The sequence below is a fragment of the Azolla caroliniana genome, unplaced genomic scaffold, assembly GCF_043228905.1.
Source record: "Azolla caroliniana isolate FFs.n. ecotype wild unplaced genomic scaffold, voAzoCaro1.0.p SCAF_16, whole genome shotgun sequence".
NCBI classification, from domain to species: Eukaryota; Viridiplantae; Streptophyta; class Polypodiopsida; order Salviniales; family Salviniaceae; genus Azolla; species Azolla caroliniana.
The window spans coordinates 4,253,693-4,324,226 of NW_028230451.1; the positions used below are offsets into that span (position 1 = coordinate 4,253,693).

Below are 70,534 nucleotides of genomic sequence, written 5' to 3' on the forward strand. Positions count from 1 at the left end.
ATAATGCAATTGGGCAAATAATTTCTTCTACATATCTACCTTCCTCACGTGTAACTAGTCTAAAGAGGTCTACACTTGCTCAACCAAATTGTCCAATGCATGCAATAGAGTACCTCCATATAGATGATGCAATCACGTGTCAAGAGACATTTAAATTTAGTTCATGAGGTTTATCCAATTTCTTAATTTTAGTTCAAATAAGTCTATTCATTTTGACTTTGATCATGTTCAAATGCGAACAATCCAAGCTATATTGGAAACAATTTGCAGTTAGAGCTTTAGCATACCACCAACAATTTTGTGTGTTAATTGTTTGGATGACATAAGTTTTGACCTTCATTTAGGGAGCTCCTAAAGTCGTGAGATACCAGTCACTCATTGGAATAATGTGGCAGTGATCATTAGGGTTGCTCATATCTATGTTCATAATTATATCATGGGGCAATGATGCTTTGCTCCTTGTCAAGTGCACATTCATTGAAACTAAAGTCTCTCTACAACATTTACCTTTTAGAGGATACTTGTTGTAACAAGTGTATCAAATAGCCAAAATGTAGTGGATGGCTCTTGGAATTGTATGTGTGTGAATTGTCTTTAAAGAGCACCACAAGAAAGTTGAACATATGCAAACCCTTATGAAAACTAAAGCAAGCCTTGTGGGCCTTTGACACCATCCAATGGGATTTTGTGGCAGCCACAATGGTCAAACTATGATTTGGTCCGAAAATGTCTCAAGTAACCTATTAGCTTTATGGTCTAGCACATCTTCATGCATTATTTAGGGTGAATTGACATATTCATGGAGCTTAGCCAAATCAGTACGACAAGGTTGTCTTGTTAGTGCATTGTTGTATGCAATCGCAACTCATCCACTACTATTGTATATGAATCATCTAGTATTAATTGGTCAACTTCATGGTTTGCAAATAAAAGACGGACATGATTTCGTGGCTCAGGCATATGCAGATGATACATCATTCCTGTCACAAAACAATCCAAATGGTATGAGGGTGATTATGGATGCCCTCAAATTGTATGGATTAGTTGTTGGATTGCATGTTAACTTCAACAAGTCCAAACTTCTACCCTTGACACCATATAGTTGGCATCAACTTTTGTGGGCAGGTCAAGTTGTTAGCCCAAATGAAATGGTTAGACATCTTAGCTATCGATTGGGATGGAATGCAACAAGGAAAAGAAAGGTTGAATGGGTTTTGCAACAAGTGAGACAAAAGCTAAGCTATTGGAAGATTCCAACATGGCCACTCCATGTCAGATTGCGGATAGTGCAATCTACATTCATGGCTTACATGCAATATTACTTAATTATGATTGATTGGCCGAAACAAATGATACAAAAGATTAACTCAGAAATTATAAGCAGCTTTTGGTGCTCTAAGCAATCGCATAGAGGTAAACGACTCCTACCAATAGAAAAGATATGCACTCCACGATTGAGTGGAGGGCTAAATATTCTTAATTTGCATTTACATATGTTGGCTAGAAAAGTTACTTTATTGCCAAAAGTTGTTGAACAAACATTGCCTTGGGCAATAATGCTATCTGATATGTTTGATCATTTGAAAACCAAGTCATTTGGCTCATGAGATACTAACCATTGGGGTGTAGTGTTTGGAAAGCTTGACGAGCACATCAAAGGTTGACCGTTTAGCTCAAAGCTTCTAAAGCATTGGAAGGAAGTATTGCACCACATAAAATGGAGACGTAGGAATTCAGAATCAAGGAACTCTTTACGCCTCGAAAGCTTACACTGGAGTGCTATATTCCCACAGTCGTTAGCTGAACAAGAGCCTAGGAAAGCTTATTTTTTAACAAAGGTGCTAAAATCAATTGCAGATGTGGTAAATGACCAAGGTCACTTATTGCACTTCAATGACATGACATGTCATTATGGTCTTGGGCCACATCATCGTGCTATCTGGAATCAAGTCACAGAGTTGGTACTTTCCTTAGTACTTGTGCCACCTCTTGATGGAGATTGCAGGATTCAAGATTGGATGTTACAAAAAGGGAACATTTTTATTCCAATGCATAACATTACAACACATTCAGTGTATATGTTGTTGCAACCTCTCCCATGGTTTCATGACCATGCAAATGCATTTTGGAACCTACACAAAACGCAATCCTGGTGGAAAAACAAGCGTACAAGCTTACGGAGCTCTAGTTTTCCACTTAAGCAACGGGTATTCCTATGGAGATGCCGATTGGGTGTGCTCCTGACTGGGTCGAAAAGAGATCGATAGCCTCACCACATTGTGCAAGATGTGGTGGACGATTGGAAACGGTCCCACACTTATTATGGACTTGCTCATTCACTACAACATTTGTACAAAAACTAAGTGCATCTCTTTATCACAAATTTCTTGGCCGAAGTTTTGCAAACACTTTTGGATATTTGGACAAATTCCATGCGCCCTGTCCAACAATGCCTATTTTCTCCAATGGACACGATTTTGGGCACTTTGAACCATTTGGATAGCCCGCAATAATAAGGTCTTTGATGGAAACCGATTGCATGAAGTTAGCTTCTTTAAGCAATCCCTCATGCAATCTCTATTTGATTGTTTGCAATTTAGAGACATCACACTGCAAATTTACAATCTTTACTTTGAGTGCTTTTAAGTTCTTTAGTGTCTAATCGACACTTTATATTTTTCTTTATTCTTTGTGGATTTTCACCTCACTTTGAGGTTTCCCACTACTAATAAAAGTGTTACTAAAAAGAAGCAAGCCTTGTGAATGATTCTCCTAGATATGTTAAGGATTGTCAAGTACTACATGAGAGAGACAAGCATATATCGTATTAAGATAAACATAACTCCTTCCTTGACAAGTATTGTGTTAATATAAACATAACTCCTTTTGTGACAAGTGTCAATAGATGTAGAACTCATTATTGTGTTGTCAAACCACATGTGTTAATTCCAAACGCCTTCATTGTGTCATTCAAGCTATAAATATAATCCTTGAATCCAAGGTTATGGAACTGCAAGCAATAGAACCGAGATTATGATGCTAATTGTATAAGTTGCGAATTGCAAAGTTGAATATTTGCTTCATTATACATTACTACCAATCAAATAGTTTTGAGACCACCAAAATTCTATATCATTCCTCTTGTAGAGCTAGAAAACTCATGGATCCATTGTTGATGATCATGACTATATGTGACACTCCTATTGTCATGACTCATTACATCCTCTTTTATGGATATAATAGTACTTCAAGAATTAAATATTTACTCCAATCAAGAATTAAACATTACTCCAATGTTAAGTGGGAGAAACAATCTAGACAAATATTAGTTTTTTTTTTTCCAAAAAAAACACTACTTCCCATTAGTTAGCAAAAGAATTACAACGAAGAACAGCCATAATCAAAACAGCATAATCCTCACCTAACTATTTACAACAAGAGTAACCCACTGCCTCTTTTCACATAGTGACCACCATGGTGACCACATATTCACAACGAAGCCAATGGCGGAAACAGCCATCTTGGTGCTTGGTAATTCCATTTAGGACCAGACGCTGAATTAACCATCATAGGAGAGCGACCCCATTTGAGCGAGCCTTGTCTGCTGCATCCGAGTTCCCTTCATCCGAGTTGGGTTATCTAAAACTAATATTTTTTTGGTATCTTGGCTGCGCGGACAGTACAACAAATATTAGTTTTAGATAACCCAACAAAGAAAGTGATGCATCGACATGAGAGAAACCGATACACAACAATATGAAATGCTCTGCATGAGTTTTAAGTTGGTTTTTGCAAAGGGTTATGAGTTTGGTGGCTTTTGTCCCAGTGGTGTGGGCTTATTTCAAAATCACTCACTCCATTGACAAGTACTGATCACCCACTCCATACCCACTCCATAGGCATGCATCCATTACAAGAATAAGGATATTCACAATTTTCAAATTGTGATTGAAGCTTACCATCACCCACTCCATATGCATGCATCAAGATAAATATTTCACAATTTATGATTGAATTTACCTTCATACCTTTAAATATATAAATATAATGGGGGTCATTTACAAAAACAATTAGGAAAAGATGGGGAAACTTTCAAAAAACCTTTATATAAATTCAAAATCTGACAAGATACTAAAAACAAGGTAAATATCTCTTTTCAAGAAAACCAGTTTGTACAATACAATCCAAACATGTAGAATAACCACCTTTTTAACCACCTTTTTACAATATTTAATGAGCTTGTTTCTATACAATTTTAAAATAGATCAAGATGCCTTCCCATATATCTTGAAATCAACTCATACTCCTTGCCTTATAATCCTCCTTCTTAACCCCTAACACATAATATTCCTCCTCCAAAATAATATTGGATTGCATACCAACTCTTCATATTGCTTTACAAAGTATAGTAGTTGCATTGTTGAAATATCATGTCACTGTTACTGATGCCCTCGTGCAGTTGCATACCTCGCACGCACAATTTGCCCCACACTTGCAATATGACAAACCCTTTGTTGCATCACTTACTTTATTGCATGTGCATGTTTCACAACTACAATTTTCACCACATGAGCAATATGGCTTCACCGAGGGTCCTCCGCTATACAAAAGTTATATGACTCGTAAATACCATCATAAAGTGCCAATCATAAGCATAATATTTGATACTCCATTTGACAATAAACAAAAATGATATGCCTTCACATCATCATATAAAGAACATGAACATCACTAATCACTACCACCAATATTATGTTACTAAACAACCAATCAGTCAAATGAACATGGACATCATTGGCTTTGTAAAAATTAATCACGCACCCATCATCAAAAGACAATAAAATCTGTACGAAACATACAAAACATGGAAGACCACAAACTGCACATCAATCCCTCAAATTGGAAAAGAAGCATCAAACAATCAACCAAAATCACATTCAAATGAACATGGACATCATTGGCTTTGTAAAAATTAATCAATCACCCATCATCAAAAGACAATAAAATTTGTATGAAACATACAAAACATGGAAGGCCACAAAGTGCACATCAATCCCTCAAATTGGAAAAGAAGCATCAAACAATCAACCAAAATCACAAGCATTCCCAAGGAGGCAAAGACAAAACAACACCCACACTACATGCAAACAAAAGAAGGGAAACACAAACACACATACAAAGCACAATCATAAAAGCAACATCAACAAACAAGTGTACATTTGTATAGCTAAAGCACATATAGAGAGCAACCTTAGCTAGAAATTTACAGTGAAAAGTAAAGTATTGACTTCAAAAAAGAAGGAAATAGTGTGAGCACCTAGAAGAACTAAAAAAAAACACAAGAAGTAACCCACCTAGATTCAGAAGAACCACAAAGACAACCCTTGCCACATGGGCAAGGAGTTCCGCATGCACAAGAAGGACCACAACCACAAGTGCTTTCGATGCTTGCCATCTCTCTCTCTCTCTCTCTCTCTCTCTCTGAAAAACTATTGACTCTCCCTCTCTCCATCCTCCATTTTTATCCTTTTTAATGGACACTTGGCCACCATGCAAATGACCAACGAATTCTCTACTTCCTCTAATAAAATCTTACCTTGAGGCTTGAGCTAGTCATTAGCCCCCACGATCCATTCCCACACATCACTCACATCCATGCGGAGTTGTGGATGTGGATTCACCACTAAATACACGAATATATCAAGCTATTGTAATGTTAAAAAATAATGTCGTTGGAAATGTCTACACGCTGACTTACTCATGTTTTATCACAAAGAGGTGATTTGGGAGTGCGGAAATATTATTGCATGATTTGTCTACGGTTAATTAAGTGGTAGCGGTATTCTCAATTTTTATGCATGTAAGATATGTCATGACAAGGTTAATCGAGAAATATGTTATGTTGTTGTAGAGTTTAACATGAATCAAGCATCATTTTAATGATTAACTCATACATTACATTCCATATGATTCATTTGCACATCAACTAATCAACATCACTTTTAAATATATCTTAACATAAATTCTATTTAATTTCTCGTAAGTCATGTGAGCACACTTAATATGACATTCGATCAAGGAAATAAGTGAGAAAGCATATGATATGATTTTGAGAAATGGATGTCATGTAATGATCTAATTTTACATAAGAATGGTCAATAGGCTAGTGTTGACCAATAAACTATGACTAGCTGGAGCATGTTGTTGGTAAGGTGTGATGGTTGGTCAATGCCTGTGGCGGCGAGTAACCAAAGTATAACAATTTAGCTACCATGGTGCTCACACAAATCTATCTCGTCTCTCTCTCGCTCTCTCTCTTCAAGAGTGGACATTATAGAGCTACCTAGGGCTGGACACCTTGAAAGGGAATCCAGTTTCTAAATCTCGCACATACAGAAATGTAATATATGGGGAAACACCAAGCTTCATTATCCAGAGAGAATGAGGTGATTGGTCCCATAACGTAGCTTCAAACTCATAATCAGTTCAAGTCCAAAATTTTTCTAGCGATCAGGTCGATAAATCGATACGCAAACATGGCACATAATGAGTGGTTTAGTTTGAGAGGCCAGCTTGCAGGCAGGCATGGGACACAAAGATAGATGTGGTGACAGTTAAACGTGTGGGAGAATGGCAAAGCGAAAAGGTTCCAAAACTCCTAATGAGAGACCTCGTGGAGTGCTATGAGCTCACCTGATGTGCCAAAGCCCCCTCCCCAAAACAACACACACTGTACACACACACACACACACACACACACACACACACACACACACACACACACACACGACAAGAGGCTAACAAGACTTTTATTTAGGAGCCGTATAAACCGTTTAGGAGTGATTTTTAACTTAGCGAAACTTACAAATTGCACTATGTACTATGGACATGGACATGGACATACTACCACTAGTTATTGCTATTGGTTTGTTAGTTTGTTAATGGTGACTTGGGGGTAAGTAATCTGCAGAGCGAAGAGGAGAGAAGGAGGAAGGAAGGAAAGGAGCAGCGATGGCGTCAATGCAGCAGCAGGAGAGTGCGGGCATGAATAGTAGCAGTAGTAGTACCACCACCGCATGGGTGGGGAAGAAGCCGCTCCGCCGCCTTGGCGGGATGGCGGATGCTCTCTCCATCGCTGCCGATCTCGGCTTCTCTGTACCTCAGGTCTCTCTCTCTCTCTCTCTCTCTCTCTCTCTCTCTCTCTCTCTCCAGAAAAGAAAAATCCAAATCTTCTTCAAAGTGGAATGCCTAACGTTTCTTTCCTTTATGTTCTCTACTGCATTTCTGGTGTTTTCCTTTCCTTCTAAGCTGCATTTCCGTCCTTCCTTTTTCGTTTAGCTTTTGATCCTCCATCTACCTGCTGTGCTCACAGGAAGATGCGGTACACAGCAATGTTTTGCCAAACCCTGGATCGTCGGACAAAACCGAGTCTTTAGTTCATGTCTTGATGGAGCTAACCTCTGTGCAGAGAAACCTTGCTAATCTTCAAGTCGAACTTCAAGGCCGTCAGGTGAGAACAACTAAACCACAAAATTCTCACTATATACAAATCTATGTTTGTTTGATGTGCGAAATTGCTGATCTGGCTCTTTGAATTGCTACCTTGTCTACTTTACATCCTTAGAAGACATATCTCCTGTTATGTCCTAGCTGCTAAGTAATGCTTGATCGTAGATCTAGGCATTATCTGCAAGGTATTATATGAATGTCATTGAATTAATTGTTAAATTGTTCCCATTATCTTTATCAATTTGCTTTTGTATTAAAGCTTATTGTAGATGTAGGCATTCGGCATATGATTCACAATATCAAATGCCTTTCTATTTATCTAGAGTACATTAATGTAGAAACAGAAAGGAAAGATCAAATTTTGAATAATGTACTGTAATGACACTCATACATAATATAAGAACTCTTAAATTTTGTACTCCGTGTATTTTATAAATTATGTTTCCAATTGTACTCAGGTATGTGTATGGTAACTACAATGATATTATTCATGTATCAAGTGTGAATATTTATTAGTGTGACAATGTGCGTGAGCACGCTGATTGCAAACTGATGACTTTAATGGCAACTCTGTGCAGGAGCTATGAGGATACATGTCTTATATATATTATTTTTGTAGTATATTGTTTATTCTAATGCCCTCGTTCAAAACTTTGTGTGATTTAAGCAGGATGATCAGAGTGTTGCACATCTTACGCATGTAAGTGAAATGGAGAAGAAATGCCAAGTTTTATCAAGAACCACAGCAATTCTGAAAGATGTAATTCAAAATAAGGTATACAGGATTTTGTGCATCTGCACCAATGATGCCATCAAAAGTATTTTTACTTGTGATCGTAATTCTTGTCTAGAGAAACTACCTTTTTGCCAAACTCTTGAAAAGAATACTACGGGCATCTTCATGGATCAATTATTGTGCAGGATCGGATCATAGCTCGCTTGCAGCAGCCATACTCGTTGGATTGCATTCCCGTAGAGACACAATACCAAGTATACCTTCTTTTGCTGAAACTAATGCTGATCAATATTAAAGTGAAGATACTTTTGAGAGTTCTAGAATTACTTTGTCTGTAATTTTTTTGCTTAACTGTTTATCAATTTACATCCCCGAAGTAAGATGCTGTTTTCCTTTGTCAAGCTGCATTTAGCAAAATGCTCGGTTCATAGTTAGTTGTAGGTTTTAACTCAGTGCAGAAGGATTGGTTAAAGTACGTGAATACCTATTTTATTTATATTTCCTAGGCCATAGACCTTATGCTGGCCTAATGAATATTGATGGCCTGTCTATGCCCTGATTTATAACACTATATGTAACTCTTGCTGGAATAGGAGGCATTGTAATATTTTTCTTCAATAAATATAAAAATTGCTGTGTTTACAATATTACAGAAGCAGTTCTCGGAGCTCCTACTCAAAGCTGCTGGTGATTACGGAGCTTTAACAGCCTCGGTGGCTGATTTTCAATGGACACAAGGATTCAAACGTTCGCCTACAGTGTGGGGGGTGAGTGTAGATATTCAATTTAACGGAAAACTCTAAAAGACCCGAAAATTTTCCTTGTTTCCTAAAAGCCCCCCCTGGTCAACCCTCCAAAAGAGAGAAAAAAAGGGATGAATTCCGCATATAATTTGTCGAGCAGGACATAAAATGACTTGTTCTTTTAAGTCACCAAGGGCCTTTCAAGAATAATGAAAACGCAGGGACATTGGGTGAAATAACAGAAAGTTTGGGTATTTGGAGTTTTTTATCTTTAATAGAGGGATATTTGTAAGTTTTGCATCATGATAAAATGGTCCCTAATGAATTAATGTATGGATAAGAAAATCAGGAACTTTTGCGGCCCATACCAGTTGCCCTTGCCTCGTGTACACGCTACTTCGAGGGGCTCTCAGCAATGCGAGAAGCTGTGGCATCTATGCAAAAAGCACGTGTTAGATCAACATATTCTAATACACCTGCCAAAGATCCATCATGGGTATCCGATCGGATAGACTCAGAGTGTGCCACTCCTCCATGGAACCAAGAGAATTATGTGTTGGAAGAACCAAATTCGGATGATGTAATTATCCGGAGTCGAAAGAGATCAGATCAAACTCAGCTTTCTGCCGATGATTCTGACTTGACCCCTGATATTGTGCAGACTGAAACTACTGACAATTCAAGACAAAGGCGTTTATCATGGCCTGGTTGATAAAATGTAAGCATGACATGACAGTTCACATTCTTATTGTTTCAGCATGCATTATATGAAAAGGCCATTTCTTGTGTAAATGAAAGGTGATTAAGTAAAAAATAGATTGCCAGCATTCTTTTATGATCACTAAAGCGTCAGGTTACTTATTGGTTCTCAACAGATTCCTGCATTATTGTATGCTTTCACCAGTATTTTTCTGCAAGTAAAATTTACTCTCTTCTTTCTGTTTCCAACTTTGTGGTCAGTGATTCTATTTGTTTCATTCATCAATTAAAGATTGTTTGCGCTGGACTGATGGTAACTTCATACTATTGTGGATATCATTTGTTTGTGCTACTATGTGAAGCCGTCTATAGGAACAACGGTGCTATCAACACATTGGAAAGTTACACAATTCATACACAGGTTTGAAGTCTCCAGAGACTCCAGAGACATTAAGCAATTTGAGCCCTTTATTTATATGGCTTGAATCTATGCTGGTTAAATCACGAAGGATATAATTATCAAACAATGTTGGATTATTATGTTGCTTGGAGGTAATAATTGGATATATTAAACAATAATAATAATTTGTATTATGTCAATAATATCAGCACATCAAAGTACATCCTAGAGTATTGGTAGTAATAGTCGTTGGCATTATCTTTTTTCGCTACTGATAGGTATATTCAGTAGTATCCTAGGTGTTATAAAAACATATCTATTGAATGGTCAATTTCTAAAATCATTGTATCTATTTGAGAACAAAGATCTAAGTTCATTTCCTAGTGTGTTTATATTAGGGAAATAGTTGGGGAATTTGTTTTGGGAATTATGAAACTATGAGTTGTATTTTTTGAAAGTAGCTCCCTATGTGTCTAGTTGCCTTTTCTCACTATCTGTAATCTGCAAACAAAATATTTGATCTTTTACTGTGCTAGAATCTGTAATCAACATCATCCTCTACCAATTCAAGAAACACAGCACAAGTAATGCATCAAAATGATCACATTTTGATGCAAAACATGGAATTTGTATTTGGATGTTGATGCATTCTCATCCACAAGTCTTCTTCTTGAAATAATGTAGAGAACTTCTGAAAGGAAGGTAGGTGAGGGTTTTCTTATATGATCAGCAACAATTGGACAAGACATGTAACAAACAACAACGAGATCTTATGGAATGATAGCTTTGGAAAGAAGCTAGAGGGTTGTTTGTACTTCAAACAAAGAATGTGGATATTTCTTCATGCTTGTTTGGTGAAGGACAACTCGCATTTGGTCCCAAAAAAGCTTAATCCTTGTAGTAAATAGTAAATGCCTTTGCTTTTGCATCTTATAGTATTCATTAAGAGGCCCAACTAAAATTCTTCAAGTTTTGGAAATGTTTTTGGCATGTGCACCTCGAGGCACATGCCACAAAGATTAAAAGAGACTTGACAGGAAGACAAATGAACTAATACATAGCTATAATTGACATACTTGGATCAACCAGAGGTTTATATGTGGATTAACAAGGGGGGACCCCTCTTTGATACATTATAATGCATTGCCCAATGGCACACGTTCTCACAAAGATTGCCTCCAATTGGTTTTACCACCTATGAGCTAAAGTGGCCTTGATCAATTCCATAAATCTCTCTAATAATGAGAAATTTGCATTCTCTCAAATGTTCCTCTTTCGAAAGGTGAAAAGAAAGTTTCGAAAAACTCTAAAAGGTCTCCATCCAAAATATTGACCTATTCTCTTATTCTAAAGCTTCTTGATAGACAAAAAGTAACCCACAACCGACTTTCCTAGAAGGTACTAGCCTATTGCAAGCCATGCATGTTTGGACAATGTGGGCCACAAAGACAATCTTCCTTATCTCTCTCTATAAATAGGCATATATTTTAGGAAATGATTCAAATTTTGGTGCATGCATTGCCTAAACGAGTAGTTCAAATGATTTTGGGAATGATTGGACGTAGTTTGGATGGCAAAATTAACTCTGTGTGCCAATCCATGTAAAACATAGAGACATGTATGCAAATTCACTAACCACAAGTCCATATATGGAGATGAAGCACAAATATACATTAGACTAAAAACCATAGCACCAACTAATTCACTCTCCACAAGTCCAATATCGAAAACTCACAACATAACACAATTAATTCCCTCTCTACAAGTTCTGATATTAAAAAGATTCACAAATATACGTGCATATCTTGTGCAACATTAGTTTATCCGAAGTTGATCTCGTATACAACATTTCTTAATAAATTGCACCATATGGCTCTCTAATTCTCTTGTTTTGACACAATTGGGCTCGTAAAGGTGGAAGATATGGCCTTTCCTAGGCGTAATAAAAAGGTCGACATTCTCACAAATCCCCTTAACCTCCTCATAGAATCTCATGGCTAATTCATTTCGGAAATCCATCTCCGCCAAGCAAATCAAGAGGTTAGGGCAAACTGAAAGAAGGGTGAGGGGTAAGGCCCTCGGACTCATCGGATTGATGCCGGGATAATCGAGGGTCTCTCCAAGGGGAAGAGCCATTTTATATCGCTCCTCGACATTTGATAAAATCGGATCCCGATTCATAGAGATATCCGTGCGGTCCACCATGTCGCCTCTGTTGGCCTCGGTGTGGAAGCCAGGGTGGATGAAGAGGAGGCCTTGGATTTGAAGAGGGGAGAGATCGAGCCGTGGGTTGTGATTGGCGGTGCGCATGGTGACGTTAAACATGATAGTGGCGCCCGCGCTTTCACCTGCCAAGAACAACCTTGAGAAGTCGACAACTTCGGGGCTAAGCCAAGGGTCTAATGCTAGCTCATGATCAATGATATTTTTCGGCTCGAATTCATCGATATCGTGACCTAGGGGGGATTTTTGTGGTTGTTGTGCCCTAGCCTGGGATCGGAGCCAAAGGAGAGCGGAAAAGCCATCATCAAACGCGATTGGGAGCCGATGGGCGGGGGCGAGGCGGTAGGCTAGAGAGATCCAGAGGCACGAGGATTCGAGGGCCATGTCCACGCAGAAGCGATGGAAGGCGGGCGAGTCGGGACGGCCCGAGCAGTAGGCACCGCCATGGGCATACAGAACCACTGGGAAGGTGGAGCTACTGATGATGGCGTCTGCATGATCTTTGGGCAGGAAGAGGCGAGCCCATATCATGTGATTGCCGTCTTGTGAAGGGATTTGGACATCTCTGGTTGCTACCCCTCCTACAAATTCTTCACATGCAGGGATACATGCATCTTCTTGCATGTTTCTTGCTGATTTAGCATCTGTGTTTTGCCTTCTCTATTTCTCCTTCCACATTACTCTCTCCCCACCACCCCTCCCTCTCTACATGTGTATGCATATATATGTATGAATATATGTATACATGCATACATACATACATATATATGTATGTACTATTTATCTATATACACATACTGCACATTACTCTTTGATTCCATTTTTCAGTTGATTAGGACAGGCTAATTTCCATTGGAGTTCTATTCATCAAGCCCCCCCACTCTCCTTGAAAACATGAACTATTTATTTCAACGCCAACAACAAAACATAGTATCACTATATGTATAAAAAAAGAGAGTCTTTTGAGAGCACACAATCATCTCCACTCTTATTCAGCAAGTGTCACCTTCTTGTTTTCTTTTTCCCTTACCTTACATCATATTTATATCACATACTTTTATTATGGTGTAAATCGCGGTGATATCATAATAGAAGTCGATACCACACTCTTGATACCTATTGAAATATGGCTTGTTAATCCATCATTCCTCTTTTGCTTTGTTGGCATATGTTGTATTATCGAATCTGAAGTATTGGTGCACATATTCACGTGATGGAGCGTATGAAGCCCAAGTATGATATATTAGATGGAAATTTACCAAACTTCCAATGTGCCTCTCTTGGATAGTTTACATTGTTTTAAATTCAATTTAGTTTAAAAACTCAACAACCTATTCAATTGTGTATCAATGACATATTACATGGCATTATGATGTCAATATTTAACACGTTTATGAGATAATCAATTGGTGCCAATTGAATAGTTTTATTCTACACATTTTATCATATTTCCAAATTTGAGTATCCATCAAATTTATCTTGAAATGAGTTTATGAATAACTATGGTTGATAAACAATCCTCCAACCCTTGATTTAGACATTCTATTTGTCTCCTCTAGAAAAAGCATGGATAGTGGCTTTCTTTAGGAGGTGATCATCAATTCAAAGTCACGGGCTCAAATCCTTACTTCCACACATTTTTTGGTTACAATACATCACTTCTCCACAATTCATGCCACATAATATATATCAAACTAACAACGCTATTATCCCTAAACATTAACACAACTACATGTCAATTCAAAATCATGAGTGGGCTCAAATACTCACTTCCACACTTTTGGGTTGACACTATATATAGATTTCTTTGTCTCACTTACACTCTCATTTGAAGTATTTTTCAATTTCTTTTTTCGCTCGACAATTGGAGTATCAAATTGAGAGAACCTAAGTTTGATCCTCACTATGGGATAGGTCCCATCTCATAGATCACAATTGATCTCTTGTGAACATTAAAAAGATCTCTCTCTCTCTCTCTCTCTATATATATATATATCTATATCTATATATCTATATATATTATATCGTAGAGGACAAATTAATGGAAGGATGAGGTGGAGGGGTATTGTTCGGAAATTTCAGAAAGTTGGGCTGGAGGGTATAGCTTTGGAAATTTGAGATTCACTGTTGTGAAGAAAAACCCTAGTCACGCGCAGAAGGACGTAAATGGGTTCTCTTTTTGTTTCTCTGTGTTTCTGATGCTCAGAAGAGGGATACCTGCGACGCCGTCTTCTTCAGCCTGCAGAAGAAGACGGAGAAGCTTCTCGTCGTACCTCGCTATGGATCCTCCTTCTCGCACCCGTGGAGAAGAGCACCCTTCCTGGACTCACCATCATCACAACGATGGTCTGGATCATCGTAGATGGACTGCTAGGTCAACAAACCAGAATGCCTTCACATTATTCCATCAGCCATTCCTTCTAATGGATTTACTACTACCAGTATTATTTTCCGGTTAATTTGATTATCCCGCGTTTTCTTTTCTTTACTTTTTCCATCTATTTGCAGAGAATGCCACCAGTACCTTGAAGACAGGCCATGGGCAGATGTCTTGAGGTTCTACTCACTTCTTTCAGCCGGAAAAGTCTCTCTTCAAGATTTGAATTTCGATGGACAGTTTCAAGTAAGTGTTTACTTTCTCTTGCATTCTCTCCCTCTCTTATGTATTTTACCAAGAAAGATATATTAACGTCTTCTAAGGCCAAAATTGGCCCTTGAGACAATTGGTTTACAACAGAATGGGGTATTTATCCACTTATCAGAACTAAAAATAAAATAAAATAAAATAGAACTTAAGCTAAATGAGTTCTAGTAGTGTACAAAACGTGGTATATTCGATAAAGGAAGTGACTTTGCACTAAGCCTAATTTCATTTCCACCCAAGCCTCTCGAAAAGAAGTGGGAGGTCAAAGGGTTTTGGAAGAGAACAATATGTTTTGCTATGCCATTTTAATTCGACTGTTTAAGCGTATGATATGCTTTCAATAAGTTTTGTCAAGGATATAAGATATTTTGGTAAGCTATAATCATAAATATAACAGACGATTCTCATCATGCAACTAAAGTTCCCATCCGGTGTCTTTTTAAACTTGTTTAAAGTGTTTTGCATAAAAAAACAGCCATTTCATCCTGTCATGTTGCCTATTATATTGTTGTTTGTAATATTTTGAAATATTTTAAATGTTTTTCTCCGTGTTTCGTTCACAATAATGCTTTTACTCTCTAGTTTCTAGGTGAAAATGTGGAGCAAGTCACTATTATCCTTATTTTTTGCCCTTAAAGCATGCAGCTTCTCAAACTCCATGTGTACAATGTCAATCTCCACCTATACAACTGGTATCTGAAGATTCTCTCAAAGACTACAAAGAGTTCAAAGGAGGAAAATGGGATAGAAAAACTTACAAAATTGTTATAGCCTATGACGGGAGTGCTTTCGCTGGTTGGCAAAGACAACCGGCATTACACACTGTCCAGGGGTATAATATAGTTGGTTTTCATGAGGTTTTACTATGTTATGGAGTGGGTAAATGGAACATCTTCATGATTTTCACCACAAATTTGTGCTACAGGGTACTTGAGCAAGCTCTGGGAAAATTTTGTGATGGAAAAAAAGCAGCTTCTTTGAAGTGTGAAGGATTTTCTGTTGAAGCAGTAGTCACAGTTGCAGGGCGCACTGATAAAGGCGTTCATGCAGCTGGACAAGTCTGCTCTTTCTGTAAGTTAACTGTCTCTTTTTTTTATAATTTGTTTGAACTTGGCATGCCTTTTTACATGGCTACAATGCATGCAATCATGTGTTGGAAATGGAATCTTCATGCTTTTAATGAGGAAATTATCATCATGTTGGCTATGTTGATGTATAAGCTAGTCATTTCTTCTTAGAGAGGCCGACAATTGTTTTTGAAAGTCTGGCTTGAAAAGTAACATGTGAAGTCTTAAAATTAGGTAAAAAATAAACTATTCACATAATCCTTTTATCTTTTCTTTTGTTCTTTTTTCTGCTCTTGGCTGTTTACTAATGCTGGATTTACAGCACTGTGCTGGCAACAAAAGGAGAAAATATTTGTTCATTTCGAGACCACCCCATATCATTAAATTTTCGTTTTGTTGTCTTCATGTTTCTTGTTAATAGGACATTTGGTTTCATTTATATGTCTCCATATAAAACAATACTTCTTTTGCGCTATTGTAACAAAAGTATATGATAGTCCATGGCTGATCTTGATCAAAGAAAGGAAGGAAAAATGTTATATTAGTGTCTTTTAAGAAGCCAAAACGACCTATGAGATTGAATGAGAGTTTCCATCTTAAAATGTTGCCACATTTTGGAAAACAACTAGAATAAGTATAACTAAATTAGTAAAATTGTCTAAGGTACCAAATATTTCCGTTACTTAAGCACTTAATATTGTGTGCTTAGATGGATTGAAACTTTTTCTTTTGAAAGATGTCCAACATGGTTTGATCCAAGATGGAGAGGTCTCAAAAGCGATGTAGGTGTCTTCAATGTCAAGTGATTCTAGTCTTTAACTTTCGTAACAATGGCATTTTGGACCCTAGATTTACATGGCTCATGTGAACGTCAAATTGCTATTTTCTAGTCTTTTGTCACTCTTATCAAATATGGATTTCCTATTGTTTGATCTACTCGTGTAGCCCTTGATTGATTTGTAGCATGGGAATGATTGGTGACAATTAAAAAAGGTTGTGGTAGGTCTATTTTGATAAGATTTAGTGGTATCTTGACATCTTGTGAAGTAGTTGATGGCATGTTCTTGGGAAGACACATGAACAACCATATAAATAGATGGCACCATCACATATCAAGGGTTGGAACAAGTAGATTTTGAAGATGTGCAGAACTAAATCTTGAAAACACGATTCAACCTTCTTTTGCTTCCTCCATTGTTTTCTTGTGCAACAACTAAATGACACCTTGCGCATCATTGTCTCTGTGACTAGTTGTATGCAATGAGTTTTTGGTGGTTATTTTGTCTTGTTAGGGTTAAGATTTAGAGGAAGTTTTACCCGTTGCTCGTAATATAAACCACTCTATCGAGAGTAAGACATTGTACATTTTTATTTGTTGACAGGGTAGTTTTTTGGAGTTGGTCTTGTGATTTTTTATCCCTCCTAGATGGCCCTCCACATTAAAAATTGATGGTGTATTGTGCTTTCCGTTTGACATGTTTTTGTTGCCTATCTTAAATAACTTTGATAAGATCATCTTTGTCTCCTAATTAAGTTATATATGCCATTCTCATTTCAAACATGTGGTACCAGAGCTAGGTTTTGAGCACTTTCTTGATCACCAAATGGAGCCAAAGTTCTCTACAGTGGTCAAATTAAATAGTACAAACTATCACAAATAGAAAGGTAAAATGAAAGATTTATTTCTTGTGAAAAATCTACACTATGTTCACAGCCAAGTAACCTGAAAACAAAATATTACAAAGGAGTGGTTTTTTAAGAACCAATAGGTATATGGCTTTATTCTTCAATAGGTAAGAGATTGTTTTAAATCATATAATAAACGAAGCTAATGCTAAAACGTTATGGAATAATTTTGAGACTTTATATGCTTCCAAGCTAGATACTAATAAGTTACATTTTCTTAAGCAAACCATGCACTTAAATTGTGAAAAGGTAATCCATTTCCTATCTTGTTAATGATTTTTAAGGATGTTTTAATTAATTGTTTGGGTATGAGCGTGAAACTTGATGATGAAATACTTGCTGTTTTGGTTACTTAACACCCTCTGGATCCATAAAGAACTTTTAGAATGTCTTTTACTGCTACAACTCCTAATGGACTTGTACCAATGGAATATATGAAGAATGGTATTTTAAATGAAGAGAAATGATAAAGGACCCAGGAGACATCAACACATTTAGAGGCCTTGGTTGTTGAACCCTTGATCAACAATTTTCAACCATCACGACCTCTGAGAGCGATGATGCCCTTGTGTCCCTAATCACATCTCTTCGTTTAGAACACCACTCTTCACATTTTCTGTGGTCACAATTCCAATTGAGGCTACATTAGTTAAAGATAATCTATAAGTTTCACATGAGTCAAGAAGGGTGTTTAGCAACCATAGTGCAAGAATTTTATCATCCAATTTTGCTCCCATACCACAAAGTTGATCAAAACATCCTTGAAATTCATTTAACTAATTGGAGATAGAATTACCTTCTTTATAAGTTAAATGCATTGCTTGTTTAAGTAAAAACAACTTATTATTACTTTCCTAAGATGTGTATAAAGTTTCGAGTTTGTTCCATAAAGCTTTGGCATCAGTTTCATTCACAATATGGTTTAAAATGTTATTACCTAACCATTGTTCGATAAAGCCACATGCTTGTTGGTTCTCGAAAAGCCATTCCTCAGGAAGACAAAACACATAGGAAATATTTAGCAAACGGTTTAGTGGATGTCTTATCCCATTCTCGTGTAGCTTTACAAAATGCGATGTGGATAGTTCCCACTCAGGTACACCCTCGTTAGAGCTAGATATAATCTCCCCAAATTCCTTTAGGTCCACCTCCCTCTGTCTAATTGGGCATTTACCCTTTCTGTGACTGATTGGTGGTGCCTCGTCCTTTGTTTGGTTCTGTCCACAATCGGTTATCGTTCCACTATCGTTTGTTGGGCGGCCAACTTTCTTACACTACAAAAGTCATATCCACTTAAACTACAAATAACAAGAAATTTGGAAGCCACAGTCCAATCAAATTTGAGTTATTTGTATCTGAGTGGATATGACTTTTGTAATGTAATTTAACGAAAAGAAAATGTTTTATCTTACCTTTCCATTTGTGGTAGTTTGTAATGTTCAAGCAAGCCATTGTGGAAAAATTGCCTCTAATGCCACAAGAAAGTGCTAAAATCTAGATTTGATACCACTTGATCGGATTCACGATAGCAGTTCACTTATATAATACAAAGATTATCTTGTGCAAATTATTCAAGAAAAACAATATTAATACACAAGAAAAATTATGCATGATACACCACAAAATTTTAACATGCAAAACCCTCGAGGTAAAAACGATGGGACTAAGAGTAGTAACGATTCCCTATGAACGTATAAAATTTGTACACCAAAGTTTTACTCTAAATATGTTCCTATGTAAAAAGGAATGTAAATTTTCTTCTTAACAACTTAAAAGCAACTAATAAGACCACGAAAGACTCAGATCACATGGCTGGTGATGGAGGCGGTGATGTCCAAAAATGTCAGTGTTAATTGTATACTAAAGAGCGCTAGAGGAGAAGGCCAAGAAAGAACAATATGAGCTCTCCAAATTTCTGTTTTACTGAACAATCGAAAAAATGCCCGTTTTCCCCCTTATGTCACTTTTGAAAAGTGAGTATAGATGTCTAAATATGTATAAGTGTGAGCCCTTTCTATGCTGCATTAAGAATAATAACATTTGGGTGTCCAAGGCCTATCCACACACCCAATGAGTGTGGCCAGAAATGCTAACAATAGGGTAATGGGATTGACAAGTAAAGTTGATTAGAAGAATATTCTATATTGGCAAGTTACGATGCACTTAGTCTTGAACTTGTGAGAGAAGCTTTAATAGCAGCAATGGAACAACTGTAAGAAACAAATAGACCCAACCAAGGTGTGAGAAGATTGTTAGACAGTAGTAGCAAATGAGTTGCAAAAAGTAGAGACAACCAAAGAGTAGAGCCTATTCGCAAGCAGTAGCAAAAATAAAGTCCTTACAAAAGAGGCTAGTATAGATATATACAAAATTGGGGAACTGAGTGAAATGGTTGTTTGGTAGTTTAAGTGCCTCTTGTACTAGGAATAAGAGGAATAAGAGGGAATAATCTTGGAAAAGTGAAAGAAAGAGAAGGCATTTAAAGAGTTGTAGATTCTAAAAAGAGAAGAATCTAGAAAGAGAGAATGTAGAGGAGAGATAATAAAGATGAAAGAGAGTGTAGTTTTGGAGCTGCCACCCCCCAACAAAAGTACTTGCAAGTCTAGTTAGGTTGACTAGAAGTATATTCTGTGGGCAAGTTAAGACGTACTTAGTCTTGAAGTATGTGCCGTTGACTCTAAGATGAGTATTATCTGGCACTATCTTGTATCTAGGGAGCTGGGTCATATTAAATGACAAGTCAATTGACATCAAGGGAATATCCACACTATTATCAACTGACTTCTACATTTTATGTGACAGTGAGACCAAACTGAGAATATAAATACCTCTCTTTCTCTTTACATGGCCCATTCACACCATAGTACGTAAAATTCGTGTTCGTCAGGCTTATCATTTGTTTTCCTACGTTGGAAAACGAACACGAATGATATTAAAAAGGTCGTGTGTTTTTTTTATCATTTTTTCATTTTTTTTCGTTTTTTCCCTCTTTTTCCCTCTTTTTCCCTCTTCTTCTTTGCACGTAACGTTACCCTCTCCTCTCCTCTCCCACCTAGCCTCCAACGATCTGCACAGTGCACACTGCTTACCAAGTTTCAACGACTCACGACATTCAGGTATGATTAGAATTTAGGTTTAATAATCGCTATTAGGGTTTAAATTTCCAAAACGAAATTTTAGAAATTTCTTTGATGAAATTTCTGAAATTTCAGCCATGAAATTTTAGAGATGAAATGTTTGAAATAACAGACATGAAATTTCAGAGATGATCAGACATGAAATTTCTAAAATTTTAGAAATTTTAGCCATAAAATTTTTGAAATTTTTGAAATTTAATGTCTGATCATCTCAGAAATTTCAGAAATTTAAGCCATGAAATTTTAAGAGATGAAATGTCTAAAATTTCAGAGATTTCATGTCTGAAATTTAAGAGATTTCATGTCTAAAATTTCATGGCTTAAATTTCAGAAATTTCATTTTGGAAATTTCAGACATGAAATCTCTGAAATTTCAAACATGAAATCTCTGAAATTTCAAACATTTTATCTTTGAAATTTCATGGCTGAAATTTCAGAAATTTCAGAAATTTCGTTTTGGAAATTTAAACCCTAATAGTGATTATTAAACCTAAATTTTAATCATACCTGAATGTCGTGAGTCGTTGAGACTTGGTAAGCAGTGTGCAGTGTGCAGATCGTTGGAGGCTAGGTGGGAGAGGAGAGGAGAGCGTAACGTTACGTGAAGAGAAGACGAGGGAAAAAGAGGGAAAAAACGAAAAGAAAAATGAAAACTGAAAAAAAAAAGATAAAAAAAACACACGAACTTTTTAATATCATTCGTGTTCGTTTTCCAACGTAGGAAAACGAATGATAAGCCTGACGAACACGAAATTTACGTACTATGCTTCACACTGTGACCACATTCTGCAGAAGACTAAGGAAGGGCTGCCTAGAGAATGTAAAAAATGTTGTGCCTGATGTTGAAAGTGCCTTCTTGTCCTGTGTGACTGATAATGCCACCTGCTTCTGCACCACCATCAATCTTTTTGATCTCATGTGAATGCTATACAATATCTTGAAAATCGATGCCTAACATTCTATTATAATAAAAATTAATGATAAATCACTATCATTAAGTTTTTTTCTGAATTTAATATTTTGTTTTTTATATTCTACTTTCCTTACAAATGTAATCAGATACTTGGCGTTCTGATATTGAATCAGAGGATATCAAAACATTAATCAATACACTGGAACCAAAATCACTCATGGCCATAAGTGTTAATGAGGTTTGTTTCAATTGTCTTTTAGAGAGATAAAATATGTGTATCATTTCATGTATTTCAAGCAAGGGAATTTAACCATATAGTTTATGGGGCTTGAATCTTTGTTAGAAGTGGCATGAAATGCTATTGCAACTTTAGGGTGATGTATTTGTCATGCCATCATTCATAACTTCCATTTTAGGTTTTCCGCACGTTCCACCCCAATTTTTCTGCCTGCTGGCGACGCTATGTGTACATCCTGCCTCTTTGTGATCGGGAGATAAATAAGGAACCACCAGTTCAACCGAGTAACATGGACTCTGACATAAACTTTAAGATGCTTGCCAAGCCTGAAATGTTTGATGTATTAGTCGTGAATGGAATGCTTAAGCAGTTAGAAGGGCAACATCTGTCATACACAGTCTTTGCTCGTGATACTAAGTCAGCACGGAGCAGGTACAGCTCTCAAAAGTTGGTTGTAAATGCATTACTAACATATTGGAAACTTTTGTTGTTATTCTTCTTACGTTTTGGTCTTACAAGCAGTGGACCACCAACAGAGTGCATTCTTTATCATGCTCGAGCTGCCATTGCAGAGCTACCATCGACGGAATATGTAAGTTCTCCTCTCTGTAAGATTTCATTTCACAAAGCATATATAATGGAAAGGACTTTTTCGCATGTATTATACATACATATGTATGGTATTCACACCTACTCATAGTTACAGATTATCATGCAATTTATGTGTATCAATCAATATCTATGGATATGTTTGAATTCATGAAGCTAATAAATGGCTTGTATTTTTTGAAGGGTTCAGAGGAGAGGAGAAAAGTGATGTGCGTGGAGCTAGTTGGTAACCGATTCTTGCGCAAGGTTTGAAATTTCCATTTGGTTTTTGAGTTTTCTGGTGAAAATCTATAATTATTTCCCCAAATGCTCCCAAACTTATTTTATGTCTCCAAATCCCCTGTCAACCCCTAAAGAAAGGAAAAGGATATAAAACAACTCCTAATGCTCAAATAAAGCATATCTTCAAGAAAAAATAGAAGAATAGACTAAATCACTGCTAGAATTGAAAGATCTTTAAACAAGGATATTTGAGGGGATGATGAAAGTTTAGGGGCATTTTGTTAAAATAAATAAAAAATTGGGGTTAGTCAAGGAGTTTTTTATCTTGTTTTGTGCGATACATTGCGAATTATCTTTCATCTTTCATCTGACACGCTCATATGTGAAGATGGTCAGAGTCCTTGTTGCAACATCGATACGAGAAGCTGCTGCAGGAGCTCCACCTGACACTCTTCTAAGGTTAACCGGAACACCATGCAGAAAGGCGTCTGCACCACCAGCACCCCCATGTGGCCTATGCTTGGCGGAAGTTAGTTATGGGGAATTTTCCGGATCAGGTCGAGGTCTACTCATTGATAGGAACACCACGTGATCAAGATTAGGGAGCTAAAAGGCACCAATATATTGTATCATTCCTTTGGTCTTCTCATTGTTTTGGGCCTGCCCAAACTTGCTTTGCAAGCCCGCGGTAGCAATATATTTTCTTGGCAAAAGAAACTATGATCCGAAATTTGATTATGCTTTTCCAAAAAGAAGCAACTTTTCATGTCTGTTTCTTTTCTTTGTAGGAGGATATGGTCATCCTCTCCTCATCAACTGCCAAGAAGTTCCTTTTGTGTGTACATTTGCAATCTTAAATCAAGTTTCAAACACACTGGATTGGAATAGAATGGCACAGGAATCTGTAGTTATCTCTCTGGATCCAATCTGTAGTTTTGCCAATAGAATTTGATACCAATAGCTATGGGCCCAGGATGTTTAGATAAGGTGGGAATGAGAAGGAAATCTAAATGCATCTCACCATCCAATTGTAGGGACAGATAGTGTAAATTTCAATTGGTGCCCTCGTAATGTTACGGTAAGATAATAAAGCATTTCTTGGGGTATGTGTACTGGTGAAAACCCAATTTTTGAAAATTTGGAGTTAATATTGAAAATATAATCACATGGGACATGATATAATAAGTTGTACAACCCAAAATATAGGACAATACATTATGTTGAAAATGTTAGCAAAACATCAGAGCTAACAACAAATTTGCTACCCAGTTCACATAATCTGAGTTGATATTTGGTCACTTCATTTAATGTAGGAGCTGTTGATATTCATGTATGGAATTATTGCTAACTTTATCGACACCCATGCCAAAGTATTGTCATTATCTCAATGCTACCAATATTTCCAGCACCCATGCCATATTGCTGGAAATAGAAACATTTTGATTATGTCATAAAATTTGGATATGTTACTCTATTTCTTACCCTTACGAGCTTCACTATTAAACCAAAATATTTGTTTTGCATAGTTATAGACAAACATGGTTGATATTGATTTTTCAGATGTTTGATGTCAAGGGTTATTTGGAAATTTATGTCTATATTGTAGGAGTCAAAGGCACGTTCAATGATTATTTTGCAGATTGGTTTTGCAAGACCCTGAATAGTGTCCCCGGATCTCGATCTATCATATGGTAATGTTATTAATGTATCTCCCTCCCCGAGGATATCTCCAGAAGTTTTCTGAAATCACCAAAGGACATATCTGCATTGGGATTGTCCACTAGCATACACTGTCCAATAATTTATATGTCAGTACTATCTCATCCTACTTTACAGAATTTTTCACTGAAGTTCTTTTGGCATGGTTGTGGATTTTCAGCCATTGGCTATCTTTTTATGTTCTTTTCTCCTTGTTGGAGACTTTGAGGGGGTTGACATAGTAGGATTTAGGGATTTGTAGGTTGGCACTTCATTTGCACTAGCCTTTATCACACGATTGTGTAGGTCCATAATGATGTATTTAGAGACAAGGGATGCCATGGAACCTTGATTGACTTGTGTTGAAATGGTGGATAGTTTAGGGAAAAGACGCATCAGTTTGAGGGAAATGGTAGCATTCGCGTAAGAAAAACACCCTCATAGAATGATAAATACCATACTTTTGGATTAACTATTTATTATGGGGTAAATAAGCCTAAAAAATGGGAAAAAACAAAAAAATGCCATTAAAAAAATGGGAATAAAACAAAAAAAAACACAAGAATGTTTGAATAACATTCGCATTCGTTTTCCAATGTAGGAAAACAAATGTTATGCTAGACGAACACAAATTTTACGTACTATGGAACTTTCAACAAGAAGTATGATATCCAATTCATTGGTAGACTCCAATATGTCAAATTCAACATTCCACGGGTATCCATTACAATTCCAAAAGCATAGATATAGAATACACAAAATAGTCTCATAGGTCACGTGTCCCTATTTGCCTATCTTTTCGTCTTTGCACATATCCTTAACTTATTTTTCCAATTTTCTACATATGCTTGCAACTTTAGAATGGCATTTTGTTGTGAGATAGCTTGATCCTCACTCATAAAGCATTATGTAACTTTGAGGTGCACCCAACTACTTTTTCAAGTATGATCCTAAACATTGGCCAGCATGCGTACAATAGGTTTTTCTCCTGAACATGTTACATCATATTCCCCAACTCGGTGTGCCCCATGCACATTCACATCTGATGTACCATAATGCATAAAAAAATAACATTGATGACCTTCTCAAGGGATGTGAGAGTTTCCATACTCTCTTCTTTAATCCTAGGGATGAGAATATTCTTTGATCAATGTTCATGTTCTTTCAATTCTTGAACATCTATACTTTCCAAAATCTTTTTTTGATTTATCACATTTGTAATAGCCAAATTAAAGATGATATGCACACGACATACATTGACATACGTTTTATTATGCATACATTTTTCATTTCACTTACATCGCGCCTCATTTTCCAATTTTCCTCTTTCAATACTTCTTTTTGTTTGAACTTGTTTAAATGCTCACTTGTTTCTAATGAAGCTTGCTTGCATTCTCTAATCTCATGTTTAAGTTTTGCAAACGTTTTCTTACAACTCACATTCTCAATAACAATAATGTATAGTTTTGCATTCTCTTCCATTAGTGCCCTAATCTCTTCACATTGGATCATCTAGCAACCCCTAAGTGCTTGGGGGAAGCTGGAATATTTGACTTATCTATGTGTCGGAACAAGGGTTTAACTCATGGGAGGATTGTTGGCATAAAAGGCAGACTCCTTCCAAATTGTATCTAGGACAACGGTTAAGGTTTCATGGTGGCAATTACTGAACATATGTATTTTCATTTAAGATTCCTGGTTCTTCGTGTGTTCAAAAGTTGGTTATCTCATGGTAGGAAGCACTCTCGGCAAAAAGAGTTACATGTGTCTTCTCAGTTATTATGTTGGCCTAGAAAGGAGAAATTGTGCACTTAGTTTAATTGTTTGCTTCATTTGGGGGTCAAAGAGGTGTGAGAGATAGTTGAGGTTCTATCTCAAAGAATTTTGAAGTTTGTTGAATCGCCACAATTATAATTATGCATCTCGCCCAATTATGGTTTTTTTTGGCAACAACTACAAAATATTGTATTGATGCAAGGTCCTTTACCTTTAGAAATAGAAGCCCAACCGTGGATTACTTGGTGTTTACGGAACTAGACACCATTTTTACAAGTGACTGCTAATCTTTTGTATCATTGCTCTGTTGAGTCTCTTCGATGGCTATCATCTAAGGTTGAAGAATGATGGAAATACATAGTTGTAATCATGGATGGTGGCAAATCTTAAAATGTAGCTAACATTGTAAATTACCACTTGTAGCGAATATCTTCATTTATAGAGTTTTGATTGGGGGCTTGCCTCTGGGATTATCTCTAAAGCCACGTGGAGTAGCAATAGGCAACTTATTCTTTTGCAATGTTCCAATGGAAGATGACACTTATCGTTTTCTTACAATGTCCTATTGCTTGTTAGATTTGGAGTTACATTTCTCAAAATTTGGCAAGTTTTATCACAATGTTATTTGACGCCAAGACAATGGGTGTTTGCACAATTCACACAGGTTGACCCGAAATTAGACATGGAGATATTCTTGAAAAAATAAATAAATTAGAGATGGAGATAGTTTTCCTATTTATGAGGTATTGGGGATTGCGTCAAAATTGGGATATGCGCAATGCCTTTGTATTTGATGGTAGGCATAGAGTCAAAGCATATCTATGAAAGTTGAAGTAAGTACTAATCTAGATTTTTTCTTTTATTGGAGTAAGTAGAAACCCTTTCCTCAATAGAGTGTTTGTCTTGCCTATTGGCAATTCAACATGTTCCACTACCCATGTAGTTAGGGGGGTGACCATACGCCATTGTGACACCCATTGTAAGTAGTGTTTTTCATATGCATTTATTAATATAATTGTGTGTGTTTCACCAAAGAGAGATAGATTGATAATATTATCCGTCTTCCCTTTAACCTTATTTTTCAATCTTTCTTCATATGCTTTACGACGGGCATTTTGTTGTGTGTGTGTGTGTGTGAGTGAGAGAGAGAGAGCCCAGATATGGATGTAGCTCAGTTGGTAATGTTGCCCAATGGAGACCAGGTGGTCATGGGTTCAACCCCTACATTGCACAGTGGCATCTAGTGAAATAGGGGATATCTATGGAGTAATAGAGAGGTGAGAAAATTGGGTTTCGAACCCAAGATGTAGTGCTAGTATGTAATGTAAACGATTACGATAAAAAAAGAGAGAGGGGAGAGAGGGAGAGAGAGGGAGGGAGGTTTTCGTGACTTACGATTGAATGAAGGGTCTTTGAGATGTGTGATGGATTGAAGTTCTAGAAACGTGTTTTTGGGAGAACAAAAGGAAAATACTTGCGGAGCGGAGTTGTTTTGGTGTGGGTGTGTCGTGGTGTAAGTTAGGGCACGAGGAAAAGGGCAGAGAGAAATAAAGAGAAGGAACATACTTGCGGAGCGGAGTTGTTTTGGTGTGGGTGTGTGTCGTGGTGTAAGTTAGTGCACGAGGAAAAGGGCACAGAGAAATAAAGATAGTGGGGTAAGTTAAGTCTTATGTATGTATGTGTGTATGTATGCGATGTATGTATGTATGTATGTATAATGTATGTATGTATGTATGTATGTATGGGTGGACATGGGGCCACTTGTCGTCATCACAATCGCCCCTGCCCACCCCTCCCCTTCAGACTTTAACACGGCTACCTGTCTCTGCCCCCCCTTCGCCCCAAACCCTAAATCAAAATACACTCCCCCAACAGAAGACTCAGATCAGAGATCAGAGGTAAGTGATTTCCGTTGATCTTTGTTCTCTCTGTTTCGCCATTAGATCTGGCTATGTAGATCCGAAGTTTACAGATTTCTATGATTTGGAGTTGGTTTGACCAATCTCTCTCTTTTTGCATCCCAAACAGTATTGGAATTTTGTACGAGTATGGCCCCGACAGCTACTCTTGAAACAATAGATAGCTCGGTCATCGCCCCGCCTCTCCCGTGCAAGGGCTTGGCAGAGATGGGAAGTGATGGTGGAGAAATCACAAATCCTCGAGCTTCAGAGTCCTCGCTTTCTATAATTGTCTTTGGTGCTTCTGGCGATCTCGCAAAGAAGAAGACTTTCCCTGCCCTATTCAATCTTTATCGACATGTAATGTCTCACTCCATACACTGAATGTAATTCTCTGTGATTGCTCAAAGAGCCTCAGGAATGGTTTTGTATTTCTGGATTTTACTCTATTGATTTCGAATTCTACAGGGTTTTTTACCTCATGAACAAGTGAGGATTTTTGGATATGCAAGGTCGCCTCTCACAGATGAAGCCCTGCGAGATCGACTACGTGGGTATGAGCACTGAGAAAAAATGCTCTGTATAAAAGATTTCTCATCTGATTGTAACTAATATAAACTGGTGGTAATATATTTAGAAAAACAAACATAAAGAAAAGTTTTTGTGTATCCTGCATCATACATCTAAGTTGACTACAATGCCTAATCGGCTGTGTTTAGCACATGATTCCCAGACATTCAATAACGTATAGAACTCCTCTACCAAGTCCAGGCCCATGGAAACTCAGGTACTGGGTACTCCATTATTTTTCACTATCTGTACAAGACAACATTGTTGACTCCTACATTGAACTGACCTCCTTGATATATTGAAAGTTATATAAATCTGAGACCATTTTACCAAGAGCTGGGGAATCTATGGCATATACGAACCTAGAATAGTGCTATTGAAGAATGGATGAAGATAGATATTTCTTCACTTAGATTTTTAACCCATCACGAAATATGGAGGTTCAAGTCTCTATGAAGAGCACTCATGCTTGACTCATTTTTCTTGTATGAGCTCATTGTAATGATGACATTCCAGTGACAACCAAGCTAGTATTGAACTGGCCTATGGAATGTCTAGAGGGCAGTAAAACCTAATTGAACCACCTTCACCTAAAATTTACTGGCAGAGAAATCTTATATAAATGAAAAAGAACTCCTTAGAGAATAGACTCACTAAGATTAAATTGTCTTGAAGACGGAGGTTGACACTCTGCTAGCCCCAAAGACTACATACCTTTGGATGTTCCTTCATTGATAATTGATAGAGAATGATGTATAAGATAGTGTCCCCAAGCCGTTTCAGACTATCCAACAAGTGAAATTCCTATGTGCAGTCCATTGAACATAGTAGAAAAAAGAGAAAGTAAGCTGCAGTACTTGTATATTTAGCACTCTTAAATACCACTCCATCAATTTAAAGTAGCATTTTGAGTGGTACACAGAGAAAGGTTTATCTTGAGGAAGGTAAGTCTTTCTCATGCTTTTTAAGTTGTTCAAACCCATCTTGAAAAGTTCGAAACATTCTTATTTGATGCACATATCATCACACACACAATGCCCAATTCTAACTGAATTAACCATATGCTGATCCATGGGCCATTCAGCAATGACTTATCTTGTTTAGCATCCATTGGGACTCATCTATTTCATACTGGCCATGCGAGGTGTTCTTTGAGCCCTTAAAGATTCAGAAGAATGATTGATTGCACGCAATCCATCGAGAAATGATGGATCTTAATTTACTTGATTATTTTGTGGGAGGTCCGCATTAATATTGAAATTCATGGATATTAAGCATAGAACAAATTTTCTAGCTGAATATGTTCAATTTATTTGATTGAGGCCATTCTCCCTGGGGGAAAGCCCTTCTTTGGAATGGGACCCTGTGGGGATTCTGTAGAAACCACATTCTTAATTAAAGAGATATGAATTCTTTAAAGGGGGTCTTTATTCCATGCACACAGATACCTAAAGGTGGGACGTACAGACCCAACGACAAATCCAGAAACTATTGTAACTGCGTTTCTCGACTTGGTAAGTGCTCTTAATTGAAGAATCATACTGTAATCTGGTGGCATCTTGATATGATGGCTCGTGTCTGTTACTTTCTGCAATCATGCACAGGTTAGCTATGTCTCAGGCTCATATGATACTGAAGAAGGGTATGTTAAACTGGAAGCAGCCATCACAGAACAGGAGGATAGAGAAGGAGAGAATGCACAAACCCGAAGATTATTTTACCTTGCTTTGCCACCGTCTGTGTATCCGGTTGTAAGTGAGATGATCAAGAAATATTGTATGAACAAACGTAAGTGCACTATGAATGGTCTGCATGTGCTTATGGAAAATTTAGCTGAAAATGAACGTGCATAGAAATATGGACATGGGATGTAAACTGTAGGTGGGTGGACCCGGATAGTGGTAGAGAAACCTTTTGGGAAAGATTTAGCATCGTCAGATGAATTGAGTGATCACCTAGGGAAGCTTTTTACGGAGGATGAAATATACCGGATAGACCATTACTTGGGCAAGGAAATAGTTCAGAATCTGGTAATTAAACTTTCTACTGGATTACAGTTACAATGTCTTTATAAATGTAGTGATTCTTAACTTGAAAACAGTAACTTTGCAGCTTGTCATGCGCTTTGCAAATCGTTTTTTTCTGCCACTTTGGAATCGGGACAATATTGACAACATTCAGGTAGCTCCAAGCTTTTAGTAGAAGATCTTCCACAGTTTGTTCAAATTAAATGAACACTTTCCTTGCTGATAAATTATAATGTGTATGGTTGTATTTCTTTACTTATATCAATATTATCTAGTGGAAGTGTGTAAGGATCTTCTTGTTCAAAGAAAACTGAGTAGTTTTTGTTTTCTAACAAATACTGTAAGAAAATATGCAGATAGTATTTAAGGAAGACTTTGGAACTCAGGGCCGGGGAGGCTATTTTGATGAATATGGGTAATTTCTTTCCCTTCAAATGAAGTAATTTGTTCCTAAATGATTCTGTAAGGGTGATATATTATTTTGTCAAAATGTAAAACCTATCAAATAACTTTGTAACAAAATTGTTAACTTTTCTCACACAGTATAGTTCGGGACATTATTCAAAATCATCTTCTGCAGGTAATTTTATTCATGCCTTACAAATTTTGTAATATATATATATATATATGTGTGTGTGTGTGTGTGTACTTTTATTGCTTATATGAAGTCATTATTCATGAGCAGGTCCTGTGCTTAGTGGCTATGGAAAAACCCGTGTCTTTAAATCCAGAAGATATAAGAGACGAGAAAGTCAAGGTATATACAGAATGGAGACAATAATAGCTCACATCAGTAGGGCTTGGTTGTATGTATGCATAAGGTTAACACAGGAAACACTATATAATCTATCCAGGTATTGAAAGCTGTTCAACCTATTAGAGATGATGAAGTGGTCCTTGGACAATATGATGGTTACCTGGATGATCCAACTGTACCAACGGGTTCCAACACTCCAACTTTTGCAACTATCATCCTCCGCATTCATAATGAACGATGGGATGGTGTGTTCTTCCTACAGATTTGATGCTATACATTGTGTTGTTGTATGTGGTTTTATTGCTAGCAAAATGCTGGCATAATTATGACTATCTTTAAATTATAAATCTAAATTTATATTATTTATGATTATTTGGATCGAAGGTGTTCCCTTCATCTTGAAAGCTGGGAAGGCACTTGACAGCCGAAAAGCAGAAATCCGAGTGCAATTCAAGGATGTACCTGGTGATATTTATAAATGTATGTGTTTTATTTTAAAAGGCTTTTATATTGAGTGCACTTAAGATCTAGGTTCTAACCATATACGGTGGTGGTATCATCTTTAACGATGATGTGGTGGTATTCTTTGTTTTAACATCATGGACAGGCCAAAAACAAGGACGGAATGAGTTTGTAATGAGGTTACAACCATCAGAGGCCATGTACATGAAACTTACGGTATTACCATTAGCACAAAGAAGTTAGTTTTACGTTTTTTGAAGTATCCAGTAATGTTTAGTTATGCTTTTGATTGTGAAATTGTGTATTAATACCATGCATATAGGATGTGTATACAGATTATTAGTTGCACTAACTGAATCCTTTTTGTGAATGCTATGTAGGTTAAGCAACCTGGGTTAGAGATGTCGGCAACCCAAAGTGAACTTGATCTATCATATCAACAGCGGTATCAAGATATTGTTATTCCAGAAGCTTATGAGCGACTGATACTTGATACGTAAGCTCTGCATTCAATATGGATAAATTTTTGACAGCATATACTGTTAACGACCCTGGAAGCAAGATTTTGATGCATACCAAGTATACACTTGAAAGGATTTTCCTTTGTAGTGTTTGTGTCTTATTCTGTTTGTTTTCTCAATCGTGCAAAACAGAATCCGTGGAGATCAGCAACATTTTGTGAGAAGAGATGAACTACGGGTAAGTGGTAAAACAAAGTCGGAAGTGAGGTGCATATCTGTGTCCATTTATTCCTTTATAGAAGCAGATGTATTGTGTTGGAATTATCCCTAAATGTTATGCTTCTGTCGATAACAAAACCCCTCCTACGCCACATTTTCCCCTTCAACTCTGTAGATTGAAGATTAAAGTAATGCTACCATATCTGCTAAAGCGAACATGGATTATTATCCTTGCCTGCATTATCTATAGGAGGAACACAGGGATATTTTGTGTGTAACATACTAACATACATAATGGGTTCAGTGTTCACTAGGACACAAACATATACATGCTCTTCATCATCAGTATAGCATCCCTAAATATCCTCTTGAGCATAACCAACAGAAAATGTGACAGTAGGTCACTGAAATAAAACAGTTCTGTTGTGTATGTGATTTATCATTGCTGAAAATGCTGTTGTGTACCATGACTAATCTCTTGATGAAAATTTAAAAAGGTGTGCTAACGTAAAAAACCTTAATAGGCGGCTTGGGAGATATTTACACCTTTGCTACACCGAATTGACAATGGAAAACTCAAGTCAATAGTCTACAAAGAAGGTGGGAGAGGGCCAGTAGAATCCGATGAACTTACAGAAAAGGCTGGCTATGTGCGCACACATGGCTATATTTGGATTCCACCCTCCTTGAAATCTCAAGTGTGAGTTGAATTTTTGTGAAGTAAGAAAATAGCGTTTGTAATAAGTAAAATGCTGTCATATTTCTATATCTAATTGACAGATTTTGTCAATCTTAACCTTATATTGACCCTTGACTAATGTGTAGGAGAGTGTATAAAAATGTATGAGAAGCTATTTTAAATTTGCATGTATAAAATGTATGAGAAGCTATTTTAAAATTGCATATGTCATCTGTACTTGCATGAGTTCTTTGGTTTGGCTAGAGGTGGGGTGCCTACGTATAGTATGGGCACATTTCATATTAATTTTAACGTATTAATATGGGTTAATACCTCCCAAACTGGAGTTATGCTAAATACGTTTTTCATGATTGTGGAATATGTTTAAAAACACATGAAATATGTGTTTTATATACAGTATGTCAAATTTGTCATGTCATTCTCAAAACAAAGTTATAGTGACTAGTCTAAAATAGTTTGCATTTATGATTGATTTTATAATTTTAAACAATGGATCATGCTATGTTGCACCTTAAGTTGATCACTTCAATAGTGGTATTTAAGATGTACGAGTCTCGTAAAGCAATTTGAGTAAGTCCAACACCAAATATGGCTTACTTTGAAAATAACAAGATTGTGTTAAACAACTATAATAATGTATTCAAACTATTTCATGTAGGTATTAACTTTTAAGGAACAACACAACATCATTTAGGCATCAACAAGCAATGCAAGAAGTCCATATGTTTATTATCAATGCAAACTTTTTTAACTACCTACAAAAAATGCACCAAACTCTTCAACTTCAACTTTTTTTAAACATGTAAAAAATGCACTTAAATATTCAATTAAAAAGGATGAAAATGTGACTTAAATCTTTTTTTTTTTATATGTAAGTCTTTATCTCTAACATTTGAGAGGCTGTAACTTGTAATTATATGTTGGAAATAGAGTATGCTTAGGACATGAAAGGAGGGAAGGAAAAAGGGAAAGTATTTGTTAGGGATAATTATCAGATATATTTGAATAGTAGGTGTATATTTTGGGTCCTTTTTTTTTTTTCCAAAAAAACACTACTTCCCATTAGTTAGCAAAAGAATTACATCGAAGAACAGCCATAATCAAAACAGCATAATCCTCACCTAACTATTTACAACAAGAGTAACCCACTGCCTCTTTTTACATAGTGACCACCATGGTGACCACATATTCACAACGAAGCCAATGGCGGAAACAACCATCTTGGTGCTTGGTAATTCCATTTAGGACCAGACGCTGAATTAACCATCATAGGAGAGCGACCCCATTTCAGCAAAAACTTTGAGCGAGCCCTGTCTGCTGCATCCGAGTTCCCTTCAATTGAGTTGTACTGTCCGCGCAGCCAAGATACCAGCTCGAACCAAATGTTTAGCAACACCTCACCGCTTGGGAGTTTGGAGTTTGGAGTTTTGTTTTTAAGACAAGTAAATGTATGTGTGAGTATTTTGTATTGTAGTATGGCAAAGTATGGTATTAAACCAAAATATAATCAATTTGGCAAGGTAGCTTTAAGACAATATGTATAGTACCATCAATGAGGTATTTTGCATGCTTAAATGTTAAACATGCATCTGTTTACGACCTTTGAGGGGGTGCTTTCGTGGGATATTATCTTCACTTTGCATAACATGTTTTGAATTTATTTAGGTTGATGCTTGAAGGGCTATTTCTATGTAATTTATCTATACTTATTTTAGTTCAAGGTTTTGATTTGGGGGGGTGGGGGGGGGGGGGTGTAAATACTAAACAGGACGAGAAAAGAATTCAACACATAAACTAGCCCTTCAATCCCTTCACTTTGACTTCACCTTAAGCCTTTTTGAATTCTTTGGTTGGATTAGGAAGTATCAAAGAAGCTTACCTTTTGCTGTAAGCATCAAGTTTACCGTATTGTGTATTGTTGCATCCAATTGGGAAACATAATGCAATATGAGGTGGTGTTAACCCCCTAAATGCTGGCAATGGACTTTGTTTGGCGCTTTCTTTATGCACACTATGAACATTAGTTTTTGGATGTGAGGCTAAATATAGTGAAGAGCTCTTTGATAACAATTGGAAGGGTTCATAGGTGGTTCCACTTTCTCTTTTAAATTTCTTTATCAAAAGTATCTTGGTTTAGTGTTCGTCCCATGTGCATCCAGATTTCGCTCATCATCATTGTTCAAGTCATAAATTATGTGATGCTAGATCGTGAAACCCAATTATATAGATCAACCCATCACTTCATATACAACAAGGCATCAAGTAATAATCTATGTAGATTATAAGGTTATACATACATTCTTCATCACACTCACTTGATGCCTCTATATGTCCATTGTCTCCTCTTTAATGTTTAGTTGCACTCAATCTTATTCAACACTAATTCATCTTCACACAAGATATGTTCTTCCTCAAGTTATGTCATTTCCATTTTTTACAATTTTTTTGCCACACTTCCAAAGAGTTTTTCCAACTCAAAAGGTGATGCATTTTCCACCACTGGAATGACTTGGTTGGACCAAATAGTTACTCTCAAGATAATCATGTGTTAATCACAACGTGAACACATTTCCTTTGTTGGTGTCCATCAAATGATTGTTAATATTTTCACACCTTCGGTTCACCTAATTTTTAAAATTAGCCCTCTCTAGCATAAAGGAACAAGTAGCATGGAATGGAGGGCTATGATTCTTTATCCACATTATCTACCTTTTGTTTCCTAGATCTTGTTATTTGATATATAAAAGGATACAATACACATGTGCGTATGTGTTTTCCTACCTTACAATTTACTCATATAGGCAACTTTTAGCATTGCCATTAGGTATCACTAATAGCGCATCTCCATGTATCATTTAGGGCATGGCTTGACCCAGGGTGGGAGTGGAGGGTTATGATCATGTTGAGATTTCCAATGTTAGTTCATTATCCTCCATTTCCAAGATCATGTTTTTCGGGGCAGGGTTTTGTATGGGATATGCATATACAAGGGTATTATTAGTACAGATCACACACATAGGGTCATTCGCTGTTTGGCTAGCTACAAATTCGGAGAAATCCCAAATGATCTACCACATTGCTCCTCGAACCATACATGATAGTTGCCCATCATACGGTTCTCTAACCCTACAACACCCGGATTAGATATATATCCTAGAGCCCCGCCTCCACTTTTTCAGCCTTTCCACACGTGCACACGTCCACACGCGCACACGCACACACACACACACACACACACACACACCCACCAAGTTAGAGATTTGAACCCAGCACCATGCCAACTAAATTCCTTCACTAAGACAGAAATGAGTAAAAAAGATGGATCTTACTTACACTTTCAAGTTTCAATATCTACTGGTTTTAGTCCCCTGTTTTTTCTTCTGTTTTTTGCCACTTACAACAGGGAGAGGTTCAAAATGGCTATGCTAGGCTCTTTCTTCTCCATGTTTTCCGCAGATTTACAGTGTAGGTTGTTGTTCTGCCCTTCTTCCATGTAAGTGCCTTCCCATTTTCCACTACCGTGACTTGTGATCTCTGTTCTTGAATGACAGAAATTCTCGTTCTTTCTTTCTTTCTTTCTTTCTTTCTTTCTTCTATGAATAGGCCCTGCTCCAAATGGAATCTTGTATTGTATGATTGTAGAAGAAGAAGAAAGGATGATGATCATATGATGAAGATGGATCCTGCATTATATGAGTCTAGAGGAAGAATACGAAGAGGAGGAAATGGTGGTGTTCATGTCGTCAAGATGAAACCTGTTATGTCCCTCTCCACTAAGGACGAGCTCGCACCTCTTGCACGTGCGCGACCTGTTTCCACGCCAGAGGCAAGTCTCTGATTTTGCATAATTTCAATATAAATTCTCCTTTTTTTAGCTAGTACCATGAAATGCCTTACTTGATTTAGGTTTTCTTTTGCGTCTTTTACCCATCCGTGGTTTGTCTATAACTTCAGAGTGCAAAGTGATTCAGAGATTTGTAATCCAAACGGCTCTATTTATACTAGGTTTAGTAAGGATGGTATAACTTCTAGAAGATAGACATAAATAGATGATGCCATCATTGATTATGATTGACATATGCTATGCCATATGTAGGCAATGATCACAGAATATTTGTAGAAAATTTCTTTCTTTAAACTTGCAGGCAATTAATTACTTTTATTCCATGTTTGTGACATCCTGTGCGCATTAAACCTCCAACCACTATGCCATTTGACATATTATTGAGTACTTTTGTCCTCATAACTATTCCCCGACCCAACCAGTTGTGTTAGGTTCCAAGAATTTAGGATTAGAATCGGAATCACATGATTGCAATTAATAGTATTAACGGAAAGTTTTTGTATTTATAAACCAGGTTCTGTTTTTACCTTGCTCTTTTTGTCTTGTTATCGTGTGTAATGTCATGTTGGACATACTGCATGCCATGGTGTAGAACACTGTTTAGAAATGATGAATTGATGACGGTGGGAGTATTAAAATTGTAAACCAATGTAGAAAAATATATAAGTGTGGCCCAAGTATCAGATTATGACATTAGACCATAACGTACAGGTGCACAATTAATATAACTTCAACAAGATAATGTTGTATTACATAAATAATTCAAGCATTGTTATATACCTCATATTGGCATCTTTACGCATGATGGAATATGGATTTATTTCTTTTTCATAAGTAGCCAATGTAAGCGCAATAAATAAGGGAAAATGCTGAAAAATTGCAAGGAAAGAGTCACATGAATGAAGGAGAAGGGTGTGACCAAATCATCTTTGTGGGTTTGGCACATTTTCTGCCTTCTTTTTCCCTTTATCTTCTTTTACTTTGTGACAGAGCATTTGTCCATCAGTATGTACCATAACTCAGTAGTATCATATAAATAATATTCTGGAGTCTTTGACTTGAAAACTCTTGATATTATCGAGAGAGAAAATGAAGAAGTTTAGGATCATTGTGAAAAGAGATTTGAGGTTCTTGAAGTGTGCTATTATAAATTTCAAAAACAATTCTGAAAAATTGCACTTTAAACCAACATTTCATTGATTATTTTCTGCTTAGAGTGATGTGAATGCTTCATTGTGCAAAAGCTCAGATTAATGAAGATCATATGACCATGAGTATGCATTTATTTTATAGGTGCAAAAAGTACTGGATTCAATCAAATGGGATCAGAATGGTTTGGCCGTTGCCATTGCACAACATATCAATACTGGAGCAATTTTAATGCAAGGTTTTGTAAATTCTGATGCAGTGTCTGCAACGCTAGCATCTGGTCGGGCCACATTCTATAGTCGATCTCGTTCCTCACTTTGGACGAAAGGAGAAACATCATCAAATTTTATCAATGTGAAAGATGTGTTCATGGATTGCGATCATGATTCAGTAAGTTTTGTTCTGACTACTTTGGCCATTATAAACTACTTTGACGTTTTTTGCATTATCCAGGCATTGGGCATGTAAAAATCTTTGGGGCTTTTCTGAACAGAGCAGATAATTTATTTGGGGCTTCCTGATGGACCATCATGTCACACTGGAGCTGAGACTTGCTATTTTACCTCAGTCTTTAAGGATTCAAACCAAGATGATCAGGTTAGTGAAGTATTTGTTTTGGCTTATATGCTTCCATATCATAACAATGTATGTAATATCTCTGAACTGCCCTGCAGTCCAATCCCCAACAGGCATTGACTACATTGTATTCTTTGGAGCATACTATCAACAAAAGACGGAATGATTTATTGGCATCCAGGGCAGATGTGAAACCATCATGGACACAGAAGCTCCTAAAAAACCCGAGTCTTCTGTGCTCAAAAATACGGTCTCTCTTTCTCTTTCTCTTTGATGTTTTCTTTTGTCATAAGAGGTACTTGTATTCATACGCAATATTAAGAATACCACCCTCATGATCACTGTCAAAACATTGAATGCACTAGACCATGGGAAAGGAAAAAACCAAAGAGAAAAAAAAGCAAAAAACGCAAAGAAAAAGACAAAAAGCAAAAGCCAAAATGCAAATAAAAAAAGAGCTAATGCCAGATGTGTACTTATCTATCCACATGCTAATTTTTGTTTGTCAAACATGGCAGCATTTACTTATTCATAGGTGTGCAAGTAAAAAAACATTGAAAATAGTGTTTTCCTCTGGTGTAGGGAAGAAGCCGATGAACTTTGCCGAACCGTTGAGGAAAATGAAGGCAAAGTGCGAACTGCATCTGAGATGGCAGATGTCCTCTATCATTCTATGGTTCTCCTCTCTGTACAAGATGTGAAATTCGAGGAAGTTTTAGAGGTTCTAAGAGCTCGATTTTCTAAATCCGGAATTGAGGAGAAAAATAGCAGAAAATAGACCGAGTTGTTCTCTGATAGAAAAAGCACCAGTTTTGTTCGCTCAATTACTATGGTTACTTTGTGCTTTGTTTCTGAAGAAGTGATCTACGTTTAAAAATAAATAAGCAGCAATTATTTGTTGTTTATTTCATCGGAAGGTGAAAAGCTCTGTAGTATCATCAGATCTCAAAACTGTCTGTAATTTTGTTTTGATGGGAAATGTTTAATTGGTTAGGAAAAATAAAAATAGTGAGATTATTGAGAGTAAACTCGATATACAGAAGAGAAGTTGTATTGCTCGAATGTTGTAACTTAATGTTCAATGTAGCTTCATATGAAATTAATGGAGTCAAAGCAGGGTAACTAAATTCATACCTAGTAACAATGTGAATCAAAGTAGGTTCATATCGTGTAATAATGTGGAAGATGATGAATAAGCATGATGGTGATTATACTGTGAAAATATTAGGGCTTCTTGAAATGCAGTGGAGGATTATTGTTTTTCAAAATGGTGGCATGTGGACATAGTAAATATCGGTTCTAGTGTTTTCTAGGTTACTTTGATATTTAATTGTTGTGTAATTATTCATGTTGCACCTAAATGACGTACATCAGGTTATTTTAGAATGTTGATTGTTGGATGTTGATTGTTGGGTCCTCATGTGTGCGATATTGCTTCAATTATTATTATTTAGAACCATGGTGATGTCCTTGTCCACGAACCAATTGGCTAATGGATTGAATGGATGTCTAAAAGTTAAGGGATAAGTTCATGTTTTGGAAGTAAGGATCTTCACCATTTCATGTATGCCAAAATGTTGTACAATGTATTATGGAACCTATGATATTATATTACTTGGTGTCATGGACACAAAACTGTGCATTTTGTTTTGCAACCTCGTTAATATTTGTTATGGAGAAAGAGGGATATTGGTTGCATGGAATCATTAAGTAACCCCTAAGTGCAATATAGGAAGTCACAATCTTCGCTATTTCACATACGTGGGAAGGTTGTACAAAGTATTAATTGCTTGCTATTGTTGCCATGGAAAGAAAAATGTGCATTTTGTTTTGCAGCCTCTTTGATATTTGTTATGGAGAAAGGGATATGGGTTGCATAGAATCTTCTAGCAACCCCTTAGATGCAATTTTAGACTTATTTATGCATATTATGGATCATTGATTTTCATTAATGCAAGAGCTGTGTTTAGACTCACAACCATGGATATCTATTGTGTAATATTTAATTGAGAATGAGGGTATAACACATGGGAGGATTCATTGTGACAATAATTGATGGACGTTTTCCACTTTGGATTCCTCTCTCTTCATGTGTTCAACACTTGGTTGTCTCATGGAAAGACTAACTCTCGTTATTTTTATAGAAGCCATCATCTAGTAGAAAGCCCTGTAACTTTTTGCAAAAAGATTTACTTGTGTCTTCTCTGTTATTATGTTGGCCTACAAAGGAGAGATTGTATTCTCAGTTTAATTGATTATTTTATTTGGGGGTCAAAGAGAAGTGAGATATAGTTGAGGCTCGATCTCAAAGAATTTTGGAGTTCGTTGAAGTGCAACAACTATTATGCAGCTTGCCCAATTATGGGTTTATCTGACAACTACAAAATATTACATGGTCCTTCACCTCTACAAACATAAGAGCAATCATGGGTTGATTAGTGTTGACGACATAAGTCACCGTATTTACAAGTAACTACTAATCTCGTGTATCATTGCTTCGTTGAGTCTCTTCGATGGTTATCATGAAAGGTTGAACAAGAATGAAAAGTGCATAATTCTTATTATGGATGGTGATAGATCTTAAAACATAGTTGGCATTCTAAATTGCGACTTGAAGTGAAGGTCTTCATTTGGAGAGTGTTGATTGAGGGTTTACTACCTTCGAGATTAGTTCCAAAGAGACATGGACTAGCAATGGGCAATTGCTTCTTTTGCTTTGTCCAAGTGGAAGGTAATACACATAGTTTCATACAATGTTCAATTGCTTGTCAAATTTGGAGTGACATTTCTCGAATTTGGCAAATTTTATTACGGTGTTATTTGATGTTAAGACAATGGGTGTTTGCACAATTGATCCAAAATTAGAAATGGAAATCATTTTCCTATTTTGGAGGTATTAGGGACTGCATTATGATTGGGATATGCCCAATGCTTTTGTATTGATTGGTAGGCATGGAGTGAAAGCATATTTACGAAAGTTGAAGGGAGTACTAATGTGACAATTTTCTTTATTGGTGCAAGTAGATATTCTTTCCTCGATACAATGTTCGCCTTGCCTATTGGCAATTCAACATGTTCCACAATTTGTGTAGTGGTGACCAGACTCCATTATGATACCCATGTAAGTAGTGTTCTCCACACACATTTTTATGATTGTGTGTTTTCATTCATACATACATACATATATTGTGTGTGTGAGAGAGACATAGGTAAACATGGAGTCGGCTATGATGCATGATGATTCCATTTTATCAATGTTCAATGAGATGTGGTGTTTTCAAACTACTTTGCTACTTGTTTGTAGGTTTGGGATCATTCATTTGACATGCAAAAATCCTTCTTTGGCAATCGCCATTCCGTTTCAACTCTTCAATCTTGCTTCAATGTCACTTTGATTCTCCCATTGAGCAAATTGCGGTGAACGTTTCTCAACAAGTGGATTGCATGAGATATAATTCTACGAAACATTAAGAGCCCAAAGACAATGAGGTTATCTTCAATAGTTTTCATAAGGCCCCTTTAGGTATAATGCGTTATTAATACATGCACCACGATATGAGGAGCTTTTGGATATCCAAAGTCAATTGCAAGGCATTATTTTTCAATTGTAATTGTCAACGTTACCATCATGCTAAGATGTGACAACTTAAGCATGGACTAATCAATGCCAATCACATTTGTTTTCTCAAGCATCTAATGTAGTAAATGTGAAACAAGGGGATGTCATTGTAGTGGATCCAGCTACAATAGTTGCTATATGTGTTCATTACTTTAAGGAGTTTCTTGGCTCACAATTGTTCATGATGCACCAAAAGTCTAGGTCCTGTCGTGCACCCTTGACCTCCTATATAAATTCACTTTCTCTAATGTAGCTCAATTGAATACATGCATCATGCTATGAAGAACTTTTGGGTATCCAAAGTCAATTGCAACACATTATTTTCAATTGTAATTGTCAAAGTTATCATCATGCTAAGATGTGACAATTCAAGCATGGACTTAAAGGTAATCAATGCCAATCGCATGTGTTTTCTCAAGCATCTAATGTTCTAAATGTGAAACAAGGGGATGTCATTGTAGTGGATCCGGCTACAATAGTTGCTATATGTGTTCATTACTTTAAGGAGTTTCTTGGCTCGCAATTGATCATGATGCACCAAAAGTCTAGGTCCTTTCGTGCGTCCTTGACCTCCTCCTATATAAATTCACTTTCTCCAAAGTAGGCCAATTGTATACATGCACCACGATATGAGGAGCTTTTGGATATCCAAAGTCAATTGCAACACATTATTTTCAATTGTAATGTCAAGGTTATCATTGTGCTAAGATGTGACAACTCAAGGATGGGCTTAAAGGTAATCAATATCAATCACGTTTGTTTTCTCAAGCATTGCATCATATCTATGATTCAATCTAATGTGGTAAATGTGGAACAAGGGGATGTCATTATAGTGGATACGACTACAATAGTTGCTATATGTGTTCATTACTTTAAGGAGTTTCTTGGCTCACAATAGTTCATGATGCATGAGGTTATTAAAGAACCATGAATGTTATGATGTTGTTGGATGTATTGTGCATGACCCCTCAGTAATGAATCATAGGAAGATCTCACTGAGGATAAGATGGATATGGATTTAAGTAGCTTCTTAACAGAAAGAGGCCTAATTGGGATGACTTGACACATGAGGTTTTCAAGCAATATTTCAACATTTTAAAGGGACCCAAACTTTGATGTTCCAACTTGTTGGGATTTGGTTGTACGCCTCAAGCTAGAAAGGTTGGCTTCATGAAATTAGGCCCAAAGGTAGCATCACTTGAGACGTTTCATCAATGGTAACCTATTGTTTGGAAAGGGGGGTTGTACAATACATTCACAAAGGTCTTGGCAAATAGATTAGAAAAGTATTTGTCAAAGTTAATACCCAACCCAATATGGTTTCACGTGCTTTATCTGTGAGCTTTCCAATTTGTGGTTTCCTTGAGGAAGAATAAAGGTCTCAAGTATATCATAGTGAAACTCCAATTAATAAGTTTGCAAAACAAACAATAGTACTTTTAGTGACATGCAACAACTATTGTCGTTTCAACCAACAAAGTGTCTTTTTTCTCTTTGGTGAAGCTGACAATTAAAATCCACCTTGTAGTTTAAACCAACAAAATGTAACAAAAGAGAAAGCACACTCTTGTTTTGTGGCAAAAAGCTCCCTAAAGAAATGGAAATGTGGGCCAGTCTATGTAAGCACTAGTGGAGAATTATGGGCTTCAAGGCACTCCATTGATGTCGGATCTAACTAGCAGACAACGATGATAATTGAGGTCAAGCTCACGAGGGGATAAAAATCAACGGTTTGAAATAATCGACAACTAAATGGGGACCTTTGGAGAGCATGTGACCACAAAAAGAAAACCAATGATCATGCATTGTCCCAAAGGTAGTGCTCTACATCACATGTAATCTCTCGTTAGACAATCAATAGCAAATATATTTAATAATCAGGCATGACTATTTGAAAACATTAAATATGGATGTAGGTTTTTCACGACAAAAGGCAAATTATGAGATCAATTAGATGTATGATGGTTCAAAATCAAGGAATGTAAACACCTATCACTTTATCTTGCATTTTTTGTATGAGATCCAAAGGAACTTTTTGAACCGGTGATGATTTGTGGGGTTTAGTAGGGATGAATAGTTCACAACAAAGAATGGTTTTATATGCTTGTGTTATTCTTGTCCTTGTCTTGTCCAATGTTTTAAGAGAGGATGGTTAAATGGTTTTATCATCTTTATTACTTTACAACCAAATTTAAGCTTGCACAAGAATTTACACAAATGATTCCATGTGTGTGTGCACAACAATGATTCCATGTGTGTGAACCACAATGATTCCATATGTTTGTGCTTTGTGAACCACAATAAACATGCAGAATGATTTTTAATGTAAACAATTCCTCATATATTGTGAGCAAACATGCCATAATATGAAAATTGGAATATTATATTGCAAATGTTAACCTCCCATGTTGGCCCCAATACAAAGCAAAAATGTGCCAAAATGTATCCAACTACAATCTTATCACCCGCACTAGCCTTGGTTCTTGGAGAGAGTTGAGACTTCTTCAAACTTGTTCACACTAGTTAGGTGTTTAGGTAGTATCATGCCATCATCACCATAGTATGAATATATGCAATGCATGTCTAAAAACATAGCAAAGGATGAATATATTACTTCTAATGTGCCAAGATTGTCCGTACCAATTGTCAAAGTTGGACTCCTTGTTGATGACGAAAAATCTATCGTATTCTCTCTCATCACTTCTATGTGAGAGAGGGTGTTTGGAGATACAAGACGTAATCTCTCAATGCGCTAGAGGAAGCTTGCATATGTGTGCACCATACTTTTTCACAATGTTTCCCTTGAAAACCGTACACACATTACCCATTCAACTACAATGTGGCGTCCTTGATTTCAAACATCTATTAGAGAGATTCTTGAGACATTGGGACTTGTTGCATATCAAGAGGCATATAAGGTCCAAGTATTGAAACAAGAAGTCATGGATAAATAAATAAATAAATCAATAAATATCACAATTCACTTTGTCACCATAGATTAAATTTTGACATCTATCCCAGCATAATAATGAGGGGGACGAGGTGGGTTTTCGGAGAATGGGGGGTGGGGGGGGGATCAGATAAGGGTCAGGAGGTGGGTGGGCCGGGCAATTGGCAAGAGATGAATGATAAGGTGTGTGTGTGTATACATATAGGTATAGGTAGGTGTGGGTATTAAGGTACACTAGATTTGCAATGATTCGAGATTGGACGAAAGGTAGCAAGCTAGTAGAATTTGGGTTGGGAGGGGCCGGCCGATCTAATATGCGTATGTAAAAGGGGAGGGTTGGGGGGGGGGATAGATGATTGGGTCGGGGAGAGGATAGATAAGATCCATTGGACGGTCTCGATTCTGTTGGGATCCCTAGGTGCAATCCATGGGTCGGGTCGGGTCGGGTGGAGACAAGAGGGGATTATTTGTCCGTCTGTCCAGACAACCGAGCCGATCTGAGCTGAACCCAGCTGAACCCAGCAAAACCGAACGGAGCCGAGCCGAACCGAACCGAACCGGTGGGGGGGGGGGGAGGTCAGTAGGGGCGCTGGCCAATGTAGTTGCCGGGCGGGTAGTAGTTGCAGGTCATGAAGATCTTGCCGTCGGCGCAGGTGACCCGGGCGCAGCCGACGTACCTGGACGTCTTCCACACCATCTGCGTGTAGTGGCCGCAGGCGTCGTAGAACCTGCAGCTGTTGGAGGCGTAGTCGTACCAGCGCTTCTCGCCGGCCCAGTCGCTGACGGCGTCCACCGGCGACCACGGCTTCCCGCTCCCCCAGAATATGTTCTCTCCGTACGGGCCCCCCGAGTGGTGCAGCAGGCAGTCCCCGTACGCCGCGTTCTGGTTGGCCCACCACTGCGCGTAGCCCGCCAGCTGCCGGTTCCACGCCAGCGGCGGCACCCCCACCTCCGCCCGCGCCCGGTTCTGGATGCCTAGGAACGCCTGGGGCAACTGGGAGCTCAGGTCATCGTAGAACCTGCCTCCTCCTCCTCCTCCGCCGCCGCCATTGTAGCCGCTTGTCGTGGCCGCCGCCGCCGCCTCCACCGCAGAATCTGAGAGCTGCTCAGCCTGCGCCGTCGTCGTCGCCGTCATAGAAGACGGCGGCTCCGTCCCCCCTACTGAGGAGACGGAGACGATGAGTAGTAGGAATGGAAAACACAGAGAGATTAAGAAGAGGGTGTGAAATCGAGGCCCGAAAGGCCGAGATCTCGGCACCCGATAATCGAGCCCCATGTACATGTATGTATGTATGTATGTATATGTGTGTGAGAATTCCTCTCAGGTGAAGAAGGGCCTGGAATGGGCAGCCTTTAAGCTTCCTAGATCAACAATTCTGATCTTCATTCCCCTACATATACATACACACACACACACACACACACACATATATATATATATATGTGTAGTGTGGGATTGATCATATATAATGATGGAAGTAGTGAGGAGGTAAGTGTAAATGTGATAGAAAAAGGAAGGAGACTGGATGTGTGTTATGTGTAATAAAGAGATTGAGGATGGTGGTTTGGGTGGTTGGGTGGATCGATCTCTTTCTTCTTTTACCCCCCTCTCCCTCCAATGTATAGTATAGATAGATATATGTACATATAGGTCCATCACATATTATAACTTAACTTTTAACTAACACACTACATATACATATGTATGTATAATAATATACACATGTACGTATTTTTTTGTTTGCTGCTTTGTTGTCTTTTTTGGTGGGGGGGAGGAGGAAGGGCCATAAAAAAGAAAGAAAAGGCTTTGGTTGGGGGAGGAGGGTTTCTTCCCTTATTCCTCTTCTTCTTTTGCCACCACCACTACCACATTCATTCACATTTACTCCTCTCTCTCTTTCTGTCTCTATATGTATGTATGTATCTATCTCTATACAAAGTTCAAACTACTCTATTCCAATTGTTTTTTATATAGCCTTTAATACACATTTTCTACCTTTCCTTTCATTCATGTTTTATTTTCGGTCCTTTAATAAGAGAGAGAGAGAGAGAGCGAGTGAGTGAGAGTTAGAGAGAGAACACAGGCAAGTTTTCACACATCCATTCTTTAGTAGTAGTAGTAGCAGTTATAAACAAGCAAGTGTTTGTGTACGTTTTTAGTATCATACTTTTGCTCCTTCACCTTCTGTATTGCTTCAATAGATGTACATACATACATATTTCCCTCTCTCTTTTTCTCCTTGTCTTTAGATATATATATATATATATATATATTATATTCTAGTCCTCCTTTTGAGTTGTCCCCAAGGAGAAGTGACAATGTGAATGATACATCTAGACAAGAAAGAGAGAATAGTTCACAGAAAAAAAAGAACAAGAAAGAAAAGAAAGAAAAGCAGACAAACGAATCCCAAATTGTCAATGTGACGCCAAAATTCATCCCAGCAAAATCATTGCTTATATTTCATAGAACCACTTTACTCCAGCTCTAAATTTCACATGTACATAATAATTACACGAATGTGTTGGTTGCTTTGAAGCATTCAGTGAATGGGTTCCACTATCGAGCAATGGATTTGTTGCTGATATTTGTACAGACTCTTTATGATGAGTCGGATGTTGTGTGCATTAAAAAGACTCTTCATTATTTCTAGGCTATGACCGTGTACCATCCAACCAGGGTCTCCTTAAAAAATGTCTATAGACATGTTTGTCTTGAAAATGACAGTATTGCCCTTCATTGGTAGTGCGATAAACAATGAAAACAATGGTATTGTAGTGCAATCACTTGTGGTACAACCAAATTCACCTAAAAGCTAGAGTCGATCGCAAGTAGATTGAATCATTTTAGACATAAAGATCACAAGTAGATTGAATCATTTTAGACATAAAGTCTAGAATAGAAGAGAGGGGATTGATGCATGCACAACACGACTACTCCAATACTTGTTCCTTGATTCAAATGCCATTTCTCGAGAGGCTTGAAACAATTATCTTAGTGGTCAATATATTGAGGTCAAGTGATTCCCTATCATTTTGCTTGGTGAACAATATTCCGTAAAACCCATCATCTTCATATTAAGGAATGCATGAGGAATGCATGGACATATGCTTAGCAATAAGACAATTAAGATGGAATCTGAAACAATATATGGTATTATACATTGTGCTTTAAGTGGGATTACAAGACGGGTTTGTTACAATGACAGCTATGTCTCATGTGCACCTTAGTGATCAAATGTAGATACAACTCAAAGGATGAAGTTGATATCCTAACCTTCGAATATTGCCTAAAGTTATTTGTACACAACATGGAGTTATTTTAAACACCTAGCCCATCTACCATAATGAATGTGCACAACCTCCTATTCTTCACATGTGTGGATTGTTAGCAATTGTTGATATCCAATGCACTCCCACAATAACTTTATTTACATCAATTGCATTGTCAACCAATTTGATCTAAAATCCACTTGATTGTTTTATATCGTGAACTCTCCCTTTATTCTATGTAAGCTCATGCATAACGTAGGTCCTAGTGTGTTAAAAAATATTTGCACTATCACCCTTTATTAGGCAATACTCCAACTTCACCCTCTCAATTGAAACGAGCTCTTATTTGAAGTGGCATTGGATCTCTGATATGCTTGGTGAGAGGAATAATTGACGACTCGACTAGGCTCAATGGGCCTCAAGTCGATTGAAAAAGCAAAGTTGGAGTTGACATAAGTTGTTAAACCAATGAAGCTGAGTTGAGTCAAACAAACTTAAGCCACTTAAGCAGAACCAAGCCTGAGCCAATTTGATCTTGAGTTGCCCTTAAGCCATGCCTTTTAGGCTTGAATAGTTTGGAAATCGCAATTGGGAAGGAAACAAGGGTGAGAGTGAAGGAAATGGTGTTAAGGTGGTGGAAAGGTTGAGTGCTTGATCTGAGCCAAGCCGAGAGGGAAATCAAATCTTGAATTCAAGTCGAGTTGCTTTGAGATGAGGTTACATTGCTTTGTTGATTCCTACTTGAATTCCTTGTGATAATTGTTAGCAATTTTTCTCTCCTATGGTAGAAGTCAACAGTCGAAGTCGAGGAAGAAGTCGGCGGTCGAATCAACAAGGCGAATATAGAATGGTCAATTGGTTTGAAGGCGATAGAGAGTTACCTATGATAATCGACTACATTGGATGGATGCTCTAAGTTGAGACAAGGCCGACAAGTCGGGCCAACCGGATGGTCAAAGACAAGGCCGATAAGTCCGCCCGATTAATTATTATGTTTAGAATCAAGCTCAACATAGTGCAACGTGTGAACACACCTTTTGAGAATCCATGATTACTCAAAGGTCAAGAGTCACACCACTACTCTCTACACATTAACTATGTGTCATAGAATCATGTTCTATGACACATAACTAATGAGTTACATATTCCCCATGACTATGAGTCTTCACATTCCCCAAGAGAGAGAGTGGTTGTTGTAAAGTTAATGAAGAGAGAGGGTGATTCTATATAAAGCACCCTCCTCATACTTCATACTAAGTCGGTTGTGACTCCTTGTAATGCTACATTTTCATTTATCATATTCTCCTTGTTAATATACATCTCCTTCTTCTTGAGTACTTCATTTTGTCTCTTATCCATCTTGTGTTTCTCTCCTCTCCTCTTTCCTCTCACACATACACATAACACACATCTCTTCCGCTACACAAGAATCACCATTGATTCTTTACATGGTATTTGAGCGATTTGGTAGCTCGATCTAGCCCACTTGCCTCATCGTGATTGTGTGTTGTGCTCTACGTCGACGTTCAAGAAGAACCGGGTCATCACTATCGTAGTGCGACTACATAGCTCGTGTTCAAGAGAGAAGGAAAAGAAAAGAAGGAAGAAATCTACATCGACAATGAATACTCAAATGGGGAGCGCTCTCCCTAGAGAGAAGTTGGATTGCAACAACTTTGCATCTTGGGAGTACAAGATGCACCAATACCTTGTCGGCCAAGGCTATTGGAGCTACATCAAAGGAGCACAAGAAACTCGGCCCGAGCCCGAAGACGCCGACTATGCAACATGGGAGCAAGCGGCAAGCCGAGTGATGTATTGCTTGGCGACATGTGTTCACGACCACATGCTCGGGTACATTCGAGAAGCCAAGACGCCGAAGGAAGCGTGGGAGAATCTATGAAAGATTTTCACCGCCAACACTGCCGCGAGAAAGCTTCAACTCTGCCAAGAGTTGAATAATATCCAACAAAGGGATATGTTCGTCACGAGCTACACCTTGAAGATCAAGGAGCTTTGTGATTCGCTCGGCTCGATAAGCGTAAACATGGAGGATGACGAGATGGTGCAAATATGTCTCGGCGGCCTTGCACCACGATTCGGCACGATGCGGACCGCCGTACTAGCACGGGAGAATCCACCCTCCTTCTTCGATCTTCAATCCATGTTGTTGGTCGAAGAAAACCATGTTTGAACAAGGAGTAATGGCTCGGCAAGCCAAATGCTCTACACGCACTTGGATGGAGGAAGAGGACGCGACCGTGCAAGAAGAGACCGATTCGGCCAAGGACGAGGCGGACGAGGCCCGATTTACAAAAACAACTCGCAATTTTGACATCAAGACGGAAGCCATTGAGGAACCTTCGGAAGAAGGGGGAGCTTCCATTCCAGTCCGAACCGACAAAGCTCGGTCGAATGCGGATATTGCGGAAAAATCGGTCACCACGAAGAAGAATGTCGTAAGAAGATACGCGAGTTGGCTTCCACTAGCCGACAACTCACCAACTATGCCATCAACTCCGACTATGATGATCGCGGCGGAATGTTCATGATGAGACATAGAGCGAATTCTATGTCAGCCTCTACTTTTACTAATGCCTCTGGTCCGGAAGACGTATGGTTCGTAGATGTCGCATATGATGTCGCATCAAGAATGGTTCCGAGAACTTTGAGAGCTGGACCGACCCAGTTATGTCGAAACCGAAGACGACACTACACACCCGATTCGGCACATCGGCAATGTTCCATTCAGAGAAGAAGGTAAGCAAACTTATATTAAAAATGTCTTGCATGTACTAACTATCACGAAGAATTTGGTCTCCGTCGGCCAAATTGTAGAGCAAGGAATGCAAGTACGATTTAATCAAGGTGGTTGCTTCATCGAAAAAGAGGGCCGACTCATCGCACACGGACGAAGAGAGGGCCGAATGTTCATTCTCGACTCACACGAGATGAAATCGGCTATGTTTGCAAAGGGCATGAAGGCCGATTCCGACATAGAGTTATGGCACAAGTGGATTGACCATATCAACCTCCAAAAGCTCAAGGCAATGCAATCGAAAGGAGTCGTCATCGGGCTCTCAACATTCACGGAGAAAGAGATTGAAGGCGTATGTGCGGCTTGCCAATTCGGCAAGCAACATCGGCATCCATTTCCGAAGGAGAGGAATGTAAGCAAAGGCGTACTCGACGTAATTCATTCCGATGTATGGAGACCGGCTCAAACGGCGACATTCGGCGGATGCCGATATTACGTGACCTTTATCGACGACTTCTCTAGGCACACTTGGATCTACCCGATGCGGCAAAAGAGCGAAGTGTTCAGACACTTCCAAAAATTCAAGAGTGGAGTCGAAAAAGCTACAAGTCGACACGTATGGTGCCTTCGATCGGATGGAGGCAAGGAATATTTCTCGGATGAGTTTACGATGTATCTACGGAAAGAAGAAATTCGGCGAGAGTTTTCGTGTCGACATACGCCACAACAAAACGGAGTGACCGAACGAAAGAATCGGCACATCCTTGAAGTAGCACGGGCCATGATGAACGAAAAGCACGTGCCGAAGTTGTACTGGGCAGAAGTGGCTCACACGGCCATATACCTCATGAATCGGTGTATGATATCCGACGTGCATGACCTCACGTCGCACGAGAAGTTTTACGAAAAGAAGCCGGATCTATCGCATGTTCGGATATTTGGCTCCATTGCGTACGTGCACATCCCTGACGAGAAGCGACAAAAGCTCGACCCGAATTCGGAGAAATGTATCCTCGTAGGATACTCACTGGAGCAAAAGGGGTACAAGTGCTACAACCCCTCAACTCGAAAATCTCAAGTAAGTCGAGACGTCATTTTTGACGAGTCCGCATCCTGGTACACACCACAGACAACTTCAACTCCGATTCCGCTTGAGCCAGAATCTGCCGAACAAGAGATAGAGGATGAAGATCGCTTTATGCGCATGTTCGAAGAAAGTCCGATCACGACCCAACTGAGCGGACCACAAGAGCCTTTGAGCGATCAAAGCAGGTCTCGACCAAGTCCGAAGTTGGACAAAGGGAAGGCCAAAATGCCAGAGTATGAAGACGCTCATTTCGATGGCAATGAATCGACTCACTCCCTCGATAGTGAGTTCAAAGGCCTTGACATCCGGAGAAATGGAGTGAAGAAAGCCTTAGAATCCGCAAATGAGAAGCTACACTGATCCACTCATGAAAAGAACCCCGTAAACCGCTTCGGCTACGATGAGTATATGGCATACCATTATGCCTTTATGATGAAGGTCGCAATAGTACGGGAGCTGGAAACCTTTTCTGAAGCCACGAAAGACCTGCGATGGATCGAAGCAATGAACGAGGAGATGCGTGCACTATGCAAGAATGACACATGGGATCTCGTTCCCCACTCATTGCACAGGAAGGTGATCAGATGTAGATGAATCGCTACAAAGCTCGACTCGTAGCGAAAGGATACGCACAAACACATGGCGTCGACTACGAAGAAACATTTGCCCCGGTGGCAAAGATGATGATTGTGCGGACCGTAATTGCACTCGCAATGGCAAAAGGGTGGCACCTCCACCAAATGGACGTCAAGAACGCCTTTCTTCAAGGAGAATTAGACGAGGCGGTGTACATGGTACAAACACCCGGCTTCGAATCGCGCATTCATCCAAAAGCCGTATGCCAACTCAAGAAGCCTCTCTACGGTCTCAAGTAAGCATCGCGTGCTTGGCATTCGAAGATTACGCAATATTTTCATCAAATCGTCTTTCGAATGTCGAAATCCGACAACTCCCTCTACGTACAAACGACTCTAGAAGCCTAATTGTCATCATCCTATACGTGGATGATTTGGTCATTGGAGGCGAAAGTCTAGTCGACATCAACAAGGTCAAGTCCCTCCTCTCCGGAAAATTCGAGATGACGGATATAAGGAGCTCCATTACTTCCTTGGCATCGAAGTAATTCGGATTCTGATCGGCATTTCGATCTCTCAACGGCAGTACATCCTCAACTTGTTATACAAGTTCGGGATGACTGAGTGCAAATTAGTCGCTACGCCTCTTGATCGAAACCTCAAACTAGATGCTAACTCCGGCACAGACGAGTGTGAGCCGACCCAATATCGTCAATTGATCAGGAGCCTCATCTATCTCATGATCACTCGACTCGATCTTAGCTATCCAGTCGGACTCCTCAGCCAATTCATGCAAAAACCACGCGACATTCACTTGGATTGTGTTAAGCGAGTATTACGATATTTGAACGGAACAATGTATTACGACATTCTCTACAAATCGGCCACACCAATACGACTTCAAGGGTATACAGATGCGGATTGGGCTGGCTACAAAGCCGATCGACGATTGACCTCCAGATTTGTCTTCTCCCTCGGCAGCGATGCGATTTTGTGGAGTAGAAAGAAGCAGCCTACCATCGCTTTTTCGAGTACGGAGGCGGAATACAAGGGCGCAACAGTAGCTGCATGTGAAGCCGTATGGCTCAAGAGGATTTTGAAGGATTTGGGCATTCCCATCAAGGATCTAACTGCCATTTACTACGACAACATGAGAAGTATATATCTGGCTCGGAACCCGGTGTTCCACGCACGCACAAAGCATATCGAAGTGCACTATCACTTCATTCGAGAGTGCGTACAGGCCGGAGATGTCGACTTTCAACACATCAACACGAATCTTCAGATGACTGACATCTTCACGAAAGCCTTAGGAGTCGACAAGCTTCGGCAATTCATGTTAGACCTCAGATTGACGATTCCTGACTTGCCAAGCTTGGGGGGAGTACAAGCGAGAACCGGAGATCTTCCGAACCGGATACCAGCCGAAGCGGACATCAATAAAAAGGAACCGACCCGATTTGAGCTTGAGGGGGCGTGTTGAGAATCAAGCTCAACATAGTGCAACGTGTGAACACACCTTTTGAGAATCCATGATTACTCAAAGGTCAAGAGTCACACCACTACTCTCTACACATTAAATATGTGTCATAGAATCATATTCTATGACACATAACTAATGAGTTACATATTCCCCATGACTATGAGTCTTCACATTCCCCAAGAGAGAGAGTGGTTGTTGTAAAGTTAATGAAGAGAGAGGGTGACTCTATATAAAGCACCCTCCTCATACTTCATACTAAGTCGGTTGTGACTGCTTGTAATGCCACATTTTCATTTATCATATTCTCCTTGTTACTATACATCTCCTTCTTTTTGAGTACTTCATTTTGTCTCTTATCCATCTTGTGTTTCTCTCCTCTCCTCTTTCCTCTCACACATACACATAACACACATCTCTTCCGCTACACAAGAATCACCATTGAATCTTTACATATTATTATAATTTATATGATAATAATAACATATCCCTCCTATAAATAGGAATAGCTAGGACGAAATTATTTGTAATGATGTGTATAGAGCTTCTACAATAGAGAGTAGATGTGAGTGTAGTAGAGAGTAGGAAGAGACGTGAGAGTGCGCGAGAGAGAGGCATAGTTTAGTGGAACTAGCCAAAACCCTAAGTGGGTATTCTCTAATTTTCAGAGATTTATAATATGTTTTTCCATCCTGTACCTGTGTTCATAGTGAATATCCGTTGCCCGTGGTTTTTCTTTGTTTTAGGGTTTCCACGTAAAAACCTGTGTACCATGTATTCTCTACCGGCTTGCTATTTTCTATTTCCGCGTTTTGCATATCAGTCTATCTTTCTTGTCTATCTATGGTACATCTCTCAACAAACTGGTATCAGAGCTTGAGGTGCACAAATGGAAGGAGGTGTGAGTGGTTTCCTAGGAATGATGATCCTAAACTCACACAACTACTTTGAGTGGAAGATCAAGATGGACAATCTTCTGATAGTCAAAGATCTGTACGAACCCATAGACAGAGAAGAGATACCCATAGGGGTGTTGGAGTCTGAGTGGAAACTCTTGAACATGAAGGTAGTGGCTATTGGGAGACAGGTCCCTCCGGATGGGAAGGGAGAAGGACAGTGCTGATAAACAAACTTGGCTGAGGCCGAAACCGGATGAGGAGTACCCGGCTACGGAGAGCCGGATGGTGTAGACCCGGTATGAACCGGATGAGGAGTACCCGGCTACGGAGAGCCGGATGGTGCAGACCTGGTATGAACCGGATGAAGAGACATATTCGTAAATATGTTTCTGAGAGTCCATCGAGGGTATATTTGTAAATAGCCGAAAAGTCATATTAGTATAAATATGACTTAGGGCAAACGTAAAGTTGTTGTTGTCATTCTTGTTGGTGCAAGAAAAGAGAGAGTGCGTAACTATACAGAGAGAGAGAAAGAGGTCGTTTCCTCTGTTGTAACCGCCGCATGTGGCGAAGATCTGTGAGCTAGAGGTCGTTGCCTCAGTGAACTCACTGTTGTATATTCTTACATAGTGACAATTTGCAGCCTGTGGGCTGCCGTGGTTTTTTCCCCTAGTTTGGGGTTTTTTCCACGTTAAACATCCTGCGTACTCGTCTCTTCTTTGTGTCGCGTTTTATTTCCCGTTTTCTGTGTGTCATTCTAAGCTCGGTTGTGGCCGAGCGTTGCGCATAGGTGTGTTGAGTTCCCGACAATGGCCACCATCAGACAATATGTAGACTTGAGTGTCCTACAACACGTGGCTAACGACACAAACTCCTACAAAATGTCTCACAAACTGTTAGGTTTGTACGAATGGAAAAATGTGCTCAACAAAAGTTCCCTGATGAGAAAGATTGTGAGACTAAAGTACAAAGATGGAGAAAGCATTGTGGTACACATTAACACCTTCATGGGTTTGGTGAATCAACTTGCAACAACAAAGTTTCCATTAGATGATGCTATGAAGGCCTTGTTGCTGCTATGTACCCTGCTAGACAACAAGGAGAACCTGGATGTGTCTCTTAGTACCTCATGGCAAGAAGAAAACTTGTCATTGCAAGTGCTAAAGACAAGTATCCTGAACAAGGAGACAAGAAGGAAGGACAAAGGTGTCCTATCCCAATCTAAGGCAAATGTGGCACAACATTCCGACAGAAGAAGAACCAAGCAGAGGAGCCAACAGAAGTCGCTTGCCAGATCCAAGTCCAGAGGAAAGCTCACATGCTTTTATTGCGGAAAATCTGGACACTTCCAAAATGACCGTCGACAACTTAAGAAAGACAAAGGTGCGCCAAACAATGTCGAACCGAGAAATATTTCTGAGGAGAAGGGCACTTCAGCCGTGGCTACAAGCGAAGAAGATCTTTTGTTCATTTGCAAACAAGCGAGTGCAAAGCTTGGAAATGAAGAGTGCACCTAGGTGATTGAGTCCAGTGCATCATTTCGTATAACTCCCTCGAGAGAGTGTTTCTTGTCTTACACAATCGGTGACAATGGCTATGTAGAGATGGGTAGTCGACATTGGAAGTGTATGCCTAACAACATCGACCGGTTGTTAGCCGACCCTGAGGGATGTTCGACATGTGCAAGATATCAGGCTGAATCTAATATCGACCGGAAGAATGGATGATGAAGGCTACAATGGTGTAGTTTTCGAAACGACAAATGGAAGTTATGTGGGGGAAATCTCATAGTGGTCGGAGCACAGAAACATGGTACTCTATATATGATGCATGCCAAGTTGTGCAAGGATGAAGCAAACGTGGCAACCGACTCGAGTGGAGAGATATGGCACAAGAGGCTTTGTCACATGAGCGAGAGAGGCATGCATATCCTAGCCGACTAGAAACTTCCTCCAGAAGTAAAAGGAATGCACTTGGAGAGATGTGTCGACTGCTTGGTAGGAAAGCAAAATAGAGCATCATTCCACTCGAGACTACCAAAGAGAAGAGAAGTTGTATTGGAATTGGTACACACAACATTGTCGCGGAGGATTCCGGCCACTAGAAGAAAAATCCGCCGGATGAGTGGGAACGGGGATGTGCACATTTTGCACATGAAAAGGGTCTTTGTATAAAACAAATGTAAATAAAGAGAATATTAATAAGTACAAGACAACATAGTTAATAGGTACTTTTATAATCCCACAAAAAGAGGGGAATGATAGTGTGTGATGGCAAAGAATCGTGGGAGAATCTTTGACAGGAAATGGCTGTAATAACAGCCTAATGTAACATCGACCCTCCGTCTCTTTGGAGCTATAAAAGGAAGGGGAGGTGTCTGTCTTGGGGATCGACCATTTTAGAGGGGAAGGTGCCGTCAGATTGCGTCTCGAAGTGCTGTAGAATTTCTGCTCTATGCATTTAGTTAGAGGGGGGTAGAGGCCTCTGCTCGTGTAGGAAGCCCGTGTGCTCCCGACAAGAGGCTCGCCAGTCAGCACGTTTGTTGAGCTTGAAGCTTCGTTTTCTGGCCTAAGGCCATTGTTGTATTCATTCTCTGTATCTAATCGATTTCTTGGCATTATTGTGTCTGGGGTTTGTGCATGTGTGTGTGGGTTTGTTTTTGTCTGTCCGATTGCATTCATGATTGTCTCGTTATTTTTGTGCATGGGAAGGTGTTGCTCCTTCCCTCCTCTAATTTGCACATAACTATTTGAGCCTGCGAGCCCGTGTGCTCATCTTTCGGTTTAGGGTTTAGGGTTTAGGATCTAGTTTGAGAGGCGATTCGTGTGACCATCGGCACTGGACCGGACCGTGCTCGACACGAGCAAGGTCCTATTTATGAAGTCAGTCGACTCAAGCAACAGAGAGAAGGTTGGTCTCCTCTTGGAGACGGATGAAGGTTGACTGGGCGGTGGTTAAGAGTGTATGTAGCTATTTCAATAAGTGGCGTGATTGGAACGACGAGGGGACGTCGTCAACCAGCCCGATCACAAAGGGAGTAACAGGGGAGGTGCCGACTAGGTCGGACAAGACAAGAAGGCGAGTAGACACGGACCTGGTAGCACCGGCTAACATTTCCAGTGGACCATCTGGAGGAGCGGCGTTGGAAGAGCTCACCAAAATTGTGAGAGACCTACAGATTGCCCATGCTCGGAGGGATGGTGGGGGTCAATCACGTGACCGGAGGCCGCATAATGGCCTTAGATGCATGTGGTGCGACGGTGTCGACCACATCCAGAGTGATTACACCAACTTCAACGAGGCGTTGAGGAACAATGTGATGTACCTGTTGTTATGATATGGCAAGATTTGAACCCATGACTTTATGTTACATGGGTCGAGCTCTAGCCATTAGACTATATATTGTAATATGAAAGATATTATTTGTCTTTCCTTCTATCGTGAGTTCTACACCCTTTTCTCTCTCGTAGTACTAATTCTCATCTTTCAATACTAATTCCCTCTCTGTCTTAGTACTGTTCCTGACAGTTTGAACTTATTTGCCCGCATCCTCTTACCCCTCCTTCCTTTCATACTAATCCTCTTATCCTCCCTAGTAAAAATAACAACTGTTAGCGCTCAGGAATACCAATATGTTTTCTCGGAGTTTTAGTGCTTAAAAGAGAAGTTTGTAGCACTAGAACAAGAAAATGATCGTTTGTTGGGGGATCTTCAACAAATAGCATTAGAAAACAACAACACGGGGAGCTGACGTTACGTTGTCGTGAAGAAACCCGTCCCCAGGCGCAAACCGTGTATAGCATGTGTGAACCGGCCCTTACACGTGGGCACGCTCCTTATTGTATAGTAGATAGGTAGGCACAGAATTCGAATCCTAGGTAGCAATATTCTATAGGGAGAATCGAGGAGTATCTCTGTCTGAAAGGACAAAGAGTTAATGTGATGTAAACGGGGGAAACGGCCTCCCTCCTTGAGCTATAAAAGAGAGGGAGACGGGGGAGAGAAGGGATCGTGGGGAGAGGGGACGAAGTGCTGTCGGACTGGGACCAAGTTCTTCTTCTCTGTCATTCTCCATAGCTTTCTTTTGTGCAGGTTCTCAGGAGGCTGATTCTGTCCCGTGGAACGCACGTGTGCTTCCGGCAGAATCTCCATCTTGCTCCCGTGTGTGTGTAGGTGATCAGGCGTCGGCATCCGTCTCGCCGTCCTGATCGGCTGTAATCGTTCGAGTCGCCTGCATACATACAAATACATACATATTTTTTTTATGTACATACGCTAGTGTTATCAACTCGTGTCTCCTGTGTTGATTGGGCCGCGTCCCCGTGTGCTTCTTTGTCTATACGTGAGTGAGCGTCTCTCTCTTTCTCCCTCTTTTCTCACCTATTCGTCGGTCCAAGACCCCAGTGGTCCCGCCTTGTTCTCCACGCACGCGCGTAGCAACGCGACATATTTGGTGAACCCGACGTGAAAGGCGGCAGAGGTATAGAAGATGAGGGGGTCGGACCTCGCAGAAGCCATGGCTTCGGCTGTGGACCGTATAGTGAATGCGCGCGAAGGCACCGGCGCCCTTGATAGGGCTATCGAGGCGGTTGTCGGTATGATCGGCCGGTTTAGTGGGAAGGATGCCACGAGCTACTTGGCATCCTACCGGGTTGAGATGGTAATGAGAGACATTCCGGAAGAGAGGCGCCTAGCCGGATTCCCTCGAGTGGCGATACCGGGCATCCATACGGCGGTGCTCGAGGTACGGGTCGAGAGCCGGACCTGGGAGGAGTTTGAAGGTCGGCTCCTCAAAAAATACGGGCTTGAAGATGCGCTTCGACTTTCGAAGCGGGACTTCATGGAGTGGGTGGAGACCCCCGACAAAGGAAGGAACGCGTCGGTGCTCCTCCGAGAGTTTGAGGAACGCTTCACGCGCCTCTCGGTGCTTGACCGGACCATTCTGGACACAAGTCGTGTCCGATTGTTTGTTAAGTCAGTTGATGAGCGGGATCGGGAGCAAGTAGGCCTCCTATTGGAGACTGATGACGGGCTGACGGCCGACTGGGCCGTGGTGAAGAGGGTCTGTGGCCGTTTCGACAAACGGCGGGAATGGGTTGACAAAGGATTGACAGGGGCGGGCTCTGTCGCAGCAAGGAAGCTCGAGCCAACACCACCAACGCGAAGGGAAGAGACCCGAGATTGGCTCGAGACCAGATCGGCTTCGACCGGCATGGTCAAGGGCTCGCCCGGGGAAGCAGACCTGGAGGAACTGACGCGGATGGTAAAGGATCTCCAGATCGCCCAGGCACGGAGGGACGATGGCGAACAGGCCCGTGACCGACGACCTCTGGCTGGAAACAGGTGCATGTGGTGTGACGCGGTTGGCCACATCCAGAAGGACTGCGGGGACTTCGCCGAGGCGATGAGAAGCAACGTGGTGTCCCTGTGGAACGGTCGGGTGCACGCCAGCGAGACCCGAAGGCCCCTGGACCTGAACGTCAGGCGAGGAGGTATGAAAAGGCTGATGGAGGAGGCGGCGGCTCGTCACGCGGAGACCGTCCACTACTCGGCGTCAACTGGTATTCGGGTCAGAGGTAGTGAGGCCCCGAAGACGAACAAAGCCGGGTTCTGACCGATGATGCTAGAAGGCCTCGCCGGCGCACAACTAAGGAAAGAAGAGGCGGACCGCGCGGAAAAACGGGTCCGGGAGGTAACCGGGTGGAGTGACCCGGTGGAAGAAAAGACGGGCTTCGTCGAAGCCGCTTGTCAAAACTACGAGGCCCTGGTGGAGGACAATCGGGTAGGAAAAACCGGAGGGGCCGGATCCTCGCAACGATATGAAACTCGATTCGGGCAAAGGTGGAATGAGGCCGGTGTAACCGGCGCCTAGGATAATCCCAAGAAAGGCGGGTACCGGCTGGGCACAGAAATCGAAAGACCCACGGACCTGCGAAAGGTCCTGGAAAAACGAATCCTCGATAGCAAGGTGGAACTGTCGCTGAGGGAAGTGCTCGGGATCGCCAAGAAGGAGTTCCACGACTCCATCATGGACTTGGTGAAAAGGAAGAGGCTGTCGATGGAGACAGAACTGGAGAAGCTGGTGGAGGTGCGGATGACGCACATAGAGGACATGGCGCTGGAAGACGAGTTGGCGGAGAGCCACTATTCGAGGCCACACTGGGCCAGAGCGACCACGGAGACCCCTGTGAAGATCGGAGATGTTCATGAACTAGTGGTGGCGTTGGTGGACCACGGTTCAGAAATCAATTTGATGTCCATGGACTTCTACAAGAAGGGGAAATGGCCGATCAACACCAAGCACGGGTGGAAAATACGGGTAGCGACGCGTGCCACCGAAGAACTGCATGGTGCCTGCCCGAATGTACGAGTAAAGATCGGCGATGTCGAGATTGACCATCACTTCTTCGTGCAGGAGACGTCCTCACATCCGGTTATACTAGGAGAACCGTACATCATGGCAGCACGGATGGAGACCAAGGTGCTGGACAACGGCTCGGCCTATGCAAGGGTCAAGAGCCAGGATGGGCGTCACTCGGTCCAGTTCCTGACGGTGAGACCGAACCATGAGCGGAACCGCGAGACCCTCGGGGGCGAAAGCCGAGAGGATTTTTAGAGAGGGCTATCAAGGCGTGGGGCCGCGATAGTCCGGACACTCCGGGAAAACCCCACAAGTGTACGATAGCGAAGAAGACCTGTACCATAGGTAGGAAATTTTGGTTCTCCGACAGCGGAGGTTGTACTATAACCAGTGTCAGTGGCAGGGAGATGAAGCGAGCGGAGGAGCGGCTCAGGGGATGTAGAGTCCTCTTCCCCGACGAGGGCATCAGCGGTGCCGTGGAGGCGGTCTCTTTTGACGATACCTTGGGCGAACTACAAAAGGTGATCGGTGAAGACCTTAGAGAAGACCGGACCGTTCCGGTGGGGTCGATAGGAATGTACGAAGTCATCGCAGACTTCGAGGAAAGGATCGGGTCGGATCGGACGGCCCGCGTGGATACGAAATAGAAGACGGTGGATCGGAAGGTGAGGCCAGTCGCGGCTCCCTTGCCGGAGGGCAGCGAGTTGCGAATAAAGGGGGTTGCGTCGGACCCGAGTTTATGAAATCCGGCCCGCAGAGGACACACGTTCACCGACATAACGCTACGCGAGCTCAAAATCGGTGGGGGCGGCTTCCTATTGCTGGCGGAAGAGGACCGTTTTCGGGGAATGCTCGGAAGGCACGGGAAGGCTTTCGCATTCTCACCGGAGGAGATCGGGTGCGTAGACCCGATAGTCGTGGAACCGATGGTGATATTCACGGTACCGCATGTGCCGTGGAGTCACAAATTGATTCCAGTACCTAGAGCTCACATCCCGAAGCTGATGGAGCTGTTAAAGCAGAAGGTCGAGATGGGCATCCTTGAACCGTCGAGTGCCCCATACTCGAATCGGTGGTTTACCGTGCTGAAGAAGGACGGCACGCTACACTTTATTCAAGACCCGCAGCCGGTCAACAAGGTGACCATTCGAAACGCAGGAATCGGACCGACAATAGACGAGTTCGCGGAGGCCTTCGCCGGAAGGTCGATTTACTCGGTCGGTGATCTCTACTCGGGGTACGATCAGTTCCTGCTAGCCATAGAGAGCAGAGACATCACGACAATGTGAACTCCTCTCGGCCTAGTACGGATGTGTACCCTACCACAAGGAGGGATGAACTCGGTGGCTCACATGGTGAACGCAATGAACAAGGTGTTGAGGGATTGTATCCCGAACATCACCATACCGTTTCTGGACGACGTCCTGATCAAGGGATGCCCGGTGGAGGAAAAGGACGAGACGATCGGACCGGACGGGTGCCGGAAATTCGTGGCGACGCACATCGATGATTGCGAGAAGGTGCTGCAGAGGTTGGAGGGCGCGAGGCTCACCTTCTCTGGGGGAAAATCGGCCTTCGGGCAATCAGAGATCATGGTCGTCGGACACCTATGCGGGTCATACGGCTGGAAATCGTCTCCGACTAAGGTAGAAGCCATCTCCGTGATGAAGGACGACTGTAGCTCGGTCACGAAGGTTCGGAGGTTCTTGGGGGCGTGCGCGTTCTACCACATATGGATCCCGCATTACGCTCACGTCGCGGAGCTGTTATACGGGTTGCTGAAAAAAGGGCGAAAATTCGAGTGGAGAGACGAGCATACGGAGTCTGTCCGAAAGATGAAGGAAGCACTTGCCGCAGCTCTGGCGCTCCGGAAGGCTGTCTACGGAAAGGACACTCCAATTTACGTAACGATAGACACGAGTCCGACCGGGATTGGATGGGTCGTCAACCAAGAGGACGAGGACGGCATGCGTTTCCCAATCCGGTTCGGCGCGAAGGTCCTCAGCGAGCGACAACGAGGATACGCCCAGGTTAAACGCGAGCTCTAGGGTATCGTTTCGATTGTAAAGGCCGATAAAGACTACCTGATTGGGGCGGAGGTAATTATCGAGACAGACTGCCTGCCAATTCTTGGCATGGTTTCCAGATGCGCGACGCCGGACCTGGCAATGCTCAGGTGGATAGCGTACATCAAGTCCCTGAATCCGGAAATATGACAAATTTCCGGGAAAGACAATGCCATGGCCGACATGCTTTCAAGGGCGAGGTTTGAAAATGAGGGCGGCATGGTTTCGGAGGACGAGCAAGTCGGCGTGGACTTCTTCGAGGCGGCTCACGTAACAACCGGTAGGGAATGCACTCCAACGCTTAATGATTTCGACGAGAGCGAGTACAACGGGGAGTGGCTGCAGATCGGCGGGTTCCTGAAAACAATGACACCGGACGCGGCATGGACAACGGATGAGGCCAACCGGATTCAGAAGAAAGCCTACCGATTCTTTCTCCGGGACAGGTACATATGGAAGCACCTGAAGAAGAGGAACGGCATCCCGCTCTGAGTGGTGGCGAAGAAGGAGGAACAGGAGGATTTGCTGACGGCGTACCACGATAGCCCTAGGGCTGGACACCGTGGAACGTGGGCCACGTTTGAAAAGCTAAAGGGGAAGTACTGGTGGCCGGGACTATACCGGGACGTGCATCGTTTCGTGACGACTTGCGAAAGCTGTCAGGTGCACTCCATGATCTGACACCGGGACGAGCTTCACCTGACCTACCCTCTGACCGTCCACTTCAAGTGGATGGTGGATTTGGTGACGATGCCAATGGGGGTAGGGCAGATGCGGTATCTGGTGCTGGCTCGAGAGGATCTAACGAGCCAGGTTGAAGGCCGAGCTCTGCAGAACAAGACGACTACAGCCATATGCCGTTTTTTGTTTGAGGACGTGGTATGCCGATACGGGTGCGTAGGGAAGATCGTGGCTGACCGTGGTGAGTTGGACGCAGAAGAGGCCGAGGAGCTGTTCGACCAGCTAGGAGTCAAACTTTCGCTCACCACAACGTACAATCCGGAGGCGAACGGGAAGGTGGAGCGCGGACACGGGCCAATTGTCAAAGCACTAGTACGAGCGTGCGGAGGCCAAGTCGGGAACTGGCCACGGCTGCTACCTTATGCCTTGTGGGCGGACCGGACTATGCACAGTTCGGGAACCGGGTTCATGCCGACCGAGCTTATGTTCGGACAGAAGCCGATCATGACAACAGAGCAAACGATCTCCTCGTGGGCCACGGTGGACTGGAGGGATGAGATGAGCCGGGAGGAACTGTTGGCGGCGCGGATTCGACAGCTCGAGCGGAGGCCGGAGGACGTAGAGCGAGCCGCGGAGAAACTTCGGGTAGCAAGAATAAGGAACAAAGCCCGGTTCGACCGAACACACCGGCTCCGGCCAAGGAAGATCGAGGAAGGCGACTGGGTGCTAGTCTACGACAGCAACCTCGACAATCAGCACAGGGCCACGCGGAAGTTTGCGAGGAGGTGGTTCAGGCCTTACGTAGTTACAGGCGCCAACGACAATGGGACGTACCATCTCGCGGAGCTCGACGGTACGAGAATGGCGATACCGGTAGCGGGGAAGAGGATCAAAGCGTTCAAGAAACGACATGACGGTGAGCCGGAGCTAGGGGGCATGGACAGCAACGACGAGCAGCCTGAGGCGGAGGACGAACCAGTAAACGAGGAATAAAAGCAACGACCGGTTCTCTCCAGTAGGAACCCAATTTTGGCGCATACCGGTGCATGCGCGGTTAGGTGGGGGCGGATGTCGTGAAGAAACCTGTCCCCAGGTGCAAACCGTGTATAGCGTGTGTGAACCGGCCCTTACACGTGGGCACGCTCCTTATTGTATAGTAGATAGGTAGGCACAGAATTCGAATCCTAGGTAGCAATATTCTATAGGGAGAATCGAGGAGTATCTCTGTCCGAAAGGACAGAGAGTTAATGTGATGTAAACGGGGGAAACAGCCTCCCTCCTTGAGCTATAAAAGAGAGGGAGACGGGGGAGAGAAGGGATCGCGGGGAGAGGGGACGAAGTGCTGTCGGACTGGGACCGAGTTCTTCTTCTCTGTCGTTCTCCATAGCTTTCTTTTGTGCAGGTTCTCAGGAGGCTGATTCTGTCTCGTGGAACGCTCGTGTGCTTCTGGCAGAATCTCCATCTTGCTCCCGTGTGTCTGTAGGTGATCAGGCGTCGGCATCCGTCTCGCCGTCCTGATCGGCTGTAACCGTTCGAGTCGCCTGCATACATACAAATACATACATATTTTTTTTATGTACATACGCTAGTGTTATCAACTCGTGTCTCCTGTGTTGATTGGGCCGCGTCCCCGTGCGCTTCTTTGTCTATACGTGAGTGAGCGTCTCTCTCTTTCTCCCTCTTTTCTCACCTATTCGTCGGTCCAAGACCCCAATGGTCCCGCCTTGTTCTCCACGCACGCGCGTAGCAACGCGACAACGTGTACAACAACTTGAAGTGACTATTGTATCACTACAATAACAAGGATCAAGCACTCAAGGGACTCACAAAGAACCCAAGATCGGACTTCCTATGAAATTTGATGGGACCCGATCACAGTTCAGAGGTTTTCTTAATTAGGAACGCTTAGTGATTCAAATGCATCCTTCTTGATATCCCACCGATGCATCACGAGTGGGAATAGTAGGCACGACTTTGGTATGGTTGGCCCCCCTCTTAGAAAAAAACTCTCCCTTGTTAAATAATTTCGAAGAGTTTATTATCGAGTTTAAAGCATGTTTTGGAGATACCGACAGTGTTCGGATGACAATCAACAAAATCCGAAGATTGTGCCGAGGTGAGCAGTCGGCCTCGGCTTATGCTGCGGATTTCCATCTTCTCGCCACTAATATTCCCTAGGATGACCAGGCATTAATGGAGCAATTTCGTTTTGGCCTACCTAATGATGTCAAGGATTTACTCTTAACTTTCCCCAAAGAGCCAAAGTCATTAATAGAAGCAATCAGTCGCGCGGTGCGTGCAATAACCGCCTTTTCGAACGACGCTCACAGATGCCAAAGACAAGATCAGAGCCCACCTACGCCTCAGTTGTAGCAAAACCTTTTCCAAAGGGGTCATATAATGTGTCTCTAGCAAATACTCCAACTCCGATGGAAATCAACACCACATGTTGTCGTGAAGAAAACCGTCCCCTGGCGCAATCGGTGAATAGCGCACATGAACCGGCCCTTCATGTGTGCGCACTCTTAATGTATATAATAGAGAATTAGGTACAGAGAGAGATCCAGGGTAGTTAGATTCGGTAGGTAGGAAGTAAATGAGGGAGACGGCTCCCTTCTTGACGCTATAAAGGAGAGGGAGACGCAGGGAGAACGAAAGGGCATTAAGGAGGACGAAGTGCTGTCGAACCGGAACCGAACGCTTCTCCTCTGTCTGTTCTCAATTACCCTTCTCTGCAGGTTTCGGGAGGCTCGCGCTGCTTCGAGGAACGCCCGTGTGCTTCCGGCAGCACCTCCATCCTATTCCCATTTCGTGCGTCGACGAACAAGCATCGGCATCTGTCCGCCGGCCTGTTCGGTTGTAGCCGCTCGCGTGTTCTGTTGTGTACTCTTTATTCGTTAATATACAAACACTTGTTTCTTCCTGTCTCTGTGTCCATTCGCGTCTTCTGTGTTGACGGGCCACGCCCCTGTGTTTGTTTGCTCATACGTGACCGGGCGTCTCTCTCATCCTCTTTCCCCTTCTATCACCTGCTCTTCGGTTCAAGACCCCGGTGGTCCCGCCTTGTTTCTCCACGCACGCGCGTAACAACGCGACATCTTTGGTGAACCCGACGTGAAGCAGGCGGCAGAGGAGCAGAAGATGAGGGGGTCGGATCTTGCAGAGGCCATGGCTTCGGCCGTGGACCGGATAGTGAGCGCGCGCGAGGGCACTAGCGCCCTTGACAGGGCTATTGAGGCGATCGTTGGTATGATCGGCCGGTTCAGTGGAAAGGATGCCACGAGTTATTTGGCGTCCTATCGGGCGGAGATGTTGATGAGGGATATTCCGGAAGAGAGGCGTCTTGCCGGATTCCCTCGAGTGGCGATGCCAGGCATCCATGCGGATGTACTCGAGGTCCGGGCGGAGAGCCGGACCTAGGAAGAGTTCGAAGGACGGCTCCTGGAGAAATACGGGCTGGATGACGCGCTTCGACTTTCGAAGCGGAGCTTCATGGAGTGGGTGGAGTCCCCCAACAAAGGAAGAAATGCGTCGGTACTCCTCCGGGAGTTTGAGGAACGCTTTGCGCGCCTTTCGGTGCTCGATCGGACTATTCTGGACACAAGTCGTGTCCTACTGTTTGTCAAATCGGTTGACGCACGGGATCGGGGGCAAGTTGGCTCCTTACTGGAAACCGAAGACGGGCTGACGACCGACTGGGCCGCGGTAAAGAGAGTCCGCGGCTGTTTTGACAAACGGTGGGAGTGGGCTGATACAGAGGACTTGTCGCAGCAAGGAAGCTCGAATTGATACCGCAGGCACGAAGGGAAGAGACCCGGGAGTGGCTCGAAACCGGTTCGCCTTCGATCGGCGTGATCAGAGGCTCGTCCGGGGGAACATCTTTGGAGGAGTTGACACGAGCGGTAAAGGATCTCCAGATCGCCCAGGCTCGGAGGGAAGGCGGCGATCAGGCTCGTGACCGACGGCCTCCGGCAGGAAATAGGTGCATGTGGTGCGACGAGGTCGGCCACATCCGGAAAGACTGCGGGGACTTTATGGAGGCTTTGAGAAGCCGGGTAGTGTACCTGTGGGAGGGTCGGGTGCACGCCAACGATACCCGAAGGGCCCTCAACTGAAACGACGGAAGAGGAGGAATGAAAAGGCTGATGGAAGAGGCGGCAGCCCGGCACGTGGAGGCCGTCCACTACTTAGCGTCAGCCGGTATTCGGGTCGGGGGCAGCGGGGCCCAGAAGGAGAGCAAAGCCGAGTTCTGGCCGACGGTGCTGGAAGGCCTCGCTGGTGCCCGACTGAAGAGGGACGAGGCGGACCGCGCGGAGAAGCGGGTCCAGGAGGTAACTGGGTGGAGTGACCCGGTCGAAGAAAAGACGGGTTTCGTCGAAGCAGCTTGCCAGAACTACGAGGCTCTAGTTGAAGACAAACGGGTGGGTAGAAACGGAGGGACTAGACCCTCACAAAGATACAAAACCCGATTCGGGCCGAAACGGAACGAGGTCGGTGAGTCCAGTGCCCGGGATAACCACAAGAAGGGCGGATACCGGTTGGGCACAGAGATCGAAAGGACCACGGACCTACGAAAGGTCCTGGAAGAACGAATTCTCGACAGCAAGGTGGAACTGTCGTTGCGAGAGGTGCTCGGGATAGCCAAGAAGGAGTTCCACGACTCCGTCGTGGACTTGGTGAAGAGGAAGAGGCTGTCGACGGAAGTAGAACCGGAAAGGCCGGTGGAAGTGCGGACGACGCACATAGAGGACACGACGCTGGAAGACGAGTGGGCGGAGAGCCACTATTCGAGGCCACACTGGGCCCGAGCGACCACGGAAACCCCGGTGAAAATCGGAAATGTTCAGGAACCGGTGGTGGCACTGGTGGACCACGGTTCGGAAATAAACCTTATGTCCATGGACTTCTACAAAAAGGGGAAATGGCCAATCAACCCCACAAATGTATGATAGAGGCACGGGTGGAAGATACGGGTAGCGACGCGCGCCACCGAGGAACTACACGGGGCCTGCCCAAACGTGCGAGTCAAGATCGGCGACGTCGAAATAGACCAGCACTTCTTTGTGCAAGAAACGTCCTCGCACCCGGTCATTCTAGGGGAACCATACATTACGGCAGCGCGAATGGAGACCAAGGTGCTGGACAACGGGTCGGCTTACGCGAGGGTCAAGAGCCAAGACGGGCGTCATTCAGTCCAGTTCCTGATGGTACGACCCAACCATGAGCGAAACCGCGAGTCCCTCGGTGGCGAGAACCGAGAGGATTTTTAGAGAGGGCTGCCAAGGCATGGGGCCGCGACAGTCCGGACACTCCAGGAAAACCCCACAAATGTACGATAAAAGCGAAACCAAAGAATCCTTGTACCATAAGTAGGAAGTTTTGTTTCTCCAACAACGGGGGGTGTACGATAGTCGGCGTCATAGGTCGAGAAAAGACAAGGGCGGAAGAGCGACTTCGGGCGTGCAGAGTTCTCGGGCCCAGCGAGGAAATCAACGGAGCCGTGGAGGCGGTCTCCTTCGACGATACCTTGGGAATACTGCGAGAGGTGGTCGGAGAGGGCCTTAAAGAGGACCAGACGATACCGGTCTATTCAGAAGAGATTTATGGAGTCATCGCGGACTTCGGTCGGGGGCTCGAGTTGGATCGGATGGCCCGGGTTAACACGAAGTACAAGACTGTGGACCGGAAGGTAAGGCCAGTCGTGGCACCCTTACCGGAGGGCAGCGAGTTGCGAATCGAAGGGGTCGCATCGGACCCCAGTTTACGTGATCCGGCCTGCATAGGACACACCTTCACCGACAGAACGCTATGGGAGCTCAAAA

At 41.4% G+C, this 70,534-nt stretch overlaps 7 protein-coding genes across 10 annotated transcripts; 5 read left to right on the top strand and 2 right to left on the bottom strand.

Moving 5' to 3' along the window:
- Positions 1 to 6,963: 6,963 nt before the first annotated feature.
- Positions 6,964 to 9,936, top strand: AUG2 (HAUS augmin-like complex subunit). Its single transcript, XM_087332645.1, has 6 exons — positions 6,964 to 7,164; positions 7,373 to 7,510; positions 8,180 to 8,284; positions 8,431 to 8,499; positions 8,899 to 9,012; positions 9,338 to 9,936. The coding sequence occupies exons 1-6, from the start codon at positions 7,012 to 7,014 to the stop codon at positions 9,698 to 9,700; spliced, it is 942 nt and encodes a 313-aa protein (XP_087188771.1). The 5' UTR covers positions 6,964 to 7,011; the 3' UTR covers positions 9,701 to 9,936.
- Positions 9,937 to 11,837: 1,901 nt separating this feature from the next.
- Positions 11,838 to 12,959, bottom strand: LOC147853679 (putative carboxylesterase 13). The gene has a single exon (XM_087332298.1). It carries the CDS (start codon positions 12,932 to 12,934, stop codon positions 11,903 to 11,905), a length of 1,032 nt encoding a protein of 343 aa, XP_087188424.1. The 5' UTR covers positions 12,935 to 12,959; the 3' UTR covers positions 11,838 to 11,902.
- A 1,501-nt stretch (positions 12,960 to 14,460) lies between these two features.
- On the top strand, positions 14,461 to 24,011 carry LOC147853680 (Pseudouridine synthase family protein). Of its 4 annotated transcripts, none has more exons than XM_087332261.1 (9): positions 14,461 to 14,684; positions 14,819 to 14,933; positions 15,593 to 15,786; positions 15,880 to 16,025; positions 21,904 to 21,995; positions 22,174 to 22,427; positions 22,518 to 22,587; positions 22,788 to 22,850; positions 23,223 to 23,423. In XM_087332261.1, exons 1-9 carry the CDS (start codon positions 14,509 to 14,511, stop codon positions 23,271 to 23,273), a joined length of 1,161 nt encoding a protein of 386 aa, XP_087188387.1. In that variant the 5' UTR covers positions 14,461 to 14,508; the 3' UTR covers positions 23,274 to 23,423. The 4 variants fall into 4 exon arrangements, with proteins under 4 accessions (XP_087188387.1, XP_087188386.1, XP_087188388.1 ...); XM_087332260.1 differs by having other exon boundaries at positions 14,462 to 14,684; positions 23,215 to 24,011; XM_087332262.1 differs by having other exon boundaries at positions 14,463 to 14,684; positions 15,600 to 15,786; positions 23,215 to 24,011.
- Positions 24,012 to 28,085: 4,074 nt separating this feature from the next.
- Positions 28,086 to 33,555, top strand: LOC147853681 (glucose-6-phosphate 1-dehydrogenase, cytoplasmic isoform-like). The gene is made up of 16 exons (XM_087332106.1): positions 28,086 to 28,198; positions 28,329 to 28,558; positions 28,667 to 28,752; positions 30,213 to 30,282; positions 30,373 to 30,556; positions 30,650 to 30,798; positions 30,881 to 30,949; positions 31,152 to 31,210; positions 31,339 to 31,375; positions 31,481 to 31,552; positions 31,650 to 31,797; positions 31,937 to 32,032; positions 32,160 to 32,230; positions 32,395 to 32,510; positions 32,668 to 32,713; positions 33,219 to 33,555. Exons 2-16 carry the CDS (start codon positions 28,349 to 28,351, stop codon positions 33,396 to 33,398), a joined length of 1,593 nt encoding a protein of 530 aa, XP_087188232.1. The 5' UTR covers positions 28,086 to 28,198; positions 28,329 to 28,348; the 3' UTR covers positions 33,399 to 33,555.
- A 3,180-nt stretch (positions 33,556 to 36,735) lies between these two features.
- LOC147853682 (uncharacterized) lies at positions 36,736 to 37,243 on the top strand. The gene is made up of 2 exons (XM_087332702.1): positions 36,736 to 36,887; positions 36,998 to 37,243. The coding sequence occupies exons 1-2, from the start codon at positions 36,811 to 36,813 to the stop codon at positions 37,230 to 37,232; spliced, it is 312 nt and encodes a 103-aa protein (XP_087188828.1). The 5' UTR covers positions 36,736 to 36,810; the 3' UTR covers positions 37,233 to 37,243.
- A 1,260-nt stretch (positions 37,244 to 38,503) lies between these two features.
- On the top strand, positions 38,504 to 39,901 carry AT-IE (histidine biosynthesis bifunctional protein (HISIE)). Its single transcript, XM_087332701.1, has 4 exons — positions 38,504 to 38,777; positions 38,886 to 38,984; positions 39,062 to 39,213; positions 39,546 to 39,901. The coding sequence occupies exons 1-4, from the start codon at positions 38,619 to 38,621 to the stop codon at positions 39,739 to 39,741; spliced, it is 606 nt and encodes a 201-aa protein (XP_087188827.1). The 5' UTR covers positions 38,504 to 38,618; the 3' UTR covers positions 39,742 to 39,901.
- A 6,179-nt stretch (positions 39,902 to 46,080) lies between these two features.
- On the bottom strand, positions 46,081 to 46,937 carry LOC147853684 (pathogenesis-related protein PRMS-like). The gene has a single exon (XM_087332272.1). It carries the CDS (start codon positions 46,812 to 46,814, stop codon positions 46,110 to 46,112), a length of 705 nt encoding a protein of 234 aa, XP_087188398.1. The 5' UTR covers positions 46,815 to 46,937; the 3' UTR covers positions 46,081 to 46,109.
- Between the last annotated feature and the right edge of the window lie 23,597 nt (positions 46,938 to 70,534).

What these genes read in the sequence shown, in the direction of transcription:
- LOC147853684 (XM_087332272.1), bottom strand. Translation starts at nt 46,814, where the DNA reads ATGTACATGGGGCTCGATTATCGGGTGCCGAGATCTCGGCCTTTCGGG.
- AUG2 (XM_087332645.1), top strand. Translation starts at nt 7,012, where the DNA reads ATGGCGTCAATGCAGCAGCAGGAGAGTGCGGGCATGAATAGTAGCAGT. An exon ending in TCGGCTTCTCTGTACCTCAG is followed by an intron (nt 7,165 to 7,372) that starts GTCTCTCTCTCT and finishes CTGTGCTCACAG; the next exon opens with GAAGATGCGGTACACAGCAA. An exon ending in AAGATGTAATTCAAAATAAG is followed by an intron (nt 8,285 to 8,430) that starts GTATACAGGATT and finishes ATTATTGTGCAG; the next exon opens with GATCGGATCATAGCTCGCTT.
- AT-IE (XM_087332701.1), top strand. Translation starts at nt 38,619, where the DNA reads ATGCAAGGTTTTGTAAATTCTGATGCAGTGTCTGCAACGCTAGCATCT. An exon ending in ATTCAAACCAAGATGATCAG is followed by an intron (nt 38,985 to 39,061) that starts GTTAGTGAAGTA and finishes ACTGCCCTGCAG; the next exon opens with TCCAATCCCCAACAGGCATT. An exon ending in CTTCTGTGCTCAAAAATACG is followed by an intron (nt 39,214 to 39,545) that starts GTCTCTCTTTCT and finishes CCTCTGGTGTAG; the next exon opens with GGAAGAAGCCGATGAACTTT.
- LOC147853679 (XM_087332298.1), bottom strand. Translation starts at nt 12,934, where the DNA reads ATGCAAGAAGATGCATGTATCCCTGCATGTGAAGAATTTGTAGGAGGG.
- LOC147853681 (XM_087332106.1), top strand. Translation starts at nt 28,349, where the DNA reads ATGGCCCCGACAGCTACTCTTGAAACAATAGATAGCTCGGTCATCGCC. An exon ending in TATTCAATCTTTATCGACAT is followed by an intron (nt 28,559 to 28,666) that starts GTAATGTCTCAC and finishes CGAATTCTACAG; the next exon opens with GGTTTTTTACCTCATGAACA. An exon ending in ACAATATTGACAACATTCAG is followed by an intron (nt 30,950 to 31,151) that starts GTAGCTCCAAGC and finishes GAAAATATGCAG; the next exon opens with ATAGTATTTAAGGAAGACTT.
- LOC147853682 (XM_087332702.1), top strand. Translation starts at nt 36,811, where the DNA reads ATGGCTATGCTAGGCTCTTTCTTCTCCATGTTTTCCGCAGATTTACAG. An exon ending in TTGTTCTGCCCTTCTTCCAT is followed by an intron (nt 36,888 to 36,997) that starts GTAAGTGCCTTC and finishes TTCTATGAATAG; the next exon opens with GCCCTGCTCCAAATGGAATC.
- LOC147853680 (XM_087332260.1), top strand. Translation starts at nt 14,509, where the DNA reads ATGCTCAGAAGAGGGATACCTGCGACGCCGTCTTCTTCAGCCTGCAGA. An exon ending in TGGCCATAAGTGTTAATGAG is followed by an intron (nt 21,996 to 22,173) that starts GTTTGTTTCAAT and finishes CTTCCATTTTAG; the next exon opens with GTTTTCCGCACGTTCCACCC. An exon ending in AGCTACCATCGACGGAATAT is followed by an intron (nt 22,588 to 22,787) that starts GTAAGTTCTCCT and finishes TATTTTTTGAAG; the next exon opens with GGTTCAGAGGAGAGGAGAAA.